Raw genomic sequence first — 61,203 nt, 5'->3', positions numbered from 1 at the left:
TGTTGAGAGAAGAGACTAGGCAAATATTTGTAGGAATTACATCAGTAGAGTTGATGCTCTTCTGGGCTAAAGCATGAACTAGTTGGCTTTAGGACATCACTTCCAACCCCATTTTTAAAAACACAATTACACAACTACGAGTAGAAAATGTTTTTCATAAAGGCTTCTCTAGTCCTCCAGGAAAAGCTGTAATAGGTTCTGTAGTTGGGATAAAAACTACATAAATTCAAGATATGAAGAAGACGTGCATTTTAAGACCAGTTAATCTCTGAAAAAAATCTCCATAGGACGTGGTAGATTCTATATAGCTTGAAACCAGAAGTATTGTAGCCTTTATATAATTTATGGGCATGACTCAGATGTAACTGAAATTACTGTATTTAGTCTGTATTTTATGGGATGTGAAACTTGGTGATCTTAAATCCTATTTAATTTTATTGTGTGACTAAATTTTCCCGAGATACCAGATTCTGTTTGTCTGCATAAGCAAGACATTCAAGTAATACAGCCCACTGTTCTAGACTCCTTCATGTCCACAATCTGCTGTACAAGCATCAAAAATACATTCACAGAACAGTGCACAATGAGCACAGTCTGCTGTGGTTCTCTGGAACCTCTGGTGTGTCTGTAACTGCCTCGTGCTGCTGGATTTAAGTCCTGAAAAGTTGCAGAATATCATCTGGAATAAAGTTGTGATTTTGGATGACAGACAGGCAGATCCCCAGACTTTCTACATTATTTTTCTTGCACTGTTCACAATGAGGGAATATTTGTAGAAATCCACTGAAAAATATTTCAGATGAGTTTACAATTGCTCTGGTTTTGACTGTTGGATGGGTATTTAGTGTCTCCACTGGCACAGAGGAGTGAGAGTGTTCTTGAGTCACTAAGGCAGTTGCCATGTCAGTGTCTGTCGCAGCTGGACCAAGTATGAGCAAAGGGCTCTGCAGATATGTAACAAATCAGTGACTACATATATATTTTTAATGACTGCCAATCATTATAAGCAGGAGATATAGAACCGGTGTGATGGCAACTGGAAGCAAAGAAAGAAACTAAATTTTCAAGCCATTTTGATAAATCAGAAATCCCATCTAGCTAGGGAGGAGGGACAGAGAGCTGAAATCTGGGAGGCTTTGGAGAAAGGAGAGAAATTATGATTTCAGCTTTAACTTTCTTTCAATTATGCTTTCTTGCATTAATCTAACTACTAAATACTGTGTTCTAGTTCACTAGTATATATAGTTTGTTTGTTTTTAATTTTTAAAACTGTTTGTTATTACATAGTATTTACCAGATGCATTCCTGACATGTTGGTGTTTAGACTTTAATCTTACAAGGTGCTACAGTAAGAAATACGTTTGAAAACAAATGCCTTAGTCTTTGCTAGTCCTCTTGCATTTGTCATTTCACGGTTGTGTTTGGAGTCATGCAGTAAAAGGTGAGACTTCAGGAATAAACTGCTAGCAAGATAGCATCAGAAATGCTGGAAGTCTTTCGGAGATTGTAGTAGCAATATTTTGCATGCTCTTAGCATCTTATGTTTGAGAAATATAAAATGCTTCAGTATTACTAATACTGTTTTTCAGAATGCTAAGAAGAAACAGATGGAATAACTTGAACTTCAGGCACTGAGCTAATTTTCAGACTTACTCAGTGCGCATTAGGTCATTAGGCAGAAAGCCTCATTGTGTAACAACACGTTTAATGTGTACTTACCATAAAAGCTATTTCCTGTTATTCTGTAAAGCCAATTAGCTATTTACCAAATACCAAATTCCATGTCCGTGTGAGCTCTTATTTCATTGTGTAGCATGAAAAAAGGGAAATGGCAATCATATAAATTATTACCTTGATAAATACATCATGTACTTTACACTATTAGATTATTTTCTAAGAGGGATTGGGAGATAACTTTAGTTTATTTCAGAGATATTTATTAGCCAGAGCCCCTTATTTTTTTCTGTGACAGACTCACGCCTTTAGATATTGTAAATATGTTTCTCTGTGTTTGTGTGTTGGTTTTGGTTTTATATATTTAATATTTAGCTATTCTGCATTCCAAGTATAAAAAAGAAGATGTATTTCCCCACTTCTTTCCTTTTGCCTGTTGTCCCATATTACTCTTGTTCCGGGGATATGATATTTTATAAGAGACATTCCTGGAATCTCATCTAGGTCTTGAAATTAAAGAGAATCTTGAAGCTTCTGGACAGCAGCTGAATTAATTCAGCCCATGAAAGATGCATTGTAATAAATGTGTGCATTATTTAGAGATAGCTCTTAATGTGATGTGTCAGAGGTTATAGTGTTTCCCAAATTGTGGACACCGCTCTCCCTGTATGCCAGTTCAGGTTACAGAGAGGAGGGAGGATTGCAAATTCTCCGAAGTTGCAGCTGTAGTAAACAGAAATCTCTGCAAATAATTTTCATTGCAAGTGTATTCGATGCAAATGCTTGAATTACCAAGGAGTATGAAGTTTTATTGCTGAGCAATGAACTACCTCCATTACATAAACTTCTAAGAAATACCATTTATGAGCTGTAAGCATCAGGGTTAATAACTTATACTGCACCAAATACATGTTATAAAAAAATAGTGTAATATGAAAAACTGCTCTCAGTTCTCAAATTGTGTACATATGTATGTAGAGTTAGGTGGGGATTAGAAAACAAAGGTCTGATGGAATCAAACACTAATGATTTTGAATATTTGAGAAGGCCACAAGTGTTCATAAGTTGTTTTGATTCTTAATTGTCCATCCTGTTCAATACATGTGCCCTTTTTTGGTCCACATTTGACTAATTTAAACTTCCAGCTTTTGTTTGTTGGATTGAAGAGCCATCTACTATTAAAGCTCTCATTCATCTGTAAGTCCTTGTGATGTGACCAAGCCAGGTCTGCACTTCTTATTTGAATGACTGTGTACAATGGAAGCCATCGCTGAATTTGCTGACTCTTTTACCCTGTACCACATTTTCCAAAGATATTTACCTGAAAGACATAACCAAGATGGTTTTTGTTAGCTTGTCTTCATTTTAAACACACAAGCTTGTTTCCCCCAAAGACTCAAGCAACTTAGAATAGAAAGTGTACTTAGTTTTTTTGTTTGGCATCAGTGTCTTGACAAATGCAGTCATCAGAGGGACCATATTTGTGCAATTATATCTGTGTGTTCCATATTGCTGTCATGTGGCTGCCATGCAAAAGGCCAGCTGAAGAACCATCGCACCAAAAGCAGAACAACTTTCCCAGGCAATGATTTGAGTGATAATTCTGTTTCGAGTGGAGGCAAGGAAACCATGTGATTTGCACTCTGAAAATTTGTATATAGTGCTGTTGCTTCAGGGCACTGTGCAGATTTGAGGGCTTAAGAGAAAATCAGGTTCTTAATGTAGAAAACCTAGGATTTTATATTGAGAAATTCTGTTTGTCATGATATTACTTATGTAGGCTTACCAAATTTCACAAAGTTGCATTAATGTGTAGAACCATTTTTAACTCTAAAATGAATTTGAAAAATTTTTCATTTCATGTGTTAGGGAGGCAAAAATAGCAGCTGATTTCTATTAATATCAGCTTTTTGCTATGATGATGATTTGTGTTTATTTTTGTTATGCCCAGAAGAAACATGCTCTCTTTCTGTGGTGTTGCTGTCTTTAAAGAAACTAAAAATATGCCATACCTGTGCTCCATCTGACATGATTTCCATTCTCTGCTCTCCAGAGATTGAGATTTTGCCTTCAGAAGGGTATTTTGATGCCTGTGTTCATGCCAATTTGCTGTTATGTGCACAGCTGAATTTTCTGTTTTGTGGAGTTTTCAGTGTGAAAAAGTGGTTTCTGTTTGCTGATTCTCATGGGGGATCATCGGCATCACCGCCTTTGTCGCAGAGTCACTTGTGGTCATTGTCAACTAATGGGCAGTGAACCATAACCAAAAGATGCAGTAAGCTCCACAATTAGCAGTAGTGATTTGTCTCTGTGAGACTCTTAACCTAAATTAAAACAGTTAAAAGATACTTTATATCAGATTCAACAGAGTTCTTCATCAGTGGACGACACAATCTAGTTATGTATTGTTTGACTTGGTTTTGCAGAATCTGTTTCTTGAGAATATGAAATGTCTTTCTCAGGCTCAAGTAAATTTCCTTCCAACTATTATGGGTGAGGTTACTAGATTGTTTTTAGCATGTAGGTAAGGCAATGTTGACTTTTTCCATTGAATTTTTGATAAATGTGTTTATTTTTTCTCAGTAAAACATTTTTTTTACTCAAACTTTCTGTGCATGAATGTTGTGTGAGTAATAGAGAGGCTATTGAATAAGTTAGTATACAAATTTCAGAATGAGATTTACAGATGCATCAGTTGATGATAGTGACTTATTTGTTTGAAATTTAAGTTCCATTCCCTCTTGTACCCAGCTGGTATCTTGTGTCCATCTTGTAATTTTAGCCAATTATACACATAGTATCTTAAAGATCCAGATGTATCTTAGAGGGGGTAGAGTGAGAAGGATTAGGCTTTCAATGATCTAAATTTCAAGCTTCTCACATATAGTAAGGAGTCCCTGGCCAGTGGGTTATTGAGGGAAGGTCCCAATCAAATAAGAAAAGGAAGGAAATAGTGCTGAATTTGTTAGGAACCCAAATAGCAGTCTCATTCCTATAAATGAGAAAAATAGGAAGAGAAACCTTGTATGAACCCTTCTCCCACTAAGACAGAAGCATGCATTGTGTGTCTATTATGCCACTGAATGTAAGAGACACAGATTTCTAGGGTTATACCACAGGGTATTTCTCAGTTGATAGCAGCTAGCAGAGGAGGCAGCTGGATAGAATTTGAGGATAAGAGGGTCATGCAGTGTGCATGAACTGCCAGATGCCTTGATATCTTTAATGACTGTATTTATCTGATCAGTAATTTAAAACAGAATCTAGTGTTTAGAGTTGTGGCACAGTCACAACATACATTTAATTACGCAAAAATCTGTTTTTTCAGCTCTTGACAGCTGCACACACTTAGTCATTAGACTAATGGTGGTGTACTAATGCTACCAAGAAGAAATATTTATCTTGGGCTCTGGCAATAAAAAGGAAAAAGAAGAGTGCTATACTTTGCAGTTAATGGAAGAGACAAATCCATGTCAAGAACATGGTGACTAAATTAACAGAGTTAGTAATTTTTATAATGAACATTATCTTTTTGTTTTTAAACTTCAGCTTTTTTGGTCTTTTTTTCATTATACTGAGGAATAATGAATGAAACGGGGAAGAAAACAATGTTCTTACTATGAAGCTAGTTTTGTGCCCCATCCCCCCCTTTTAAGAAACTGCCTTCCTAATAGGATGAAGTAAATTTTACATAGTAACACAAGAAAAGTTAGTTGTCTACGCATTTTGCTGTTGGCTTCAAGTCCTAAGGCTTTCTTTTAACAGCTACAGATAAAAATCCTCATTTTCCATGACTTCCTCTTGTGACTATAGATATTACAGCATGCAGAAAGGGCAGAGGACTGGGACTCTTCTCTGTCTTTACTCCCTGTGCCCGTTTTTTCTCAGGGACAGACTGATGAAGAAGATGCAGCAGAAAAAATATGTCAAGGTAAGGATCTTTTTTCTATTTAGTGATACTGGCTGGTGCAGTATTATAAATGTGGCTGCTTTTGACCACAGCAGATATAGTGCCATTATAGAAAGATGCTTTACTGATTTTTAAAATTCTCTTCTCTTAATTGAACTTGTCTCGAGAACATACTATTGCTTTCTGGAAAAATAACTTACACTGGGACTTAAAATGGCTTATAGTTGCTTACATCACAGAACACTTAGCGTTTTATTTCTTTAAAACAATCTTTAGTTGTTTCCTTTTCTGATGATACCTATCAAGCAAAGTGTTTGATCACAGTTGTTTTTCTGTTTGCATGCATTAGAGCTGCCTGGCTTTTAAGGACAGCGTAGTTCCTTCAGTACAATCCTTCCAGCAAAACTCATAGTAACTCTCTTATCATCAGGAAAGACTATAGGAAGGATTTAAAATCTACCCAATAAAGAGTAAAAAATTTTTTGGATGGTAATGGGTTCTGTTAATGTAACTGTAAGAGAAATAACTGTACTTAGCAATAGGGCTTACCATTAATGTATACCTGTTACTATTCAATACCTGTTGCTAACAGGCTCTATACATAGTTTTTATTTAAATAAATATAGGCAATTTCAGGTATGAGGATAAATGTTGTAATTTTTATTATGCTCACACAAGTTTTGTATGTTTTAACAGAAGTTATATCATGATGTGGTATTGAATGTATTTTGAGCTCTGATCTTGTATGTAACAGAAAGTGTATTTGACTTTGACTTTTGTCTTTGTAAGGTATAATGAACATACATCATAGCCTGGGAATGATAAAAAATAGAAGTTAAAGAATGAAACCCAGTAATATATAGCTCTAATTTCTAACCAAAAGCTTTTAATGAAGGTCCATTTTTGTGCCAGTATTTAATGTATGCCAGAAAGTTCAGCTGGTTAAAACCTCAGAATGAAATGTGGAACAGGACAGGTTTTGTTTTCATACAGTTTTACATAGATATTTCTTATTGAGCAAAAATCCTCTCTTTCCTTTTAATAAATGTAACCATGATTTCAACAGAAAGGAAATAATTGATTAATATTTAGGTAATTATTCTTCAAAAGCATCACGCACACACTTTTTCCTTTTTTACAGTCTTCCCAGTGAGATCACAAAATCATTTATTGCTGTTGGAAGAACAACCAAGCTCCTCCCTCCATCCCTCCCCCAGGCATCCCAATACAAAAGAAAACTTTCTGCAGGGGAGGTAGCTAGGTAGCTAGGATGTTCTTTTGAACAGAGTGGTGAAAGTGAGAAAATGAAGACTTTCTGTCTCTTTGAAGATACAAGCTAGCTGAAAGTAGCTTAAGCATTGTGAAGGTTTTTTTATTTTGAAGGAGATGTTGTAAGTATTTTGGTTTTTCTAAATATTTGTATACTATGAGACATTGCAATTGCTAATTTTCTTAATTTAAATCTATGTTTGATCAAAATATTCAGATATATGTATACATGTGTATATATATGTAAAAAATATGTGCACACATGGTTTTATTTTAGGTACAGGTAGCATGTACATAAGAAAATATGCCTTTAATGTAGAACAACTATATTGCTGTAAACATGCAGCTCTTCCTTTAGTTTAAATGTGGCAGTAGAAACATTAATATATTTCTTATACTAATTACTGACTACTTTTTGTCTTATTGGTTTGTTATATTGGCTTATGCACATTAGTCCTCAAACAGGCTTTTCTAATCTGAGCTGTACTTATCTTGAGATAGTGAAATTTCTTTACCTACACAAATCTGGAATGTTTTTCTCACAAAAACACTGGTGTGTGATTTTTTTCAGGTTGTTTAAATAGTTCACAATCTAGCCTGTTACATATATTTCTGATTTTGGAGGCAATGAGTGAATAGATTTTATTATATTATGTTGATATTGTGAATATCTTTTTATACTACATCTAATTTAAAAAAAACCTACACTGGTAGGTATTTATCCAAACATCAAATTTTTGTTGGTGGGCAGCGGCATGGAGTGGGAACAAAGTGCTAGGTGGAAGAAATGGCCAGGTATTTTAGAAACAGGAGTAGTCCAGTAAAATTTCCAAGTTTGCTTTTAGGAAGGACCAAATTAAATCTATGGATTAATATTGGTAGGTAAATCGAAGAAAACGGTGATCAGAGAGCAGAAGTATTTTCTCTTTATTGAAACTGAGTAGGTGATAGCAGTAGCTTTTTACAAGATATTCTACAACACAGAAAAGAGAGAATTTCTAGCCTATTTCATAAGGTGTTGCTGTGAGCTGCTGCTTTGTATTTAATTTTTGCAGATGAACATCTTTTTCCAGATGAACAGATTCATCTCTTTCAAAAATATTTGAGTTACTTATAAAAAATAGTGGGTTTATTGATTTTTTTAATCATCTTTTTTGTGGAATATATGTTATTATTTTTAATAGTGGGCATTTGTTACAGTATACATGTCTAGTGGATCCATGGTGATGATGAGCTTGGAGATACTTATAATATTCAGAGTTTCAGATTGGTCTTTGCTGTTGTATATGGTGAACTGATTGAATGTAAAGTTTGAAATCTGAAATAGCTGATGCAGAGCATTGGTTTTGCTGACATCTGTTTCTGCTCTTGTGAGTCATATAGGAAGGTGACTCCAGAGTGTTAGAGGTCTCTGCTTAACAGCAAGGAAAGTTTTAGCACCTATGGAATGATTCAGTGCAAGATTGATACCTATATTTAGCTGTCTAAATGCAGCTCTCTCTCTGTGATCTAGGTGTTTAAACTCCCATTACAGTCAGTGGAGATTTAGTTAACACTGTCACCGGAATTTTAGATGATTTTAAAGTAGCTGTCTCGCTTTGGTCATTTGAATATCTCTACAGCCTTGATTGACTATACATGCCACTAGATATCCACTGATTGTAATGGGAGTTAGGATGCCTTGTTCACATGCAGGACCTTAAAAAAGATGTCTTTATCTACAGACTGTATCCATCCATAACATCTTTGTGTTTCTGTATATATGGCCTATCTAACATATTTTTTTTTATTTTTAAGGTACTAAAAAGTCTCCTGATTTTGTTGATAAAGCTGAAAAGGCCATCTTGTTCTGTGAACCAGAATTGAATGTGATATATGCACTTAAGTGTGGCTAAGTACTCCTTCAAGAACTACTTGGAAATATCTGGTTCTGGATGTTTTGTTATTATAATTGTCTGAACTGTGTATAAGATTTATTAAAATTTGGTTTTGTAAATGCCCACTGAAAATTAATTTTGACAAATACACAGATTGGTCAAAACAAGCTTTTTGGAAACGCTGTAGATAACTACTGAAAAAGGAACAGGGCTCTGACTGGAGCATAGATTTTAATAATTCCAGTCCTATGGTGATGAACGTCATGGTAGGCATTGCTACATGCCTTAATCATTTATTTATTTATTTATTTATTTATTTATTTATGTTAAGATACTTCTTGACCTATGTTAAGTAGATAGTTATTTGATTTTGTGCTTTCAAACAAAATCCTACCATAGGGATGCATTTTTATTCTTTATTCCCATGTGAAAGAATCTACTAAATGCATACTAAAACCAAACTTAACAGATAGTTTACGCTTTATTTTTTCAGATCCAGGTGCTCACAGGAAATACTCAGTGGATGGCTATTGACAAGGGAGCAGATAGAAATAATTTGAGACTCAGAATTGGTTATAATACACGCTAGAACTGGATTGAAACACAAATAGGGACATTTTTATTTATGTTCCTACCTTACAGTTGGGAAACTCCTCCTCAAAAAATGCCCCTTACTGACTTTGATAGTGTTTTACTAAGCAGTTCTATTGGCTTAAATTTCTCTCTTATGGACCACTGAATATCTTATAGTCAATAGTCTGATTGCTGTTACCTTGCTCCCTATAAGAGGGACTCTACATGCTTTTAGCAAGCTGAAAGGAGCTCTGAAATTCACATAAATGGAACCAAATTCAGGAGCTTCATACAGGGCTTGAATCTGTATTTTGATTTTAATTCTAAAAGTCTAAATCTGTTAGTTGTTGTCTTTAGTGATTAGTCATTACCCCAGTGAGCATTTTGTAACTTGTGTCTGTGAAACATTGTATTAATAGACTATTTTTGTCAGTACTTTGCTATTCTAGAGAAAATTATCCTAAAAGACAGCTTTTATCTTAAGAAATTTTTATAGATAATTGTGCTATAGTAGTACCCATGTGTCCATTTTATTTAATGACTTGTTCATCCCTTTCTAATACTTTACAGATCATTTGTTCAGTAAATTTCATCAGTAGATCTGGTATTCCTTGGGTTTTGATGGAAAAAGATTCTCTGTGATTTTCACAGTGCTCAAAGTCAGCCTTAAACCAGTTAGACTAACCTAAACCCACGCCTAGTTATATACACTGAATTCAGTTCATCTCAAACTATAAAAAATAAGTAATTTCTCCTTTAATTTAAAATAAAAAAAGGTGAATTTGAAGGAATATTTTTGTAGCCCTGATCCTGTAAAGAGTGGTCTTTTAGTAAGTGAAGGTCCCACCAGTGCGTTTGTACCTGTTACTGATGAACCGCTCTCTACTGTAGGACCAGAGACATCAAAACCTGTCATAGGGTTTGCAAGTCTTAATTTAATTTAAATGTAAATTTCATGCATATCCTGAACTGGAAATGAATGGATCTCAATTCTAGCCCTGTATTTCCCTTCAGCAGCACACTTGAGGTAATGTGTTGCTAGAATTTCCCCACATTAGCTTGTATTTACACACCCAACTCTGTTCTCCCAGTTTCTAGAAGAAATCTCATTCAGTAGTACTTTGGCTTAATTCTGAGAACCCTTGTTCTGTAGCTTCCCTTCTGAAATCATTTGCTAGGGAGACTTTTCTATCTAATGCAAAGACTGAAATTATTTCTAAGAGTAACACTTAATCTTGGTCTCTTGACTTAAAAATTCAGCTAGTTCAGCAGCATATGATGAGGTGGCTGACTTTAGCTGAGCTTCAGGAATTTCGAGTAGTCACTGTATTTTCAAAATTTTTTAGTCATCTGTATTGCAAGGATTTTTTTCAGTCCCTTATTCTGAGCTTTCTTTTTCCTAACTTAAGTCATGATCTATAAATGCTTGGCAGTTGATGAAAGGCCAAAAAGTCTGTTGTTCCATGTGAGCCGTACATTGCTGGTACACGTCTTCTGAAGAAAACCTCTCACGTTGTCTGTGAATTTTTGTGCAATTATGACTTCTAGTCACTGCTGCTGAAGGGGATGTGTAGGGTTTTTTTGCTCTTGATCTCTGCTTATCCTTAATATTAACCCAATGTTTGTATTTACCAAAACTATTTTCTTTGCTTCATTCATTACAGTCAGTGTAGTTACCTAAAAGCTCAGTCTGTTGTGCTTAAAACTGCTTTAAAGATAAAATTAATCTTCTTAGAATAATTAAAAATTAAAAAAAAAAAAAAGCACATGTTGATTTTCACTTTATCTTTTGAGCTTTCGATTGGAAATGGGCCTGTGTGGTTTTGCAGAGTAACAGTTCTTTGATTATATACTTCCAATTTGTTACCATGGTAAATTTTGATCTCTGAGTTGTGGTCCCTTATCAGATCTGAACTTGCTTGTAAAGTCCCAGAGGAGGAAAAAACAAAACCAAAACCAAAACCCAAACAAATCTCCTAAACCAAACCAAAATCATTGCATAATCATTCTGGCTCCAGGTAGTCGCATATTCTTTTTTAAAGAAATATATCTATGCATTTAAAGGAGAGAGCTGTAATTACAGGAGAGTATTGATTCTCTAATATGGTCCACATGTGCACTAACAAAACTGAAGTAGCACAGCTGGACCTCAGGCAATCAAAAATGTGTTTTAAAGACTCATTGGTGACCTAAAATGTTTATTAGATGGGAGCAATTGGTTTTGACATGAGTCACAAAGGAAAAGTCATCCTGTAATGGGTCAAATTTCTCTTCATCTTTTGTGGATGAGAACTGCAGTCATATAAATTGCTGTCATCTGCAAATAATGTGGTGAATTTGGGCTGGAAGTCATTAGTAACTGCATACTTACAGTGACTTGCCTTAAGTAATTTCAGTATTTCTCATTACCTTGCTGCCCTTCCCCTTTGTCAGTGATTTAAGATCAGGCAGAATAATTGAAAATAAATTCTTGAAGGTACTCTGCTAATCCCCAGAAGAATTGCAGTATTTATGAATATGTGAGAAGGTGGAGTTGCTTCATCATATTTATCTTTTCCGTGGCTGGTATGGGATGCAGAATTGACCCATACCTATCAGCATATATAAATGCCAATGATTTGGATCATAATCTGAGTAGTTAATAATAATTAAATTTGTTTCCTCTGATGTATGGAAAAGAGTAGTTATTAAACTAATAGGCATAACCAAGATGTCCAAAACCAGACACTCTGGTGCATTAAGGCACCTGCGAAATTCTAGGAGACTAATCTTCCTATTGACATGCAGTTGGGAGGAGGGCAATACCAGATTTACTTGATTATTTGGTTTGTAGTGGTCCTTTATGGTGTCTAGATTGTTTAAATTCTGCATAACAGTTAGCAGGTATGGAGCTTCATGAGGGTTGATCAGATCAAATCACCTAGTGAAGTTTGTTTTGAGGAAGTGCAGGTCCCTGGCAGGTCACAAGCAGAACTAAACATAACAGCTATCCCAGTTCTGTCCCTGGTGTTACTGTAATTTTTTGAGAACTGGGTACTAAAGGGTTCTTGATTACCAGATCTTGGTGTGAAAGTATGCAGGACTCATTGTCAACAAAGTCAGTAAAATATCTAGCAGCATGCTACACTTTGTAGTGTGATGCATCATACATATGCATGCTTGGGATAGGTCATGTCAAGGTAGATTAATTTCAACAGATGTCCTATAAAAACTTCAGGAAATCTGGAGGTATATTTGAAACTCAGATGTTTCCTAGACACTGCATCTTGGTTTTGGCCTAGGTTTATAAAACCTTTTAATACAGTTTGTTATTTAATGTCAATGGAAATACTCTTTCATCAAACCATCTATGATAAAGCCTTAGTTGTGGCCACATTCTCAGTTTGCTGCTCAACAAAATTAAAAAAAAGTCTCATGAGCAAAACTTTTCAGCCATAACAAAATGGCACAAGGTAAAGAGTTAAGGGTCTGAAGAACAGGAAGAGCAAAGCACAAACATGACTAAAAATTAGCAGAATCAGAGGAGAGAAAAGCTCAAGACCAGTAAGGTAAAACTTGCCATTTCTTCTATTGTTTTTACTACAAGCCATAAATATCTCCTTGGATGTACCCAAAACTCAGCTGGACAAAGCTTTGAGCCAAATTCATTGTTGGCCTTGCTTTGACCAGCGGAAGGTGCTGATGAGCCTCAGGGTCCTTTCCAGTTAGACGATTTTGTGATCCCATGTAAGCAGCAGGGGTGGTAGATATGGAACTAACTTCTGGTTGCAAGAAATAGAGAGGTCCAGTAACTAAGGTGCAAGGCTGCTGATAATACAACCTGCTACAGAGAGAAACAACTAGGTGATTGTTGGAGTTCTGACAGAGATGTGATTTTGTCACTTCCTATCTGGAAAGGCAAAGGAAAACAGTATCTCTTCTGCAACTTGAATTATATTGGGTGGATCCAGAATCAATTGTTGATATTTGCTGGTTTTGTTTTACATTACCCTTTCTTCTAAATGAATGTGCTTCTAGTTGGTTTTGCTTTATATCCTGGGATGCATCAAACAGAACACAGTCAGCTGGTTAAAAGAGATGAGAGGTGATTATATTGCTGTGTTCGGCGTTTTTGTGCCCTCACCTGGAGTACTGTGTGCAGTTCTGGGACTCAATATAAGAACGCTGTTCAGGTCCTTGAGTGCATCCAGAGGAGGGCAACAAAGTTGGTGAAAGGGCTGGAAGGCATGTCCTGTGAGGAGCAGCTAAGGACTTTGGCCAGGTTTGCCAGGGCTTTGAGCAACCTGGTCTAGTGGAAGATTGTCCCAGCCCATGGCAGGGGGTTTGGAACTAGGTGATCTTTAAGGTTCCTTCCAACCCACATCATTCTATGATTCTGTAATTGTCTCGTTTGGAGAAAAGGAGGCTGAGAGGTGACCTCATTGTTCTCTGCAGCTTCCTGAGGAAGGGACATGAAGAGGAAGGTGAGATCCAGTGATAGGATGCGTGGGAATGGTTCAAAGTTGTGTCAGGGAAGGTTTAAGACGGGACATTAGGAAACATTTCTTTACCGAGGGGGTGGTCAAACACTGGAACAGGCTTCCTAGAGACGTGATCGATGTTCCAAGCCTGCCAGTGTTTTAAGAGGCATTTGGACAGTGCGCTTAACATGCTTTAGCTTTTGGTCAGCCCTGAAATGGTCAGGCAGTTGGAATAAATGGTTGTTGTAGGTCCCTTCCAACTGAAATTATAATTATTCTACTCTACTTTACTCTACTCTGTCCTGTTCTATTCTCATACAGGGTTTCACAGAGGGAATAAATAATTTAAATAATGGGTATTAGTTTTAAGTTGTTTGTTATTGCTGTTATTTTTTAATTGTCAATAGTTTTCTCTTTTAAGTTAATTCTAGCACTGGAAACAAACTTATATAAGGAAAAATGGATCCCTTGTTTTGGCCATCAGAAACTAACAGCTTTCGACGTTTCACCCCTGAGTCCTTGGCAGCAATTGAGGAAAGAATTGCTAAGAAAAAAAAGCTTCAAGCCAAAGTTAACGGGAAGAATAAAGACCAAGGAGTTGAAGAAGATAAGCTTACTCCTCAGCTTGATTTGAAAACCTGCAAAAAACTGCCATCTCTGTATGGGGATCTTCCTGTGGAGCTCATTGGGGAACCGCTGGAAGATGTTGATCCATACTACAGTGATCACAAGGTTAAAGCTTTCAAAAACATTTTTTTATTTAATTTTGTCTGCTGAACCCTTAGGACGTAATAAAAGCTCTGTTCAGGAGATGCTGGTTTTTGATTGTTCTGTAGACAGATCTTCAAACATTGCTAGCATTTTTTTTGAGTAGGAGTGCTAAGGTATGCTCCACATTATGTAATGTAAAAGTATTTTAAGTTCCAGTCAGCAGTCAGAATTAATTATGAAAACATGATACACTTGATAGGTACACTTTGATAGGAAATATATTCTGGGATAACTGATGCTTTGTTTTCCAGAGTAGTTTCTATGGAGTCTGTGGGGCTGAGATCACTGTGGTTTAAACAGTGCCTATCAAACAGTAATCACGCTGGAATTGCTGACTTACTGCAGATGCTTTTGCTGAATTAAAAATGTTATACAAATTAAGGGAGACATATTCAAGATATTTCCAGTACTCTGTCTATCCAAATCATATATTTGCATTACAGTAAATTAATTTTCTGTTATTTTATGTCTCCTCATCTTTGTTTATTCTACCATATTTATATTGCATATACTCCATGCTATTGAAAAGTGGTTTGTGTTGTTGCCTATAGGAGTATGCAAAGTAGATGCGCTAGGAATTCCTTTCTAAATGAAATGTCTGTTGTATGATAGCTTGCAATTGAGGGGGACTTGACTTGAAGAGCAGAAGGTTCCATCCAGTCTCGTGTTGCTGTCTTTTATGTACACCATCAAATCACTGGAATATAATAATTTAATCAGATAATGTGCAGAAAGCTTTATTTTTCCAGGGATTTTTTTTCTCAAAGTAATTAAAGTGATATTCTTGATGAAGAGAAACTAAGGCTGATTCAGTTGAAGAAATTTACAGAAAAGTTAGTGAACTGTATTTTTGATTTATGAGATTTCATTTTTACTTCATGTGGCAAAAGTACTGAGCTGCATAGACCTTAAAGTAGCTTAGAGGGATTTTACAGGGTTACCTCGTAGTTTAGAGATATTTAAAAATTAAAATTTTTGCTTTGGCTCTATGGGATTATGGCAGTCCTACACAATATGTATTTTATAAATAAGCTTTTGTAGCCTAGAAAACTGTCTAAGAGTAAGGTACTTTTAAGTATGATTAAAACCATTCTTGCAGTCCCAGAATAATATTCTTTCATTACTTTGACCAAGTGAATGTGATCATTTGCTCTTCAAATTCATTCCCATTACTACTACTTCTTTGTAGGCAATAATGAACTTTTACATAGCTGACGTCTTTCTTTCAAAATGTGGTATGATCAGATCACAACTCCAAGTAAGAATGTAGGAAAGCTTCACTCATAATTGCAGTTAGATACAGTTCTAGATGTAGATTTAAAAACCGAAACATTGAATTTAGGGAAAAAATTTTGTTTCATTAAAATATTTCATATACTGTGAATCTTTTTTTTAATAGACTTTTATGGTGATAAATAAAAGGAGGACTATTTTCCGGTTTACAGCCACGCCTGCGTTGTGTGTAGTTGGTCCTTTTAATCCAGTAAGAAAAGCAGCAATTAAAATATTGATCCATTCATATCCTTTCAGTGGTTTCTCTTATTTCAGTTTTAAAATACACTGTACCATTTTCTGTCCTTTGTTCCTCTGTTCATATAAATGTAAATGTAATCTCATGTGGCTGTGATAGAGATTTTAAAAAAGTTATATTGAATCTTTTTTTACAACATCTAAGATATTTTTATGGTGTTGGTAGAAGTAAAAATGTCAAAAAGCTCAAATTTAAAGTCAGATTTGCAGATATTGTTATGAAACAACATTTAGAGGCTACTGTCTGATATTTTAGACCTTTTCCAGGACTTTTTCTAACTCTCTACTGTGGTGACCAGCTTAAATTTATAAAAAAATAAACCAATAAAAAATGGACTCCCTAGTTATTAAAACATGAAGGAAGTGATTTACAGCAATGCTTTGCTGAAAAAGTTTGATGTTGTCCTAATAAATGTATTTCACAGTTAAGTTTATAAAGTTCTGAAGAGCACCCATTTTTTCTTTTTGCAAAATTATAAATGTAGTATGAAGAATGTAAACATGTTAAGGGTTGCAGGTGCAAAACCATAGGCTGAGTAATTTGTGCTCTTTCTGCCAAAGATCTGTTTTCATTTGGAATTACTAATTTGTAGAAATAGATCATTTAATGGGAACCTATGGCTGACTTTGATTGTGTGTTCTATTATGAATTACTAAATTTGCTGTTCAGTTTCAGATAAACCCTAAATTTAAGGCCAAAGTTTGGTTTTTTTTAAAAAAAAACACTCTTACTAGCTGACAGGTGAACTTTCATGAAAAGATATTTTTTCTTACGTATATTTTCATTGCCTGTCACATAAAATTAGAAAGTTTTCTGAACTTGTGGCAGAGCATATGTGTCTGTTGTAAGAATGTCTATATGGACTCCCAGTTTCGAATAACACTGGCTATTGATAATTAAGCTTTTTCATCTGTTTTTCATAGGCTTAAAACCCCTAGTTATTATGGGCATGTGTCCCATTTTTCTTTGTTCCATGATCCTGCTGGGAAGAAAGGGAGGTTTCTAAACTTTCAGATAACAGTAAACAACAGAGGACTCACATTTTATTCATTTCTTTATGCTCTTTATCTCTTCTGTCAAACATATTATGTCCCACTAATGTTCTAACTTCCAAAACTATCTCCACAAGCAGATAATACATTCTTATTTTTAAATCATGAAGTTTACCCAGCTGAGCAGAAGTTTGATCTGACATCAGTTTCTTTGGAAAACACATGAAAAGTCCTGAGCATATTCAGAATCAAAGTAATTATTTGAATATCTATATTTTTTGTGTGTGTGTAAATCAGCAACTATTCTGAACTTCATTGTTTTATAATATAACACTTTTTCCTTAACTTACTATTCACATTATTTGTTGGCTTTATTACATGTACTGTGATACTCAATTGTGCTTCCATGGCTGTAAATAAGCTTCCAGAAGGACTCAGCTGGACTGAGTAAGTATCTCAGTTGCCATTTATGTGCTCTTTTTCAAGGGATATGGATATGCTGGACTGAAAAATTTAAATAATGTGGTGAACTAATTCTGGCGCTTGAAAATTCTCAGACAGACCTCTGAGGAAGATTTAGGATGATTATTATTATTACATCACACAGTCTTCTGTGGAGCTTCAGTTCCTTTTCTTAGAGGCTTACACCATATGCCCTTTTCTATATGCTGGCTAATTTTACCATCTGGTGTAACATAGAAAGTTGCCCCATTTTTCCTTTTAAGGATTAAGCCTTTTAGAGAGACTGTGCAGCAGGATTCTGACTTCATATCTCTCAATCTAAGGCAATAACCTGAGTGTCTGTTATGGCTGGCACATACAAAAAGTATAAAGGGATAATATTAATTCCGTTCTTTCTTGCTGTGTCCTGGGGACACCCTTAGTTCAGTTGTTCACATTAGGAAGCCATCTATTTATGATGATGTGTTACTTTTTGTAACTATGAATTGTATCCAGTATAACTTGAATTAATGTTCTAGAATTAAGTATTGAAAATGTGCCTGGAGCCTCGAAGGTTCTATAATTTTAATTCCTCTTGTTTTTTGAGGTAAGTATGGTGATAATGATAGCTTAATTATATATAGGATTTCTTTCAGTTGTTTAATGTTTGTCAGAATAAATTTATAAAATGTGCAATCTTTACAGGATAACTTAGGTCTTTGCTGTTATTGTTTTGCCACAATATCGAGGCTTTGAAATTTTCCAGCCTGCTTTAGAACATAAACACAGTATTAAAAAAATTTTATAAAGAAATGTGAGCTATTCTTCATCCAGTAATAGTATGGTATGCTTATGTAAACATTTATGATTATAGATTTACATGGAAATCTTACTAAAATTCAGGAAGGCATCTTCCCATGATGTTTCTGAAAGTAATGTAACTTGTCCTATTTTACTTCACCTTTTCTACTTTCATGTTTATCCAGTGACTAAATCATAGAAAAAGTAGAAATGTGTCTGAATACGTCTCAATCTCATTAATATTTTTATTTCTATAAGTTTAATATACACTTTCCTTCTCAGATATCTTTTTACTGGCATATATACTGGTGAAATATTGATAAAAGTACTAGCAAGAGGATTTGTTTGGAATGAATTTACCTTTCTTCGAGATCCGTGGAACTGCTTGGATCTTGTAGTTATTGTTGTAATGTAAGTAAAACCCAGTTCTTTTACACTTAAGGGACAAACACACAGATAAAATGCTATTTGATATTGCTGAAGTTCTTTAGAGTGGTTGGCATCCTACCTCCTTAAGAGTTACTGTGATTGAATCACCCTTTGCATATCTGCAAAGAGGAAAATAGTCATAGACCTAAATGCAAAGCTCATCTTAGAACTGTTTGATTGTTCTCAATTTAGTACATATGTGAATTTTGTTAAGAGGCAATTGCATAGACAGCTGAAACCAAGCATGCCTCTATATTGTTTTAGTTGTGCTTTGGATCAGCTGAAACTCATTTGAGAAGGATCCAAAGTGGGTCACAAGGTGTTGAATGACATGGTGATAAATAGCAGATGAAATCCCAAGAATGTGAAGTGATGCTAAAGGGAGAACAAACATAGCTTTACATACATGGTTATGGGCTCTGAAATAGCTTTCACTTGTTGGGAAGACAATGTTGTAATTGAAATAGATAATCTTGTGTAAACAACTGCTCCAGTGTGCAGTCATGGTCAGAGAAGGAAATAGAAAATGAAGACATTGTACGTAAGAAATAAAGAAGCAGAACACATAATTATTTCACTGTGTGGCCTGTATTTTTCTTCAGGACTATATGTAGTTTTGCTCCTGACATCTTAGAAGATGACAGAATGAAAAATGGTACAGAGAAGATGTATATCTTGTATTCAATATAATAAGAAACTAAATAGAGTAGAACTCTCATGAAAAAAATACAGAGCAGGAAGGTGGTTGAGGTCTGTGGCATAGAACCAAAAAGAGAATAAATAATTCATCTTTTTCTCCTACCACGAGAGCTAAAGGCACCAAATGTAGTTGTTAGATGGCAGAATAAAAAAGGAGTAGTTTTTCACACTACATGTAGGCATATTCCCATAGGAGGTTGTAGATGCAAAAAACTTAGTTGCGTTCAGAAGGCTTCTGGACAAAATGCTGGATGAAAATGTACTGAGGGTTATTTTTAACACAAAGATACTATGTCTTCTTCAGGAAGGCCCTGAGCTATAAATCTGATGGAACAATTAAATCTGGGAAGCATCACTGCCTTTATTCTAAACTCCCCTGTAAGCATCTGTTGTGAGTCGTTCTTGAAGACAGGATAATAGGCCTAGTGGATCATTGCTGTGGTCACTTTTAAATTCATATCAAAACTGACTAGCTGGGTGGACAAGAAATGAGGAAGAAACCAAGTCAGAATTTGCATCTCAAATACAGAATGTTAATCTTGAAAGTAAAATAGTCTTACTTGCAACAGTGAACAGATTGACTCATGCCCAATCTCAGAGCTTTCAAAGCAAATCTCTGTCATTTAACATTTCTGAATAGTTTTCAGTTGTCTTATTCTAATTTATTAGAGGTGTAGAGTAATTTAGATTGGAAGGTACCTCTGGAGATCATGTGGGGAACATGCTACATGCTACAAGCAGTAGTAGTTTAGGTTAGGTTGCTCAGGTCATTGTCCAGTCAAGTTCAGAGTTTCTTTAAGCATGGAGATTCGGCAACCTTTCTGAGCAACCCATTCCAAATGTATTGTCGTTATTTCCCTCCCAAATTTCTAATTGAAATGTCTTGTGTATGGTGAGTTTCTAAGAACAGCACAGCCTGGCTCCATCTTCTCTAAGCGCTTACACTGGGCAGCTGAAGACAGCAAGAGGATTCCTGCTCTGTCACCACATTAGCCTGCTCATTTCCAGACTCAAAAAATACAATTCAGCCTAACAGTTGAACCATCTAATTGGCTCACTGCCCTCCTTAGAGCCCCGGTTGGACCTGCTCCAGTATGGAAAATGTCTTTCTTGTCCTGGAGAGCCCAACGCTGGACACAGTGCTCCAGATTCAGTCTCATAAATCACTTCCTTGGATGTATGAGCTAGACTCCTCAACATATGAGCTAAACTTGTGCTAATCTAGCCCAAGATGTGATAGGCGTTCCACATCACAAGGGTGCTGTGCATGTTCAATTTGTCTGGCCTGACCCCAGGTCCTTTTCTGCAAAGCTGCCCTCAGCTCCTACCTGTGGTCATCCTGACTCAGGTGGAAGACTTTACCTTTGCTTCTGCTGAACTTCATGAGGTTTCTACAGCCCATAATTCCAGTCTGTCTAGCTCACTCTGCAGAGCAGCCTTGCCACCCCGTGTATTGACTGCTCCCCTGCAGTTTAGTATTTGTGAACTTGCTAAAGGCAAACTCTATTCCATTTTTGGGGATGTTAATGAAATTGTTAAACAGTATTGACCCCAGGACTAAACCATGAGTGATGCCACTAGTAACCAGCTGCCAGCTGAACTTTGTCCCTTTGATTACAGCACATAGATGCATGGATAATATTTCACTTCCACAGATTTTGACACTAGACTCAGGGACCTGGGAGACCTGAAAGCAGGCCTCACTGGTAAAGACCAAATCAAGGCAGTGTTGAGAAGTTTCAGCTTTTGCCCGTTCTTTGTCGCTAAGCTCCCTGCCTCCTTGAACAGCTGGCCCACAGTTTCCTTAGTCATTTTTTCACTACTGGTGTACTTAAAATAGCCCTCTTGTTGCCTTTCACATCCTTTGCTAGCTTCAACTTCAACTGAACTTTATCTTTCCTTGCTTCATCCTTGCATGCTTGGCAATGTCTTAGTGTCCCTTCCCAGAGCTCTCACTGCTTCAACTTCCTGCACACTTTCATTTTGAACATGAGATTAGTCAGGAGCCCCCTGTTCAGACAAGCTGGTTTTTGGCCACGTCCACTTGGCTCTCTCCAGTGTAGAGTACGTTGTTCCTGTGTTTTGAAGAAAATAACCTTGAAGATCAACCAGCTGTTCTAGGGGCCACTTTTCCCTCTGGGGCAGCTCCAGATCCCTGAACACGCTGAAATGTGCTGTCCTAAAGTCCAGGATTTTTATTGTGCTGTTCGTCTTGCTTCTTTTGGGGTCTTAAACTCCACCATCTCATGGGCTCTGTAGCAAAGGCTGCTGTCAACTGTGACATTGCTGACTGTTTTTTCCTTATTTGTAAGTAATAGGTTATGTACTCAGATGTCATCACACACCTATATATGTATATGAACAAAACATTCTTTTGAGTAATCTATAAACCACTAAGGAGCTTACATATTCTTAATCATCAGCAACTATCAAGTAGTCCAACAGCTGTATGAACAATTTCATTTTATGGTCCTACTTCCCTACCCATGCTCCTAATTCATTTATGTTCAAGCAGTTATAAGCCCTTTGCAATATAGTATCTCTTCTGCTTTTTTGGGGTCCTATCATGCAACAAATAAAAGTATTTGGAAATGAACTCGTTAACTCAAGTTCAGTTATTACTTAAGCTACTTGAGAATTATTTAATTCCAACCTAGGCAAAGCCATAGTGTTCTGACTTACTGCTGACAAAATTCGTGCTTTGAGGGGGAGATCACCTAGATCACCTCCAGAGGTCCTTTCCAACCAATGTTTCTCATATTCTGTTACTGAGACTTTTTATTTTAAGGAATTCTGTTACCAGTTATGACCTTGTCATAAGATGAGTCACAATTAATTTCCATTCTGACATGAAAGAAGTCTTATAAAATATTGAGTAACCTGTTAAACATGAAGTGCTATATAGACTATGCAAGTCTTAAAATACTCATTTTCTGAAATTTTCGAATTATTGAAATGGTTAAATTGAAACTAGCTTCAATAGTCAAGTTCTTAGCTGACTGTTAAATAAAATTTAGAGACAGCCATGTAGTACAGAACTAACATATTGTAAACCTAGTTTTGCTCAACTCTCTTCTCCTAAAATATATATTATGTAGTTTTGAGATAGCTGCAACATATATTTCATGTGGTCTAAATCAGGTTAGCCTCAGTATGAGGGGTAGTGGTTATGACATTGGAGGCTTTATATTTATTTGACATTTGGATGGATCAACTCTTCAAAAGTTAAGCATCCAAATCCATACTGAGCAAAAACTTGTTTCTTTTCAGAGGCACTATTCAAAAGTCTCATTATTTTATATCAATACCTAAAAATGGACTTAGATTCCTAACTTTAGACATCTACTTTAGGACATCTTTGACCTATTTATTTTCTGTCACTTCTTCATTACTGTATGCTCATTATGCATATGCTCTGAAAAGCTAGATCTTTGTCATTCAGTTATATGGTGGTTTAATTTTATAGGTATGTTACCATGTGTAAAAGTATGAGCAAGGTTTCAGCTCTTCGAACTTTCAGAGTACTGAGGACTTTGAAAGCTATTTCAGTAATACCAGGTAAGGAATGACATGTCTTACTCATTTTCTCTCTGCTTCAACAGTGTACTATTTCTAATTCCTTTCCTGTTTTTGCCTTCTGTTTTCCAGTCACTTTTTGTGATGGTTAATGGGATCCCAAGGTGTGACTGTTTTGCAGTCAGTAGTAACTCTCAGCAGCATCCTAACAGAATGTTTTTTTATCATCTTTCCTCAAAATTATTTTGATGAAGACAAATTCTTGTATTTTCTTCTTTTTCTATCCCACCACTGATGTTCAGTTTTACTTAGCCCAGTGCCTTTGTCTTTTTACTTTTATCTTTCCTGAGCAGCACACCCTATTCAGTACATTGTGTTTATGGCTATACTAACATTCTGGTTTCATGTTATACTTCATTAGCTTCATCTTCTATGGTTTATTTACCAAAATGCTGACTTCACAATATTTCAGAGTTCCGTTTGTTTGTTTACTAATCACAGCCAGTATCTGGATTAAGCATAATACTTTCAACAGTATTTTGCATAAGATGTCCACATATTTGGTATCTTTGTAAATCAAGCCAAAAATTAGGATACTAAAGTATGGATTTCAGAATCTAACTGAAAAAACTAATTTGAAAAATCTATAAATGGCTATATATCCCACTGTCATAATATATGTTAACTTTACCATTTGTATTTACTTACAAATATATTTTTGATTATGGCATGGAATTATAACAGGAATTAAACATGGGAAATGCTTAATTTTTAATGTCAAAACCACCCGTTGATACTTTTCCATTCATATTCACCATGGAGTACAGAGATTAAATGTAATTGTACATTTTTCTTCTGAAAGTTTTCTAGAAAAATCCTGGATACTACTCTCTGCCTATGTCATATTTAAAGTTGAGTTATTCTGCCAGAATATTGGTCTTCGGTTTATATATAACCCATTTTCACAGAATAATGGAATGGTTGAGGTTGGAAGGGACATCTGGAGGTTATCTTGTCCAACCTTCCCTCTCAAGCAAGACCACTTAGAGCTGGTTGCCCAGGACCATGTCCAGGTGGCTTTTGAATATCTCCAGGGACGGAGACTCCCCAACCTCCCTGGGCAACCTGTGCCAGTGCTCGGTCACCCTCACACTAGAAAAGTGTTTCCTGATGTTCAGAGGGAATGTTCTGTGTTTCAGTTTCTGCCCATGGTCTCTGGTCCTGTCACTTGGCACCACTGAAAAGAGCCTGTCTCTGTCCTCTTTGCCCCCTACCTTCCGATATTTATATACATTGATGAGATCCCCCTTGAGCCTTCCCTTCTCCAGGCTGATCAGTCCCAGCTCTCTCAGTCATTCCTCATGGGAGAGGTGCTCCAGTCCCTTCATCATCTTTTTGGTCCTTTGCTGGACTCTCTCCAGTACGCCCATGTCTCTCTTGTACTGGGGAGCACAAAACTGGACTCATTACATTCACTAGTGCTGAGTAGAGAGGAAGGATCACCTCCCTTGATCTGCTGCCCATGTTTTGTCTAATGTGGCCCAGGATACCATTCACTGTAGTTGTTGCAAGGCAACATTGCTGGCTCATGTTCAACTTGGTGTCCACCAGAACCCTCAGGTCCTTTCTGCCAAGCTGCGTTCCAGCTGGGTGGTCCCCAACATTTGTTCCCTTCCCAGTGTCATACTCTTTTGCTTTTAAACTGGTGACATCTGTAGGGCATTATCTTCTAAGACAGAATTCCCTGAGGTCAGCAGAATCTTTCTTTTACTGTAATGTGTATATGGCACAATGTGAAGTAGTTGTTTAATGTTAATCAAGCACAGAAATCTCTCTGTATTCATTAAAGATCATAAGAGTTTGCTTAGATGCCATCTTAATTTAGAATTTTAAAATTAGCAAAATTAATGTTAGAAGGAAGTAAAAGCCAAATAAGTTATGATTAGGAAATGTAAGTAAAAATACTTTACTTATTCCTATGCTTTGTTTTACCTCATTTAATACTCTGAAGTTACAAAACCATTTACACTGTTTTTAACATACTTGCAACTGTTGTATATTGTCATATGGGAACGCTGCTGCATTCCTCTTCTCATTTTGCGTATTATTGAATCTTATTTTTCTAGGTCTGAAAGTCATCGTAAATTCACTTATTGAATCTGTTAAGAAACTTACTGATGTGTTGATCTTGACTGTTTTTTGCTTGAGTGTATTTGCTCTAATAGGCCTCCAGCTTTTTATGGGCAATTTAACATCCAAATGTGTCCTCAGTAATGCTACATACAATGACACATTATGTAAGGATGCCAAGATATATGTACCAAATGATGAAGGTAAATTTTATTATTTTCTCCCTTTACATAATCTGTGCATGTCTTTTTTTTTTTTTCACAGAGATGCTAAAATATAGTTGCATGTATTTCTCACTAGAAGATAGGTCTTTCCATTTGTACAAATAGTAATATGAAGTCTCTGGGACAACTGAATGTGAGATTAGTGAATCTTGGATTTGGAGAAAGATTAGCAGTCTGTGGGATAGAAGGGACTGAGTTTTCTGTAAGCATTTACTTCTTTATCTATGCACATTACAAAGGGACTCTAATTTTAGAGATACTGCACAGAAAATTATTTTTTCCATCACTTAATCTATATTGTTCAGGGATTTTGACTACTTCTTACAGAGATCCTTATTATTACTGGAGATCAAATAAAATCTTACTTTGGGAGTTGTACAGTTAATTTTTTTTTTTTAATTGCCTTAGGGACTGATCTGCTGAGAAACAGTCCTGTATGCCCTTTGTTTTGAAAATAGTCTTTCACAGAGATTTCGTCCATCAGGATGCTTTTTAAAATGCAGTAATGTATGGTTTAGTGTCAGAGTACTGTAGGAACAGACAACTTCTGATTTTATGATTCCTTGATTTTTTTTTTTTATTAGATATCTGCTACAGAATGAATAAATCCTCTGAAATATTGCTCTGTGGGTTCAGTTCAAATCCTGAGTAAGTGAACAAAACAGTTTTAGTACTTTCTTATTTTTTTTTCCAGATGTACTCTGGTTTTATTTTTGGCCTAAAGGAATGGCAGTGATTTTTCAGGAGGGTGGAGTGTGCGTGTGTGTAATTGAATCAAAACCCCAGTATTTCACATCAGAGAAAGAATGAAGTACTAGGATGCAAGCAATTGTATGTGCTTTGTTGCTAACTACTGGTAATATAATGGTAATGTAGAATGATATAAAGGAGGAGGGGAACAGATCAGTAAAGAGTTATGAGATATTAATCAACTCTCCTCATCTTCGTGAATTATTTAAAAATAAACACATTTCCACTTTTTCCCCTGCCTATCGATTTGTTTGTGTGTATCCTACTTCGGTGGAGAGTTTCTGTCTAGGCCAAAAGTAGACAGAACTGGAGTTTCTGTCTAGTTTCTTTGACTAGACAAATGGATTTCTAGGACTGTCTGATATAAATCAGCCCTTCTGGGAGAATTACATTGGGGAATAATCAAACAGACTTCCAGATAAACTGAACAAATCTATATTTGATGTTGTGTACTGGATGCTTTCAGGTACAATCTAATATTGCAAGTAAGTTTTGTTTAACGTTTCTTTTGTGGTTAGAAAAGAGTGCCCAGAAAACTATAGCTGCATGAAGATTGGGAAGAATCCTGACTTTGGTTATACAAGTTTTGACCATTTTGGCTGGGCCTTCCTTTCTTTATTCCGTCTGATGACACAGGATTACTGGGAGCGTCTCTACAGACAAGTAAGTATTTTTATTACCTGCTAGAATGACTTTAGACATGCAATTTAGAGCTTTATTTCCACTAGAAAAATCTGCACTTGTTTTAAAATTACCAATAGCAAATTTCTTTTAAAATCAGCATAAATATTAAGGAAGTAGCTTCAAGTGACTAAATTGTAACTAACACCTTCTGCAAGTGACATTGGATAAGAGCAATACTGCTGTGAATGCTCATAGTTTTTTGGAGAATACACTTGGATCAGTGATTAATAGTTAAATGTTGACATGTAACTACCAAAGGACTGGGGTATATAGTAGATCTGTCTAGGCAGCTCACCTCTGATGCAGAGGATATGAGGACTTGTTACATACTCTGTTTCTCTTCCTTTTAAGTCCTGACTCCTCACCAAACTCTTTGACTCAACATTTACAGTTTCATTTCAGATAATTTTTGACAACTGGTACAAAAAAAATTGCATACTTTATGTTTTTAATTCAGAGAGTTGAACGTAATTTTTAAATTCTGTTTTTTGACAAAAATTATTCAAAAATTGCATGTAGAGGAATCTCTGGATCCCTTCCACCTATGCAGTGCCTTTGCTAGAAGAGAACTATCCTTGGCCTTGTTCAGTAACTTTCATATGGTCTACTTCAACTTTTTTCCAGAAACCTTTATTAAATGATTTTTAAAAAAGGGATACATCTTCTTTTTGCCATTTGGAGGTTACGTGGGTTTTGGTTTTTAATGTCTCAGAGCTTAATTTTGGGCTATATTCTCTGCTGCCATTTAAAAATGTAAGAATAAACAATCAATAATAAATTGTAAATACTGCCTCTGATTATGTAATTATAGCATCTTTTAAGATTGTTTAGATAATCCTAGTTTTCATCCTTATTACTGAGTTTTATTAATTACTTCTGTAGTCACCTGTATATCTCTTTACAGCTGAAGTTGTCTTCTCATAACTTAAACTCTGAACATTTACCCGATTTGCTGGGAGATATTTAATTTAATTTTAAGAATGGATGTTGTTAATTCTTCTCTGCAGTACATGGCATCATTATGAATGTCTGATGGTCTGTTACATAAAGAGAAAACATTGTATGATCACAGAGAAGTTTTCGAGAGCTGAAATTTATTTACTTGAAGACCAGGGGAACTCTTGATTAGATGTATTTTATAGACCTTCAGTGTAACTTAGACCAGAGGTAGATCCTACTGTTTAATGAAAACAGTGCAGTATATTGACCTTTTATATAGTATAGGAAAATAAATTGTTTAAAATTAGTTTGAAAGTCTACTGTAAATGTTAGTTTGTTAAGAATTTACTACAACCTTTACCTTTTCCTCACAGACTATCCGTACATCAGGAAAGAACTACATTTTATTTTTTCTGGGGGTCATCTTTTTATGCTCATTTTATCTCTTCAATTTGATCTTGGCTGTAGTAACTATGGCATATGAAGAGCAAAATAGAGCTACTGTTGCTGAAACAGAGGCAAAGGAAAAGTTACTTCAGGATGCCAAACAAATTCTAGAGAAAGAACAGGTTTGTAAGTTGTTATATTTAATATATAATATGCGATTCTTTTTGTTTTCTTCTGTTTGTGAATTAGAGAAAAAAGTTTTTAATTAAACAACTGCTTCTTACCATACTTTCTTACATTTAGTTTCTCTTTCTCTCTGTCTCTTTATAAATACACATGTACTTATATTTAAATAGATATAAAGATTTTTATGATGCAAACAAACAATGTGAGTCCAAGATAAATCATATTAAGTTTTAGGATTTGCAGACATGACATTGTATGGGAATGGCTTGCTGGCAGGTATATATCTTTTATGGTATTACATAGGTGCCTGCACTCTGTGATTTGCCCCATTCTTGTACACTACCACTATTGTTGTGTACAAAAATTCCTTTATCTGGATACTCCTTCTTGCTATTACTGTGTAGTCTGATGAAGGAAGTATGAGTGGATACATTTCCATCCATAAAAGTTTTCATTTCTACAGTTCCCTGGGATTGGAAGTTCTGATGCTGATAGATTTCAGGATTGATTAAAAATGCAAGCTTTCTGAGAGCCACTGTGCTCAGCTATTTAAGGGGTGTCATGCTTCTTTTTGAGTGACTGCATGCAGAAGGTCTACCAGTTGACAAGAGCAGGGATAGTCTATGGCCAGACTAATGCCATTAGTTCCATAATAATGTAGAAGGAAATCCAGAGACTGCATTAGTTTCTTTGCTGTTGGTTTGGAGAGCTGATAGACACAAATCAGATTTCTACAGTGTTTCCTCTTGTCATAGTATTGCCTAGATTCATTCATTCATTGGCCTGTACGGGACCAGGGATCACTTTGTTGCTTTTGTTTTATTTCTGAGAAGTGAAACTGATCTGAGGCAACAAGATAGATTGAAAATTATTGGTAAGACATGTTTTATCTTCTAGCTTTTCATAAAGATACCTCTGATTTCCTGATAACAATCAGAAAAGTCAAACTTATAAGAGGACATACAAATATTCTCTAGCAACTATCCAATTTCATCATTAAGGTGAAAGACATCATCAATTTACCAAATTCCTCCTCTACAACTGTCAACAGGCCTCTGTTTCTCTTCCCAAAATTCCAGTTTGCCAAGCTTTACTTAGGCTTTTTTTCATTCTTTTTTTTCTTTTAACAGGATTAGTAGTTAAGAAAGGTTTGACATTTTAATATTTAGTTTGAGCCCTTAGTATTCTGTTGTCTTTGGTCTCAAGGTCCTTTCCAAAGCGAGAAAAGGAGAGTAAAAGGATACACCATAATATTCTGTAATTCAGATACAAAATACAATATCTAAAGTGGCAAGGACAAACTTTAATTGCATTAGCTGATAAGTAACCCTGCTTTATCTTTCAGTATTGTGAAAACCATTTTGTACTCCTATCTTTTTATAGTAGTTTGATATTTGAAAGGTAGGAATTGTTAGTGCAAAGCATTCAGATAGCATAATAATTAAACTGTATATGATCTTAGTCCATGCATTGGCACTTGCTTTGTGTTAATAGACAGACCTTTTGCTGTTCCTTTTACAGATGTTGGCTGCGGGAGAAGGTAATAAGGCCTTACATGTCAGATCTGAAATGTCAGTTGCTGACTTGAAAAATTCTAAAGAAAAAGAGATGAAGAAAGAAAAACCTATTTCAAGAGAAAGCTTAATTTTAGGTAATCATGCCAAAGAGGAGCATATATTTAATTCACAGCCTGGTCACTGCCACAAGAAGCTTGTAAGTATTCAAAATAGAAAATATATTCATTAGACTGGCATGTGATATGACAATGTGATGAGCAGAAAAGCTTGCTTTATTTGCAATTTTTTCCCCTCCTTTTTTGTTTTCATTTCTTTTAATCTCCTTCTTGCATGCATTGGATTAACTTGTTTTTAAAGCAATCTGTAAATTAGGCTTTGGGACCAGAGGAAGACAGCTCTATATGGACTTGAAAGGAAAGTTTGAAGTGCCTGTCAGTGGCATACTTATGACACGTTGTAGTCCTCTGCACTTACAGCTGTAGTGAGATCTGTCAGCATCTCTATTGTTCTGCATAAGCAAACATATAAAATCCTGTAAGTTTTAGAATTTCCCTAATGAACTAACCTTTCTTTTTCTGTACACACAGCTAATTCTCTTATCTAAATATTTAGGGTCGGATTTAGTTCAGTATGAAGATTTCTAATCTTAGGAGCATGATTCACTTGTCTAACTATAAGCATCTAGTGCCATTTTAGATGTTCTTGGACAGGTTGAATATCCTAGATGTCTTTGGCATCAGTGGCACATTTTACAGCACTGTGTAGATATCTCAAATACATTATGGCATCTCAAGTGTTACTAAATTCCTAGATTTAGGCAACTGGATTGTGCTCCAGATTTTTGTTTACAGGTGTCTACATGTGATTTAGGTTCTAAACTCTCAGAGTCTAATGGAGACTTATTTTTTTTGGGTCATAAATTGATACCTAGTGACATTAGAATATTTCTGGAGTGTCTTACTTGGCCTCCATGTACTCTACAGAAGGGTACAGACATGATGTGCCATGTCTGCTAAGTCTGAGACTGTGGATGTCTCAAATACCAAATATCTCATCAGATCACCTCAAATAGCTTCAGACACTTTAGATGAATCACACATCAAAAAAATATGCATCAATTTTAATGGGATTTTAGATGCATTGTTCACAGGGATGAATTAAATGCAGATGTCTGAATAGTAGGATGCATCCCACACATTCTATTTCACATCTTGCTTACAGCAGTGACTTCTGGCTCCTCTCCTCATCACTCCTTTCAAAATCCATTAAGAAACTGCTATTAAGACTTGTAATTCTTACTTTGCTTAATCTTGGGGTTTTTTCACAGTACCTTTCACACTGGTAAAATACCATATATCTAATGGACAGTCCTTATTGTCATGTTACTAATGGCCCAGCGTCCATGTAGAATATAGATTTGTTACCTTTTCAGTGTTTAGTCCAAGTATGTATCTTCAGTTGGCATGCCCAGTGCGTCTGTGACTGTACCTGGGGTAGTGTGTTGAGTTTTGAGCTCTCCAGTAGAAGGATTAGGTTGCAATATCATGCAAAGCCAGTGAAGGCCAGCAAGGTGATTAAGGGACTGTTGCACATGATGTGCAAGGAGGGATGGAGAGGTTGAATTTTTTCAGCCTGAAGAAGAAAAGGGAAAGGGAAGAAGCTGATTATTGCTCTCTACTAATATCTAATGGGATTGTATAAAGAGAAGGAGCCAAGATCTTCATATACAGTGAAAAGTCAATGGGAACAAGTTGCAACAAGAAAAAATATGATTATATATCAAGGGAACAAAAAAACCTCACCGTATCAGGTCATCCAAAGAAATTTTTGGATCACTGTTTTTGGAGATATTCAGGATGTAGCTGGAAAAGGCCCTATTGTTGAAGTTTGTTCTGCTTTGAGTGATAGAGTGGGAGGACTTCCAGAGGACTTTCCCAACTTTAATTTTTCTCTGACTCTATGTAGACATCCACATTTAGATGCTTATATTAGGATATTTTAATCTTGAGCTGAATGTTCCAAAGTAATTCTCAGGCAATTATCCATATTACTGAGTTATTTTCAACAACATCTAAAAAGAAAGCTTTTAATGCCCTTATAGTGTCTGAGCAACAGCCATTCTCCAGTATGGGCTTGTGACTTAGACCAAACAGGGTTGACTGCAAAAACAGATGGTGCAAAAATAGATGTTTGTGTCCAAATAACACCTTGACTGAAGGATTCTTCAAACAACGTACTCTACTCTAATTGCAAAAAGAGGCTAAAGATGCTAAGTCAAAGAGAAATACGCATATTGGGCAGAAACTTTTTGAGAGAATGTAATCAGTTCTATAACAACTTGAATGGATTTTTTCTCTAGTGCATATCCCTATTTTAAATCCCAGTTTGCCAGAGGACTTCTCACCACCAGTTATTTAATCCAGCTAGGGATAGATGAGCAGCACTAACCAGTTCAGTGTTGATGAATGCTCTTAACCTTTCTGAAAAATGCTAACTCTGAATGCTTCAGTCAGGCTGTCACAAAAATTTTTCTCTGTTTCTCTCCTCCGAGACATCAAACATTATAGAAAGGAATGAAAGGACCAGTTGCACTGGTAACTGGGATGTGATTAGAGTAGTCAAATTGAGTCTTTTAGATTTTGAAAAAATACAGATAGAACATTTTATCACTGTATTATAAATTCATTTTATATGTCTATTCTATGACAGTTCTATCACCTAAGTTTTGCTTAGCTTTTCAAGTCATTAAAATACCAGAGAGGCAAAAAGAAATAATTATTATTAAGCCCCTTAGGCCAAGAATATCAGTTTCATTCCCTGAATAACAGGTTTATGGAATATGTTCATAAAAATCATATTACCGTAAATTACATGACATATCTTTACTTATATACCCCCCACACACAGAAAGAAAATGAAACAAATGAATTTGTGCTGAAAGGGAATACTAAGGTACTGTGCGTTATGATGTGGTCAGTCAGTAGCTCCCTGTCACCTGGTGGTTATAATTATGTCCTCCCTGATCTTGTAATCTTCGTTCTTTCTGTTTTTCTCTGCCTCAGAGACTCACCTATTCTTTGCAACGCGCGTTTTACAATAGTCTACTTCGTCTTTAACAAGTGTGTGTGTGTGTGTGCATGTGTAGGGGAGTGGTATTAATGTGTCATGAACTGAGTCTTTGATATCATATAGGACACTGAATAATAATTCAGCATGTACAATAAGATACAGGTGTTGGCCTGCCTGTTCTTCAGTGCACATCAGGAACACTGAGGGTAGTATTTTGCAATTTCTAATGAAAACAAAAATAGTCTCATTCTTTGTTTTAGTCAGTTCAATATTGGTATAGGTCTTGATAAGCTTAATTGGGCTCAGAAAACTGATAATTTTGATTCACTAAATAACTATTCTTAATACTAATAAATATTTATATAGTTTATTATTAATAAATAATTTGTAGCTAAATAGCCAATAATTTATTCAAACTGATCATCAGTGTTCTTTTTGTATGCACTTTTTACCATTCACTTAAAAATGGAATGATTTTTTTCCTTTGCTCCCCTGCTAATGATCCTATACTTCTTATATAATGGCATTATTGTTGTTAAATATTTTCAGAAGGAAACAGCTTGAAAAATATTTCTGGTTCTGATGAAATGTCCTTTGCCTTCAAAGGCAAACACATGATATTGTTGTATTGTTTTGTTTTACATTCTTTCAGCAAGCCAAGGCTTCATTACAGTGTATATTTAAAAAGGCATATTTATCTTACGCTGGACACAATTTTTATATTGCCATTTATTCATATTCCCTTGTTATATTATCTTCTGTTGTCTTTCTAACCAAAGAGGCAGATACTGCTGTCCTATGAATTGTCAGTGGACTCTATTAATGATCCTTTTCGAAGACAGAGGTTAATGAGTGCAGCCACTGTTATTACAGATAATTTGCGTAAGTCATTCTGTAGTGTTTTTCCTATGGTAATTAGTATAACTTGACCTAAGAGATCAAAGTGTCACAAACAATCAGTATTACTTTAAAAGTCAGTGGGGGAAATTATACTGCAATCAAATGTAAATTTCAGTAAATCATGCCTGACCAACTTGATTCCCCTGTACAATAAAATGACTGAGGTTTGTGGATGAGAGGAGAACGATGTTTTCATTTACCTTGGCTTTAACAAGGCTTTTAACATTCTCCCACAGTATTTTTTCATCGAGTTATGGTATTAGGGTCTACATGGGTGGACCATGCAGCAGGACAAAAAAATGGTTGGACATTTGGGCTTCAGGTGTCTAATGAACAGGTCATATTCTACTGGATCTATTTTATGTGGAGCCAGGTAACAAGTGGAATACCACAGTGGTGTATCCTAGGATACATCTTGTCCTAAGTGACCTGGAGGATGCAACAGAGGGTTTGCTCTTGAATTTTGCAGAAGGCACCAAGTTGTGAGGGGGAAACCACTCGATACACTGAAGGTAAGGGCTGCTATCTAGAGGGGCTTAGGCTGGAGGAATGGGCCAACAGGAACCTTTCAAAAATTCAACCAGAACAAATGTAAACTTCTGCATATCTGCAAGAACATCGTGCAGCAATCCAGGCTGGGAGCTGGCTGGCTGGGAAGCAGCTCTGCGGGGAAGGCCTTGTGGCTGAGCGTGGCCAGCAACACGGCCTTGCAGCAGCAATGGCTAACAGTATCCTGTGCAATATTAAAAAGAGCATAGCCAGGAGAAGAGTGATTATCACCCTTTATTACGCACTTACTAGACCATACACCATACCCAGTTTGTCCCTCAACCTTCCCAGTACAACAAATACATTGAGTTCAGTTGTGGGCCACCAAGTCAGGGCCTGGAGCACTTGCCCAGTGCTGGGCTGGTTCAGCCCGGAGAGAAGGTTTTGAGGGGAGGTTAATATCAGCATTCCACTGCATAGGGAAGACATTATCAAGGTGGAGCCAGGCACTTCAGAGGGGTGCACAGCTGAAAGATGAGACAGCAGACATAAATTGAAAGAAGAGAGCTTCAAACTGTGTGTAAGGAGAAGCTTTCCCCATGAGGACAGTCAGACAGAGGAACAGGTTACACAGTCTCTGACCTCACAGCTGACCCTGCTTTGGGAAAGGGGTTGCGTTAGACATCTCCAGAGGTCCCTTCCATCTTATCTTATAATGCTATCCTCAACTGTGGGCAACAAGATATGGGGGACGCCCTGCTTCATTTTGTCCTGAACTTTTTTCCAACCCATGCTGCATCTGTGACTGTGAAGATGCAACTCACAGAAAATAAGTTGTCAGTTTTCCCAGCAATGGTTATTTCTCCTTATTGCAGATCCTTTATCATCCTTCAGTAGTATAATAAATATATGAAGGGGTGGATAATATCATATCACCTGTTTCTGTAATTATGAGATTTGTTGGAGGTGACCTTAAAATAGCTTGTGATTGGTTTGTGTAGAATGAATGAAATAATTTTTTTCAGTGATGCCATTCTGTTCACGAGATTGATTTTTCTTTTTAGTCTTTCCCATGACTGATTGTTTTTTTCTTCATACTGTGAAATTCCATGTAAGATCATTTGTATATCACTTTCCCTCTTTGTCATTTAGAACTGCAAGAGTCAAAACTAAAGTGCCCTTCATTGTGCAAACGATTTGCTCAAAAGTATCTAATTTGGAATTGTTGTCCATTCTGGAGACTAGTGAAAGAGAAGGTGAAATTGGTAATCTTGGATCCATTTGTTGATCTCTTAATCATGGTTTGCATTATTGTGAATACCATATTCATGGCTCTGGAGTATCCTGACATGCCACGCAATTACCAGCAAATGATTTTTATAAGTGACAAGGTAAGTTAGGTCTATGTTAAAGTGAATATGGAGTTATAGCCCCATATTTATACTGGGACAGCCCCATAAGGAGACATAATTTTTCAGTCACTCTTTGCTGAATTCCTTTTTCCTCCTTCCAGGTCTTCACTCTGATTTTTACAGCAGAAATGATCTTGAAAATCATCGCTCTAGATCCTTACAACTATTTTCAGCAAAAATGGAATATTTTTGATAGCATAGTTGTTATGATTGGCCTAATAAGCTTTAAAGAAAATCTGTCGTATTTCAGGCTGGTAATTATTTCTTTATGCTTTTTTAAAAGTACATGTGTTGTATAGATTTGTAAAAGATTACAGTGCAGTGCCCTCAAATTATTTTACTGATGAATCTGTTAAATCAGTTCCCTTTCTTAATAAATAGTAAGCCAACATGAATGTTTGATTAGAGTGAATATTAAATGAATATTTAAAAATATGCTCAATATGTTGATTATACTGTGTATAATGGACACTACAAATCTGCCTTCACAGTGTGCCCCCTTGAAGATTTGACCTAGCAAGAGAATTCACTGGTTCTCTGTTAGGTCTGCTCAACTGCATTTTAGATACTCACTTAGGAAGAGAAATTATCTGGGTGTTTTTCTGACCTTAAGGATTGCAAAGGTTCTTTCACAGCTTTTCCTTTTGAGTTGAGATTTGTAAAATAACACAGCTTTCCTCAAGGCTTAGACTTGGTCTTGAGATCTCTTCAAGTCTTTCTTCTTCCATCTTATGAAAAATGAGGAGTAGCTCTGATATGTCTATGTATAATGTTACTTTTTTGCTTATGTCCTTACTGTGTATTTAGAATGCTAATTTTACTAATTACTTCTAACACTGTTCATAGGTTTTCAGTCATCGCACTTAGAAATTCAGTTGAATTGTTTCATTTTGTGTATCATGACTGAGAGGCTTTAACAGCCCTGAATGCGAATTTGACTAAAAATGTCCTTTGTTTAACTCACAAGGGTACACAGAATAGATCCCATATGGTTTTTCAGATCCTATTTTAAGTCTGTTGGGCGAGAGATAGAAAAAATTCTTTTTGTCTGATTACATTCGATTTAGTCCAAAATGCAGTCATTTCGTAAGTCTTGTCCAAGTACCTATAAGCCACTTGATTATTATTACTATTATTGATATTAATACTAATAGTCTTACACATGCTTGTATCTGACTTAGCACAAACAATTTGAAAGCTCCCTTTGGCAGTTCTGTGTTCTCAGTAGCATTAACCATCTGAGCTTAAGCACAGTGCTTTTGGATTGGAATAATTAAAAACCTTTATCTGGGGGAAAAATTATTATGGTGTTAATGAAGTAAAGACAGCATGATAGATGCAGAGTCTGTTTTTTATATGTACTGTGCTATCTATGCAGTGTTTGCCACTCACATTGTTCTCCTGTGTTTTACTTACAGCTAAGGATCTTCAAATTGGCAAAGTCCTGGCCAGCCTTAAATACTCTGATGAAAATAATTCTAAATTCAGTTGGTGCTCTGGGTAACCTCACTCTGGTTTTGATTATCACTGTATTTATTTTTGCTGTAGTAGGAAAGCAGGTTTTGGGAGAGCATTATAAGAAACATTACTGTAAAATAAGCACTGACGAGAATTTACGATGGCATATGAAGGATTTTTGTCATTCATTCCTGATTATATTCCGCATATTATGTGGAGAATGGATTGAAACCATGTGGGAATGTATGGAAGTGGCTGGAAAAGGGCTATGTCTTCCCATTTTCTTGCTAGTCCTGGTGATAGGAAACTTGGTGGTGAGTTTCAAGATATTTTTCAGTCCCTACTGAATGCATGCAGTTACACTGGCATCTCTTTTTTTTCTGAGGCAAAATTTATCACTTGAAGAATATTCACACTATTCTCTTTTCTGGATGTTACTTAATATATATTTTTCTCCTGTCTTTTTCTCCTGTCTTTTTTTCCTTTCCCCCTGTCTTTCTCACACAAGAAGTAGCTGCTAAGCAAACTAAGATTACTTTTCACCCAGAGTATAGAAGTGCAGTGCTTTTGATAATTTGGTGTCTGATTTCTTCATCTTTTGTGTTGGTAGGATCAAATAACCAGACTGTTTGGTGCTTTTAATGCTTACTAACTTATATTATCAGAAGTTTACAGTACCCAGATTTTCTGGTTTGTGTGACGTATACTAGATCTAATGTATATATATTATAAGATGAAATCTTTTTCATCTGCTTGGTTTGTTGGTTTAAACCAGATCCTTTTTGATGGTAGTGTTATTAAAGTTTATCTTTTCCTGTTGTTTTTCAACATGTCTACCTCCTCATAAATTATGTACATCAGAGCATGTGAAAATATTTTTGATATACCCAAATCCCCAATTCCTTCCTTTTCATCCTGCCATTCCTTCCAGAAGTCATGTCATGCTATGTTATTATTGCACTATAATAGTAACTAATTTAATGGCAGTAATTTATGAAAGCAAGATTGAGATTTTTTTTTTTATCTAAGGCAGGTTTTCTGAAATGTCTTTTCTGTTAGAAGCACTGTCTCCAACTTACTTTAACTATTTTAAGGTGCTCAACCTATTCATTGCCTTGCTGCTGAGCTCGTTCAGTATTGACTCCTCAATGGGACAAGAGGAATCTGGACAAATGACTAAATGTCAGATTGCCATTGCACAGATTCACAAGGGCCTGCAGTCTGTGAAAGACAGAATTTTGGATCATTGTGGCAAAATAATGAAGCAAAACCTCAAAACAACAGCCAAAAATAAGACTTTGGTGAAAATTTCTGCCAAACACATAGAGGAAAATAATTATGCCATGACAGATGTCAGAAAGGATGTAGACAACAGTTGCTCTGACATTGGGTATTATAATACTGAAGACAGTTCCTCAGTAACAAGGAAATATGGAGAATTTTTAACCAGTCATAGTACCTGTGTTCCCATTGCAGTAGCAGAGACTTACACCGATGAAGGTGATGGTGGTGAGCATAGTGTATGCACAGAAGTAGAATACAGAAAACAGGTAAGGAATATTAGTATTTGCAAAATTATTGTTACTTGCATCTGTAAATATAATCTTGCAGACTCAACAGCAAGTGTTATCCTTTCTGTCCTTTCTGCCATTTTACTTTTTTTGTTCTTCTAGTAGCTTCAAAATGCAAGAGCTACCAAATAATCTCAATTATTCAATAAGAGATGTTGAATGTCCACTTTTTCATCATTCTCCTTATTGATAACCTTAATTCTGCTTTTGTCTGGTTTGTTTCCATTTACTGCTGTCAACTACTAAATGAAGTTTGATCAAGACAGACATTCTTTTTGTCTCCTTTTGCTTTACAGATGGCACCTGGAATTTTTGTAAGGCAGGCCTCTTGTGTTGCTTATATGTTGCTTCTCAGCTGCATGGAATCCAAAGGGAATGCAAATAAAAGCTTCACCTTAAAAAAATAATTTCTTGATTTTTTTTCATTCCCTATCCACCTCTATGATACTTTGCACTCCCCTTTTTATCCCCTGATTTTGTCGTGTTGGGCAGGGTTAAACTCAAGTCTTAGACAGTTAAATGCTGGTACCTAAATACAGATTTCTGCATGTTAGTGAGGCATTTATATTGCCATGATAGCCAATAACAGTGCAACTCATTTGCCTGTACATACGCATCTAGGGATATTTGAAATACTTCAGGTGTCTGTCACATCCACATGGGACTGACAAATAAGACACAGAGCTAAAGGAGCTGGTTTTGGCATCTGGAGGCCAGGGATGTGTAGAAACACCTAGATAATACTAGGTATCAGCTACAATTAGATTACTCCATTTAGATATCTGAATCTCAAGATTCCACATACTACTCACCTTGTAGATGTCAAGTGCCATTTGAGTTGCTGGATTATCTCATATGGCTTTTAAATGAACCTCCAAAAAGTTGTCTGTCAGTTCCTGTATATCCTGTGCTGTATTCAACTATGCCATGTGTATGTCTTATGAACCTCTAGGTATCTTAAAAGAGACTAAGCAGTTTAGAGCAAGATCTGAATTAAGCCCTTCATGTCCTCACTGCATTCAGTAGTGTTCCTTGCTTCTTGTCCATATTGTATTTTACCCACTTTACACTTTATGTTCTCGCCTATTTTGCTTTCTTGATTTTTTTTTCCCTTTTTTTGCTTTCTTTTCTTCTCTCTAATGATATAATTTTAATAAGATGGAATTTTACCCAGTTACTTTCCTTTGGGGAGTGTGATGTGTCTTAATGAAATTCTGCTTGTGACAGCATCATTACTTTTACTGTATGTGATGTGATTGCTTATGAATGCTGGTTTCAGTATGATGATCTATCTGCATGAATGCATTTTAGTTCAGAATCATTGGGTCATTTTATTGGGTCATTAAGTCTTTTTATTAAATTCTGCTTATTACTTCAGCTACCACATTCAAGTAGGAATGAGCTTTTCTAAGATGTTGCAACCGTGCTTTTTTTCTTCAAATGTAAAAGTGATGGTGTAAGCATGTGGCAATATGGGGTTTAGCTCATCTAGAAGAACACATCCAAATGTGTGAGGAGCAAGGTCAGGTGGAACACCGGGATTTGATGACTATACTGTACCTAGATTAGCTTGCTAAGGATGGTATTTTGTGAGTGTCAGTTGTGTTAGGATTGTGATATCACCATATTTTAAACCTATCAGAACAAGTATTTGGGCTCAAAGTGCAGTTACCTAATATTATGCCATGGCAGAAATGTCAAAAGCAGGTGCTATTTTTGGATGGATTATTATATGATCAATGTCTAGGTGGACTGGTAGGATCCATTTTCTATGTTTTTTGGTCATGAGAGGGGACACTGACAGTGGAATCGCTTTGGACAGGTTCTCAAAGAAGCAGAAATTGCTGATCACTTTAGAATTTGAAATATGTTGTCCATGAGCATTTGATGACAGAAATTCTTTCCCTGCTGCAGTGGAATCTGGTATTACTTGGAATCTGTAGTGGCAAAAAGCCTAAGAGCTGATTGGGATCACTTAGCTCTTCTGCCTGTAACTACAAAGATGAGACTGTTGGGGTCCAGCTGCAAAGGTTGTTACTAAGCCAGTTTGTCAGAACTTAGTGAATTGAATGCAGGAATCCATCAGTGGGCTAAAGGTAGATCTTGAGAAATTATACATTTCCACAGTATAACCACAGGACCATAGTATTTGAAATTGAGGAAGAAACCATTCTTTTACTTGCCTTTTAGAGATATCATTTAATTATCTATAAAAAGACAAACATGCTAAATTTTGTGAACACTTTATATTCTGTTAAAGAATTTTGACTTGTAGGAGTGATGGTCAGGAAGAAAAATGTGGAAAATCAACTGTTATGCATTATTTCCTGCAGAGAGACATATTAAGACATAGACAACAGTGCCGGCGTTCAAGCAGCTTCAGTCAGATTTCTGGGAATTCTGAAACTATAAGTGGTTTTTCAGAAACACACCAAAAGAAAGAGCAAAATGAGGTAATTGTAACTTTTATCACCTTGTGGAATATGCCAGAGATGAAAATTGTCACAGCAGTTCTCTCACTCAGCTGTGGCAGGACAAGCTGGGGTTTTCTGAAGAGTAGCAAGTATAAACCCCGTGAAGATGGCAGAGATCACTAGAAGTAATAATAGTTTAAAGCATGAGATTTGTATCTCATAAACAGCCATGGCTAACAGTGTAACAATATATTATTTTGTACAAAATAAGTAAACAAATCAAGAAGCACACTTTATTTAAATATATTTGATACATGCTATTCATTTTTATAGATAATTCCATTTGCTGCTATCCTTGGATGCAAAAATTTGTTCTCTAGAAATATTTCCCAAAACAGCCATACTTTTCCTGGTCTGGAAACTTAGCTTACTGTAATCTAGTACACTTCCACATCAAAAAAGCTGAAGAATGATGACTTGCCTCCAGTGACTCAGAAAGTTAAATGGAAGTTCAGCAGCAATCTGGATGACTGCCTCCAAAAATAAAATGACCTTAGCATTTTCTGGTTTTAGATAAATTTGCCAGAAGTTTTGCATTTTATACATTATTGAATTATATTCATATTTTAAAAATAATATTTAAAATATTAAAATGCCCATGAATTTAAATAACTGTATTATTTTCTATGTTGAAGTTTCCCTAGGACCTTAGGTTAGTGTAGAGCAGCATGGCTGTCAACAGAGGCAGTTCTCCCTTCTTTTGGCTTCTCTTTCTTATCCTTCTCCTCATTCCTTCCCTTTCCATGTCATACAGGACACTTACACTTTATGACTAATAGATTGCTTTATTCCTTTTTTCTTTATCCTTGTTTGCTTTATTGTCTTTATTTTTATAGATGTGTAGGTTACCTACCGATAACTACAATTCTTTGAGATACGTAGACCATATGTACATTTCTTTCCTCCTAGGTTTTTCTGTCTTCAAGCCTTTTGAGACATGGTTTGTATCTCTGAAAGTGAAAAGAAAATTGGATTGGCATGAAGAAATCAGAGTTTTCTTTAAAGTTATAGCATAATATAATCTCTTCTAAACATTTTCCTTCCTGCAAGTCCAATGTAGACCACTACAAGGAACCAAGAAACTTATTAAATTAAAGCCATGGAAACAAAGAGTAGGGATTAGCCTTTTCTGTCCTATTTGTAATTTTATTTCGGTAGTTCAGCAACTTTAAGATAATTTATATGCTGAAGATTTTTTTTTTTGGGGGGGGGGAGGGTGTGATAAGTTTCATTTATTTTAAAACTAGTAACCTTATTAATGAAAAGCAAATATGTTCTCTTCTTTGCCCTTCTCCTGTGCAGAAATGTGATGCTGGTAGCTATTCTGAAGCCAGCACTGTGGATCCAGTTATTCTTCTGGAGATGCTTTCCCAGCCTAAAAAGTCACACCTACCTAAGGACTGTTTTGCAGAAAGTAAGAAAGTTTTATATATTGAGGTAACACCAAATGAACCAGTATTCAAAGATATCTGTTTGGAACATTTCAAATTGACAGAAACTGTTTGCCTGAGACACTTGTGTGTAAACAGAAAAACTCAAATAAGCATATCTGAAGCCAGCACAGAACTGAAGCAGGGCTGGGATGCCTGAACACAGGCATTTAGTAGCATATGAGATGCTTGAGTGTATGCAAGACAACTGCATGAAGCTGGCAGAAGTGTCCCAGAAGCTGTAGAATATCTGAAGAGGCCCAAAATGGTTCTAAACACCTGTGTTTAGGTGGAAAAATGCCATCCTTGGAGTGTGATTCAGTCTTCTATTGAGACATCCCACTGTAGGTACCTGTATATGAGCAAAGGCACTCAAAGCATTTCTGGAGGTCAGTTGGGATATGTATGTCAGTACCTGGTATCTTTAATGGCACGTCAACTGAATTTGTTTGGGCTCCCAGTACAGTGGATGAATACCCAGACAATACAGTTAATGGAATTCATAGGACTGTACAGCTCATCTCAATGTGGACCTTTGATTGCCTGAACTGCTTCTTAGATTCTGTTGACTCTCATGGTTCAATCCACTGCCTTTACAGATTAATGAAGAATTGTCTTTCTGGTGCAATGCAGTGAACAGAGAATGTAGTTGTAATGTCTCTGCAGTGTGATCAAATGAAAAAATCAGTAAAAATAATGATTTACTAAACCACTAGTAAGGTAATATCTCTTTTCAAAACAAAAATAATGAATACAGAAAAATAAAATAAGCAAGTTTTTTTTTAGATAGAATGAAGTAATGGCTTTTTTGTGCAGAAGAGTTTGTGGGCACAAAAGCATATACTTTTTCCATGTATGAGCTGCTCTATTAAAAGAGATTATTTTGGTCTGTAAAGTTTGTCTTTTCTTTAGCTGTAGATAGTTTCAACCACAGCATCACCCCATAGGTAAAACACCCATAGGTAAAACATTCTTTGTATAGCCTGTAGAAGCTCATTCTAAGATGTTTTAGACTTTTTAGATTCCATGTCTCTACATTTTCCATGAAACCAATATGCTGTTCTTTCTCTTTTCAGGTTGTGTTGAATGTTTCCCGTGTTGCGTAGTGGATATCACTAAGTTTCCAGGCAGAACTTGGTGGAAATTTAGAAAAACCTGCTACAGAATTGTTAAACATAGCTGGTTTGAAAATTTTATAATTTTTATGATAATACTGAGCAGCGCAGCACTGGTAAATTTATTTTAGTTTCTCAAATTTTGAGTTGATGGTTGTCAGTAAAGTAAAATAATCATATTATTATATTTAACTTATTTCTTCTACTCTCACATTCTTTTCCCCAGGGAGCATAGCAGACATATCCCTTAGAATTTATAAGGCTCTCCCCAAACTTGGATATACGGAATAACAGTCTGCTTCATAGTTCTTCATGGAACATAGTTCTTCACATACGTGTGCGCTTAATTAGGAGGCTAAACCAGGGTCTGAAATTACTTAGGAAAGCTTAAAAAATAAAAATACTTCTAAATTGGTACAGAGTAACTGCTCAGTAAAAATTTAGATTTAAAACCATCCAAATATTATGATCATAATCTGAAAGTGATGGCTGTAAACTGGTAGGTGACTTAAAGTTTCATTGCTGCTCTGATTATATCCATTTCTACTGAAGAATAATGGAAATTTTATCTGATTTGAAAACATATTCACTAAGTCTACTGAAAGTAATTTATTAAATAAAACACTATACAGTGCAGAAGGAACATAGCCAATTAATGAGAAAGTGATCTATATGGTAGATGTCACAATTCTCCAAATACAATCTGTTCTGTGTGCATTAAATTTAAGTTGTCCACTGAACCATAGATTTAAAGTATCTGTTTTAAAATTTCTGTGGCAAAATCTCCAAGGGAACTCCCTGGGATTGCCATGAGGGCTCCTCTGTACTCTTGTGGAGTTAAAATGAAGTAAAGAAGGAAACTGGGTTATTATATAATGTACTGTAGGATCTGGCTAAGTTGAACACAAAACTCGTTGATATCCAGGTGCAAGATAAGAAAACAGTAACAATTTCTTTTCATCAAAGTTGTATGATTATCAAAGTTGTGGTGTTGAGAACTTTCACATTTCTAAGATACTTTTGTCCTCTTGCGAAAAGGGACTTGTTCATTTTCTGTTTGTTTATAAAGTTGTTTGCTGATAAGGAATTTCCTGAACTAGCTAGAACGAATGGATACCATACCATCAGGCATGTCCATGGCTTGAGAGTAAATTAAATGAGATTATGATAATAGAAGGAATGCATAGAAAAGTACGTGGTGAGTGCTCAGTGCTCAGAGCACTGGAAGAGTTTGTATTAGAAGTTTGAAAGAGCATCACTGCTAATGAGCGGGTGATTTGACTAGTTGATGGAAATCAAGGTAGCCAATGTTAAACAGGGAAATGGTTGTTATAATAATCCAAACTGTCTGTGCTTGTGCAATTTTACAATAAATTTTCATAAAACTACTGAACTGTTTTAAAACTGAATTTGGAAATTCCAGGCATTTGAAGATATTCATCTGCAGAAGAGGAAAAAAGTGAAAATGCTTCTAGAGTATGCTGATAAAATATTTACCTACATCTTTTCTATGGAGATGCTTCTGAAATGGGTAGCTTATGGTTTGCACAGTTATTTCACAAATGCCTGGTGTTGGCTTGACTTCATCATTGTATGTGTAAGTATTATATTCAGCTTGTCTTACATTTTGCATTTTGATATTTTCTATATAGACAGCTACATGTAAAATCTCATTATGAATAAACACAAGTGGAAAAGTCAGTTTACAAAAGCTGAAAAAAAATTGCATCCTAAAGAGACTTTAGGACAAATTTAAATGGAAATTGTAAGTAATAATCAGAAATTGCTGAAGAAAATTTTATTAGGTATCACTGTCATTGAAGACCATGTTGGTTATGAAAACCTTTTTGAGTGTAGAGAGAGAGTGCAATTAACTAGCAGAAATGAAACTAAAATATATTAATTAAGATGATAGAAAAATTTGAAACTGCTGGCAGCTCCGACATTTAGAAACAGAAAAAAGCAGAGTTGCTTCCTTAAAGGAGAAGAAATTTAGATGGTAAAGGGAATCGAAAAGTATTGTTGGAAAAATCATTTGCTAGACAGTTAAAGAAGTAGGAAAGTATGTTTTACCTTGCAACCAAATAAATCCTAGCAATCCTTTACAGAGCTATAAAGAGAAATGCTGAAATCAGTAGTTAGATAGAGGAAGTGCAGTGTTCAATATATATGTATTTATTCTAAATTAGAAGTTAAATAATATAATCTTGCCATATAAAAATGAAATATTTTTCCTTGTTAATGTTACACTGGGAAGATACTGAAGTTAACTATTTTAAAATAAGGACATCTAAACAGCTGACTTCCAGTAATGTCAAAGTAGGTGTTTGATAGCCTCTGAATTGTTGGCATTGAAAGTTGTGAAGTACTAGGAAATTTCAACAGAAAAATCTAATATTATGGCTATTTACAAAGAATATATAGCATGACTTTAGCAATTACAGTTATGTACTAATAGAAGCAGTGCTGTGCAAAAGAGGAAAAGCATGAAAATATCCATTGGCTAGACAATGAGACAACAAATTCAAATAGGAAGGAAGAGGAAAATCATGAACTGAAAAAAAACCCTTATAATTTAAACAATTTTCTAATGTTTTCAGTTATTTTTCTCTCTTATGAAAATTTAAAATGGAGACTGCATGTCTTTTTAAAAACTTTTTATTTCCACATGACCATCTTAAATTATGATAAGGAATTACTGTATACACTTCTGAGAATAACTATACTGAAAATGGGAATATTTTATTTCAGTAATACTTTTGGGTCTTGTAGTGCATGAAATAACCATAGTTATATATATATATATATATATATATATATATATATATATATAAAAGTGTTTCAAATTAGAATGAGAGAACTCCATTATTTTAAAAATATTAGGAAAGAATGAAGTAAAATTATATTATGATAACTTTGTGTATTTTCTTTATTTGACTTACTGGTCAAAGATCAATCAATCAGCCTGTGATTGTCTACTGACACAAATAAAATCATTTTTTGGTATACCTTTTAATAATCTCGGTTCCAATTCAATGAACACAGCTATCTTTTGTTTCCTGGGGACTAAATACTGTTTCCAAAGCCACATCACCTTGTTCCTCTGGGAGTGCCCTGAAATCTCTCAGGACTCTTAGAGCATTGAGGCCTCTACGAGCTTTGTCAAGATTTGAAGGGATTAAGGTAAGGCTGCTGGGGGTGTGTGTGCATATTTTGTAATAGCTACATTTGAAGTTTTTGTGAAAATTACAACTTGAATCTCTAGTTTGAGACTTAATGGCATTAAGATGGTTCAGATTGTCTACTTACATTTTATGGGTTTTATTTTGAAATAATACCTAACACTTTCACAGAAATTTATAAATACAGATGAAATTAAAAACTGAATTATAATGTGCTACCACAAGGAATTATTACATATAGTTGTGTGAACACTGGAACATTTTTCCATGTTTCCAGTTTCAGTGCAGTTTGTGGAACAAACTAAACAAGAATTTTTTTAGACTTGTACTTTTCTGAAACCCATTATTTGGTTTATCTTAGACATGGGAAAATTTCATTCAGAGTATGTGGAAAATTCTTCTCAAAAAAATGAATATGCTTGAAAAAAATAGGAACCATTTTTAATTACTTGTCAGTAAAAAATAAGTGATATATATATAGTTATTACAGAAAACTGTAATATGAGGAAGAAACCTGTATTGTGAAATTTGTAGTTTATCAATCTTCATGGCATAAGAAATGTAGTGACCACAGACCTTTCCTAATTTTCACTTATGGCCTAAGTCAAGAAATTGGGACCAGGAAAGCAGATTCATTAATTCATTGTTTTAGTGGAAACTATTCACTTTTTCTAACTCCTTTTCATAATTCCCCTTCTTTAGACTGCTGTGCTTATATCAACTCATCTTGACAGTTATCTAGACAAGCTCATCTGGCACATTTTGGATTCTCCAGTGTAGAACTGAAAGATAACAATCCTTTCAAACTTAAATAGGATGGTATTTTCTTAATAGGAGAGGGGCTTCTTCTAACTCAATTTTAAAAGCTGGTCTGAGCAAACTATCTGGAATCTTTAAAGTCAGTGGGAAGAAATAAAATACTGTATAATGCAAATCATCTGACCTGTGTTAGATCACAGAATGTGATGAGACACTAACTTCAGGCCCCGGGATGGATATGGAGCAAATCCTCCTGGAAGCCATGAAGGACAAGAAGGAATCAGTTAGAAACAGCCAGCATGAATTTAGGAAGGACAATTTTTGCGTCTCAAACCTGATTGTCTTCTATGATAAGATGGCTTAGGGAGGGAAGAGCCATCCATGATCTCAGATATTGGTTATATCTGGTTTGGGAAGGTGAGCTCTAAGCTAGGCAGAAAATTGGCTGAACTGCCTGGTTCAATGTGCAGAGATCATCAGGATGAAGTTCAACTGGCAGCTGGTTACTAGTGGCTCAGAGGTCAGTCCTGGGACCAATACTGCTTAATGGCTTAATTAGCAATCAGAAGAATGTGGTAGAAATTGTCCTCAGCAAGTTCGTAGATGATAAGAAACTGAGGGTGAGCAGTTAGTACACTGGGGGCAAGGCTGCTCTGCACTGAGAGCTAGACAGATGGAAGTATGGGCTGCAGAATCCTCAGGAAGTTCAGCAAAAGCAAAGTCTTGCACCTGAGCCAGAATAGCCACATGTGGCACACTGAGAAATTAGCAGTTTTGCAGAAAAGGACCTGGGGTGGACAGCATTTTAAACATTAGTCAGCAGAGCAACAGAGATCTACCGTGTACTGGGCTCTATTAACATGAGTCTGGCCAGCACACTGAGGCAATTCAGTCTTCTGGTTTGGGCACCTGTGAGACTGCATCTGGAGTATCTTGTCCAGTTCGGGGAGCTTGGGGCTCCCTAGTGTAAGACAGATATTAACATACTGGAGAGTGTCCAACAAAGTGCCACTGAGATGGTCAGAGGACTGGAGCGGAGAGGCTGAGGGAATGGGGAGCTTGGAGAAGAGAAGGTTAAAGGGAGGATCTGATTGGGATCTAATTAGGTAAGGGATCTAATTGTTGTCTTTACTTAATGGGAGGTTATGTAAGGAATTGAACTAGTGTTTTGTAGTAGGCCCACGGTAAGAGAATGAGAGAGAATGAGTTGGCTGTGAGGGATATTCCAATTAGCTACCTGACAAAAAAGATGACAGTGTGAGTATATAGCATTGCAGTAGATTGTTCAGAGAGGTTGTTGAATATCCACCCTTAGAAAAACTTAGAACTTGACTGGACGAGATGCCAAGAAACTTGGTTTGTGTTGGAATAGCTGTTCTTCAGAGGTCCCTTCCAATGTGCTTCATTCTATGTGTTTCTAGTATACAGATATTATCCAAGGCCAGGATAAAAGGGTCAGAATTTGCTCATAATAGTGGCAATGAAACATTTCCAGAGAGATTTTCACTAAGCCCCTGCACAGAGTAGTGAAAAATAGTGGAAAGAGAAATAATGGTCCTCAAATTGCCACTGGCAACAAGTGTGGTCCTGCCTGTCAGCATTAGTGTGCTGGATTTGTGAATATGAGTTCTTATCACTGCTTGTGTCAGGTCCCTTGGTGTCACCAACACAGACACCAAAAACAGGAATTCCATTTTCATTGGTATAATTTCTGAAAGACGCTTACTGCTCATCATGGGTTTGCATTCACCTTGTCTTCAAGCAAGCCTAAATGAAGGAAGACTGCTGACCAAAACAACTCAGTCTTGTGGAAGCCAAACTCCTCTACTTTATGTACTGTGTGCAGTCAGGTGCCAGTGGTTGCTGGGTGAGGTTCATTTTGTTATGGAGAGCAAGCTGTTGTTCTCTTACAAAACCCTCCAAGATAAAAGAGGGATATTTATGGTATTTGTAGTAAATGCAGATCATACGACCTGTTCCTCTATACTTGATTGTTAGATTTCATAGCTACAACAGACTCATAATCTTATTTTATGTATTTCTTTTACCCAAGGATAATTCTAGTTGCCATCTGTTCTACTTGCTTCCTCAGAAAGTCAAGATAGATAGCACAGAATTACATGTTAAAACAAGCTTGAAGTTGGGCTAAAGGCTGGCTTTACATTTGTCATTTACTAGTTTTTAAATGGTTGAGAATCTGCAATAGATACAGAAGAAAAAATAAGTGGTTTTCTGGGAGGGTGTTCTATTGAATGTAAGTAATTAATTCTTTTCACTCATTTTATTTATTTAAGGTTGTTGTGAACGCACTCTTGGGAGCTATCCCCTCAATCTTGAACGTTTTGCTCGTCTGTATTGTCTTCTGGCTCCTATTTAACATTGCAGGAGTAAAATTACTTGGAAAAAAATTTTCCAAATGCACACTCAAGAAAGGAAATATCAGTTTAATTAATAACAAAGACAACTGTATTTTCTATAATGGAACATGGGCAAATAATGATGTAAACTTTGATAATGTTGGGATGGGATACTTGGCTCTTCTCCAAGTGGTAAGTTCTATAAAAAATACTCAGTTTTGTTTTCTTCAAGGAAATGTGTTGAGCAGATCAACCATGGGATGCCAATTACGCTTCTGTTTATCTCACTGAAATTGGGGATCTTTTAGCATCCATACATATTTTCTTATATATAAGCTGCTCAGTTCCTCCTAAAGAACACTTTAGCATATGCAACCTTGTGTTAAAATCAAGTACTGTGTTTCATGGCTTTTCAATTTTGGTTTTATTTTGATTAACATACTAAGCCTGAAATAGTCTGCATGTTACCAGATCTGAGGTTATTCTCATTTTCTTTAGTAAAAGTTAGTTCAGAGTGGAAGAGAAAGAAAAAGCATGATGTAGTTTATTTATATTTCTATATTTTATTTTATTGTATAAGTGATGAAATACTGGGATGCTAAATTGTTGATATCCCTAATGCCACAACATAGGAGAGAAAGGCATTTTTTATAGTGTCTGTTATCCCTGTATCTTTTCTAGATTAATTTCTTTACTGTGTATCCTCCAAAGTGCTCTATGATTTTGAAGAGTTGCTAAAAATTTCAGGAAGGAATTGTCTGCCATTTTCTTAGAAATGTTTTTTATTCTTTTAGGATATATTCACTAGTTAAGCTGAAAGTTTTACTGCTTTTTCAAAAAGCAGAGAATTTACAAAAATTTAAATTTAACAAGAATTAACATTAAAACACGTCACAGGATTCATGTCATATTTTTTTTTTTCTTTTCAGGAATGATTTTTTTTTTCTCTTTACTAAATTCCAGTGAATCATACTTCCAAGCAGATTTTTAGAAGTGATGCACATTTTTTTATAGCACACTGCTCACTTTTCCACATCTCTTAATACATTTATATTAGCTCTATCTAAATAAAAAAAAATAATAATTTAAGTGATAATAACCATATTAATGCATTTTTTTCAGGCAACTTTTAAAGGTTGGATGGATATTATGTATGCAGCAGTGGACTCACGTGAGGTATGTCACTAAAATGAAATTTTAGCTCTTTCCCTTTCCTTCTTTTCTTTCCTATCCATACAATTAATTTTTCAGTTTTGTTCGCAATATCAAGTCAGAAATACAAGCACATGAATGCATCAAACTATGCAGTGAAACAATAATCCTTGGAGTACCAGATATCTAGAGCTTAGACAAAAGAAAACTGGTCAAAATAGAGTCATACCGCACAAAAATGTACTACATCAAGAATGCAGAGAGCAAGATGTTGCAAGTTTTGGACAAGTCTATTTTGGGAACAGAATTTGGAAGGTCTTTGAGGGACTGTGCCTCTGAAGCAAATTTCCTTCTTTTTTAAAAATGTACAGGAGCATTAAAACTGCATGTATCTTTAGCAGTTATTTCTGGAGGTTTTCTTCCCTGTATTTGACATCTTTACTATTTCTTCCATATTTCCATGTGCTGTTTCTCACTCTCTCAGTAGCACAGCGTGTTCTAACTTTTCTACATTTAATTTAATTTGCATTTTTCTTATTCATTTGTCCTGGGTTGAGTGAGTGGTGGAGTTTTTTGGTGGCAGGGGAGGGGGCTATTGGGGCGGCCCCCTGTGAGAAGCTTCTCAAAGCTCCCCCAGCTCCACGTCAGCTCCACTTCTGTTTGGGAAATTGAGCCAATCAGCTGCGCCTCTGCGATAACGTATTTAAGAAGGGACGTGGTGACGGGCAGTGGGACTTGTGAGGAGGAGTTGCTGCAGCTGCATGAACACCAAGGTCAGTGGAGGAACGGAGGAAGAAAGGAGGGGGGAGGTGTGCCGGAGCAGAGACCCCCCTGTATCCTGTGGTGAGACGGCAGGGCGGCCCCCCCCTGCTACCCATGGAGATCTACGGTGGAGCAGACATTGATTTATGGCCTGTGGCTTCTGCTTGCATGATCAAGGTTCTGTGCCCGAAGGAGGCCGGGGTCTCGTGGGAAAAGGCAGCCCTGCTGCTGTAGTCCAGTGCTGGGAGGATTGCAGCATGCAGGGGAGTCCCACGCCGGAGCAGCTCGGGAAGGGCTGCAGCCGTGGGAGGGAATCCAGTCGGAGGAAGTTAGTGACCCATGACGGAGCAGTGTGGGGAACGCTGCGGCCCATGGGAGGAACTCATGTCGGAGAAAGTTTGTGGAGGACTGTCTGCTGTGAGAGGGGGACCACAATGGAGCAGGAGGAACAAGTTCCGGACACTCCCCTCACCGAAGCTGAAGGAAGTGGCAGCACTGACTGCACCCCCCATTCCCTGCCCCTGCGCCACTGGGGGAGCGGTAGAGATATTGGGAGCAGAGCTGAGCTCGGGAAGAAGGGAGGGGTGGGGGGAAGGTGTTCTCAAGATGTGGCAATGCTTCTCACTGTCCTACTCTGTTATGTGTTGTTAGTGTCTGTAATAAATGTATGTTCTATTTTTTTCTTCCCCTAATGAGTCTGCCTTTTGCTCGTGATCATAAAGGGGAATTTCTCCCCATCCCAGTCCTATCTCAAACCCCAAGCCTGGCTCTCTGTCCCTTCTCATTGCCGGAGGGGAAGGGAGAGAGAGGTGCTGCATTGTGGTTGGCTACCAACCAGGCCCAAACCACGACATCATTCAAGGACTGTACTCTTGAATGTAATGTTATAACTGCTAGTTAGAAAGATTGTTCCTTGTAGGGATGATCATAGTGAGCTGGCTTTTTAAAACTGCTTCTTGTCTGAGATAGCATTCAAGGGGATGGCGGTTCACCATTATGTCTAATCTGAGCTGGTTTTCTAATCTAGGCATTCACAGTATCACGTCTGATTGACACTGTTTATCTATTACTTAAGAATTTGCTAGAGCTGGATTTGGTTATATATCTTTATTTTAAAAACAGTAACAAGTCAGAACAAGGCAGTTGTTCTACTTGTACATTTAAATAAAGGTTTAAATGTGAAGAAATAACTTACCCCTCCTGACAATAAAAATATTTGTTATTATAAATTAGAAATTATAAAGCTGTGATTGTCTGATTTTTACCATATTTTTTTCCTGCTTTGATTCTTTTTTTAACAGATAGATGAACAGCCAAAGTTTGAAGCATTCTTAGCCATGTATATGTATTTTGTGATTTTCATTATTTTTGGATCTTTCTTCATGCTGAACCTTTTCATTGGAGTGGTTATCAGCAATTTTAACCAACAAAGGAAAAAGATAAGTACTACATGAACTAATTCAAGGTCTCTTGTAATCCCAATCTGATAAAGTGAATGCTATTTTGACATCAGTTGTCTATCGTTTTGAGCTGTTTGGAAAAATTAAAAATAATATTTAGATACCAAGTTTTGAAAACAAGAGTTGCCTTTTCCTCAAAGGAAATTGCCTTTTAGCAATTTATAAATTCTATTTGCATGCCAAGTCTTTAATTTGTTCTAAGTAGGAGGATGAGGAGGAAGGAGTTTGTCATTTTAGAAAAGAGAAGGTAAAAAAAGTTACATAGATTTTGCTACAGGAGAGTGGAATTCTTTTCTTCTGCTTTGAAGATTTACTTTGGAGAACAGAATATCCTTTTTTGCCGAGAGTAAACACCTAATAAATATGATAAGGATAATCAAGAAACACTACTGCTCATGGAAGAAATAACCACTGCTTTCCTGGTAAAGAAACTTAAAAATAACTTGTTAAACAGAACTTCTGAAACTAACTACATCTACAAAATCCTGTCGTCAGTAAAGTAACCCTACAGATTAATTTACTGGGATTTTTAAAAAATTCTGCATTGAGATCCAAACCATGGCCCAAGGAAGAGACTATCTAGAAATGTAAAGATTTCTTAAAGACCCTGAAGAACTGACTGCTTCCACTTTTCTCCTCAAAGTTGTTAGATTCCCTGTTCTTTTTATTCAGTAAGAAATGGCAGGCAAAATCTTAGAATGGAAAATGCAACAACTAAAAAAAAAAAGCAGAAGTCAACCTTCCCTGCTATACATCAACTTCTTTGTGACAAACTTATTTGTCAATTGAGCGGTATCCCTGACTTGTTTAAGGGCTTAGAGTATCCAGAACACTGAGGGAAATCGAGTCAATTTATCTACTTGCAACTCTTAAAATGAATAAGCATCTTGCTCGTTAAAACGATACCACAAAAGCAAACCCCGGCAGGAGGTTTACAGTTTCAGGGTTCACATTTGGAAGACAGAATCTCTGCAGGAGCCATTTATTATTTCAGTAGGCTGACTTATACACCAGGTGTCAAAGAATTACTGTCCTTGATGAGATAGATAGCAATAAGGCCCAGAAGAAAATCTTCTGCTCTCTGTATTTGAACAGAGAAAGCATATGTAGGGGTTGAGGAACAACAGTCCAACTTCATTATAATATTTTCCTTTTATAACAAAGTCCCAACAGACAGAAACAACACTTGTTAAGTACCTTATGAGCCTGAACACTTACTAGAAGTCAATGTGAATTTTCTTTTCTCAGTACATGCTCTAAGTGGGCATTTTTTCTTTTTCATTTCTTTGCTTCTTCTTGGGGATTTTCACTGAGATTTCATATAGTGAAGTTAAGCTGAATTTTCAGAGGTTTTGCTAGAGTGATTCAAAGTGCAGATGCCCTACTGAACATTGTTACCTGTTTGTTCTACAAAATGCTAATCATTCAATCCTTTTATGAGTGGCTTCTCCTGAATACTTGGTTCAAAGTGAGTGCTAAGTAATACAGGTGGTGCAGATGGGAATAAGATGAGCACCAGAAACTCGTTATCAGTTGATGACGCCCTTGTTGAACTTGGTACTGAAGTGCTGATTCATGATCTTCCATTTATTTGCTAGTCCAGCATTATACTTCTCTTTTTACCCTTCCCAAAAATTTAAATGGAAAATATTTTACTTGGTGAGTTTTATGTAATTTTAAAAATATGAAATAGATTTGTAAAACTTCACAGGGGCTCTCACAGTTGAGAAAACTGACTGAGGAACACTGCCTAGACTAGACTTTCACAATCAAACTCTGGTCACCTTTTGACAGTACATCATTTCAAAGAACAAGGGGAAGTGGAGAAATGGTGAAAATGCATTTTGTCTCTATGCTTGCTTAGATCCCATTTCTGACAGTTGTAACTTACTTTTTTTTTTACATAAACTTGAAAGTGTTTATTTAGTTGACTATGTAAACTTCATCTGAACAACAGTATTCTTTCCCTTTACTTAGGTGGAAAGGATCTATTTTTGACTGAGGAACAGAAAAAGTACTACAATGCCCTGAAAAAACTTGGATCCAAGAAACCTCAAAAACCCATCCCAAGACCATCGGTGAGTCCATCTTAAGTAGAATATGATAGAAGTTATAAAGATGATGACCATATTTCAACTCAGTATCCAGGCAACTGGAAATAAACTTCATGTTAAAGCCCATCATCTTCCTCATTCGATATCGTATTTACATTTTACTCTCTTAATTCCATCTGGTGCACTCTTTGTGGGTGTTAATTAAGGAAGTCTACAGCCTATTTATCACCTATTCAAGTGTACTTGTTTATAAAAGTTCATATTAAGTATTTGATATTCATAACATGATCATGGTTACTTAAGTTGCATGATATTGCTTCTGCAGCTAGATTGGATTATTGCAGGTAAAAATGAATAGTGAGTAGTACATGCCCCATGGCTGTTACTTACTTTTAAATAATCTTATGCTTTACTTTTTATAGTTTCTTAAATTTAATTCCGGGCTTGGCTTTACATAGTAACTATTCAGAGTTTTTCTTGCTTATGATATTTTAATTAGAATTGTTTATCCTAAAATGTCTGCTTCAATAAGTATTTCTGTTAAAAGAGCAATCACAGGGTACTCTGAATGTTTTCCTGCTGTATAATTTTTTGCTAAGGATACATGGTTGCATGATACCTGAAAATACTTAGCCAAGTACTGAGTGTTTTCTTTGAAAGTCTAAAGAAATCACCTAAAAATTCTCTGGTAGCTTATTGTTAAATTTATATTTTCTTACATTCTCTTTCTAAGCACAAATTAGTAATTATTATTTGAATATTAATTTGCCTGGGTCTTAGAATTAGCATTAAGCAGTTCTTGTTCTCTCTACAGAATGTGTTCCAAGGATTACTGTTTGATATGGTATCGCACAAAGCATTTGACATTACTGTTGTGACATTCATCTGTCTAAATATGGTCGTTATGATGGCAGAAAGTAACCAGAATGGCATCAAGGATGTTCTTAACAAAATCAACTTTTTTTTTGTGGCAGTATTTACTGCGGAGTGTGTCATTAAAATACTAGCCTTAAGACATTACTTCTTCACCAGTGGCTGGAACATATTTGATTTAGCTGTTGTGATCCTCTCACTAGTTAGTAAGTATCAGTCGTTATTAGATCCGGTAATGTGTCTTACCAATACTAAACCAATTTCAGTATGAAGTAACCATTTACATATATGGGATAAACAAGTTCCAGCTCCATTGTATTTTTTAAACCATATGCTAAGTGATTCCTTCTAAAAGGATATAGTTTTGTTTTCCCTGATATTTTTGCAGAGTACTAAAAGGTAAATGTATAGTTTTTAATTTTTTTTTTTAAAGTATGAGTTTTATTGAGTACCTAACAGAATAGAAATTTAATGCAGTAACATCTTTTATAAGTTACTGTACTTAAACTGTTGTCTTACTGTTTTTATGCTTCCAATTTACATATAATCACGTTAACTGTTGTTTTCACAATAAAAGTAAATTCAGGTCAAAAATATATTTGTATGAAAAATTGGAAAGGTTTATTTCACTTTCCAGGCCTTTTTTTAAGAAGGCAGATCCTGAGAGCTGATTTAGAAAGCTCAGGAAAATTTAGTTGCTCAGCACTATTCTAAATCTGGGCCACTATTTGTGACTGTGAAAAGTCTTATTAAAACTGGCTTGGTTTTGTTTTGCTTTTCAAATAAGATTAGATTCTTATCATTTCCCTCTACAAAGGGTCATATATAGCTTTAGTTTCTTGCAGAGTTTATTTGGTCTGTGCTTCCTACTTAGGCTCAGGTTATATTATAGAATAAAGGATGGGAAAGAAAAACTGATCTGAGTTCTCTGCTTCATTCCTAAGCACAGTACCCCTTTGCTATCCCACACAACCCATAAAAATGCTGACTACTTAAATCATCTGTTTGTAATCCTATTGTGTCTTTACTCTGATAATAGGATCACAGAAAGTGGTGTGATGCAGGACAAATACCAAAAGACAGTTTTCCTTATTCTCTCTTTTCTCTGCTCTCATTCAAGTACCAAACATTAATGACAGGCTCCCATTTAGCACGTGGCTTATGCCTATAGAAGAAGCAGGAATCAGACAGGAGCTAGGAGACAAACCCAATAGCTTCCAACAAAGGAGCTGAATTTTAGAGGATTTTTTAAGTATTTGAGCAGTGCATAATTTCATCCCCTAAATTAGAGAAATTAGGGAGAATGCAGTTTCCAAACTATACGTAATCTTGACACCTCTTTAATATTTCAAAGGTATTGCAATTTGTCTTTCTTTTCCTAAGCTCTTTTGTAAGCAATTGCAGTATTGATAATAATGGCTTTGTTGAAAGTGATGTAATATGATCAGTGTTACCTTCAACAGTTAAAACATAGAATATAACAAAATGGACATAAATAGGGAATTCCACTGATATGGCTTGACAACATTTTGTTCTCTTTTTCATCTCAAAGGTATTGGACTTTCTGAAGGATTTCGAACTTTGTTCTCTCCGACACTTTTGAGAATTTTTCGTTTGGCACGAATTGGCCGAATCCTGAGATTAATTCGAAAAGCTAAAGGAATTAGAACTCTTCTTTTTGCATTACTTATGTCTCTTCCTGCATTATTCAACATTGGTCTTTTGCTTTTTCTGGTTATGTTCATTTATGCAATTGTGGGCATGACAAACTTTGCCTGTCTTGGCTGGGAAGGTGGGATTGATAACCTTTTCAACTTTCAAACCTTTGACAGTAGCATTCTCTGTCTCTTCCAAATTACAACATCAGCTGGCTGGGATGGTCTTTTGGTCCCTCTTTTAAAAGGACCTAATTCATGTGCTCCCAACTTAAATTTAACAGATGAACAGAAAAAAAATTGCACAAGTAAGGAGGTTGGTATTTTATTTTTTGTAAGCTATGTCATTATATCATTTCTCATTGTTGTAAATATGTACATAGCTGTAATTTTAGAGAACTTCAGTGTTGCCACTGAAGAAAGCACAGATCCTCTTTGTGAGGATGACTTTGATATGTTTTATGAGACCTGGGGAAAATTTGATCCTCAGGCAACACAGTTTATTGAATATTCTGCTCTTCCAGACTTTGCAGATGCTCTGGCAGAACCCTTACGCATTCCAAAGCCTAATAAAATTCAGCTCATATCCATGGACCTCCCTATAGTCAGCGGGGATAAGATCCACTGCTTGGATATCTTGCTTGCTTTCACTAAAAGAGTCTTGGGAGAATCTGGAGATTTGGATGGTCTTGAATTACACATGGAAGAAAAATTCATGGCTGCCAATCTATCTAAAGTTTCTTGCAAGCCAATTACTACTACCCTTAAAAGAAAACAGGAGGAGGTGTCGGCTCTTGTTATTCAAAGGGCCTTCAGGAGGTATTTGATGCAGCGTTCTTTTAAAAATAAATCTTTCTTATACCGTCAGAGACGTTATAACAGTGCTATCTTTGAAGAAGAAACACATGAGAAGGAGAGTCTTATTGCATCAATGATTAATGAAAAAAATAGTAGGAAGCTAGATAAATCACTGACTGCGTCTTCCATATCTCTCCCTTTATTTTATGATGGTTTTACTGAAACAGATAGCGATAATGTGGATGTACAAGGTTGTCCCAGGCTGCAGAAATTTTGATTAAACCAATATCAGTTCTTTTCAGATGAAGAAAATATTTTGATCCCAGAGCATAATACTTTAGATTTAGAATAATGATGACATACTTTAAGTATTCTGATTGTTCAATTTTACAAATGCTCCTTAAAACAATTAATATTTGAACATTTATGTCATAATTATTAGGGGAAAATCAAACCATAGAATTTTTTTTCCTCAGTTACTGGAGTAGGTGAGTTTATTTTTACACCTGTCATTTTTTGTGTTAGTTCATATTTCGATGTTTACAGGAGAAATCTATAAAAGATCAGTTGTAGCTGATATGATTTATAAGTATGCAAGGCTGTAGAACAACTTATATCTCTTCAAAGGTAAAGCCTCATTTGAAAATTGTATTATTGTTGCAAAATTAAATAATTACTGCATTTTCTGTAAAAAAGTTAATTCAAGAAACTTGAGTATAATCAGCCAATAATTTCTGTGTTGTTTGGGACCATCTTCCTTCTAGTGCCTTTGGATGGATTTGTTTATGCTTAAGAATTTTTGAGATGTCTTTACATGTGCACCTAAATGGATTTATCATCCTCAGGTGTCTGTGCTTGAAAGTTGTATATAATTTGTTCTTTGTATCATTCAGTGTATGAAAATTGCGATAATAATAGCTACCAAGATCAAAGGATGTTATGCAAAAGTACTGCTTCCAGAAAATCTTAAGAACTATTGTACATAAAATTGCATCATTATACTCATGGAAAGTATTAGTTAGTAATCTGAAAAGGAGTTCATGATATTTATTATGAGATGATATTTATTAAAGTATTTAGTTGGTTCTGAAAAAAACACATGTATCAACAATGTGTATCAATATTGCTTTTACTGTTTTTTTTGCAGCTAACATTGGTCAGGTAAAGTGTCATGGTGCCTCAGAGCTATTGATGAAATAAGACTATTTTAGATTATTCAATAAAGAGTTCAGATGCTTAACGCATTTTTGTCTGTTTTGTAAGAGGTATCTTCAATTTCAGTTGATTACAAGACATAATCTGTTATTAGAGGGGTAGAACCAGTGTAATATAATTTTCCAAAAATAGCTAGCTATTAGCACAAGAAAACTGAAATTACTTTCAAGGAACCAGAAAAGATTTAGCATTTTCAAGGCAAGAATATCAGGAACAATAAGGTAATTATTCATTTTTTGCTGTCATTTCCCTTGTTAAATACTATTTAAATATGACAATTATAGTCATGTCGAAGCTATTTGTAGGACAAATAAAGGCGCGTGAAAGCTGAGAGTGAAGAGTTCAGATACAGAACAGTTTGAATTAGTTTTATTACTTCCAGAACCAGCTTCTGCTCAGAAAATAATTGGACAAAGAAGGTCTGCAGAACTCCTAGGATGACTCAGAAATTTGCATTCAGTGTTAGCACCACCGGGCAGTGGGATGCGGAGGTATGTGGTGGGTCTGCTTGAGACCTCCTCCTGTCCAGCTTGGATTGCTTTTGTGCCAGCTGTGCGTAGTAGTGGATGCTTTTGAGGTGAAACTATTTATTCTGTTCAGTGTGGTCTTGGGCTGAAATAGAGTTAATATTCCTTTTCAGGGACTAGATGAGTGCTGTGTTTTGGATTTAGCTTTGGGTTTGGTATGGGAAAAATGCTGATAGCACACTGGTGTTTTCAGCTGCTACCGAGACTTCAAGGACTCTCCAACTCCCCATGTCCTGCCCGTGCGCAAGAAACAGGGAGGGAGCATGAACAGAGACCCAAATTGGCCAATGAAATATTCCATATCATGGAAAGCCATGCTCACTATATAAAGGAGGGGTGGTTGGGAAGGAGCTCTCTCTCGCTCGCTTCTGGGATTGCGATTGTGGGATCTTGGTATCCCGGGGTCGCTGGCCGGGAACGGGCTGGGGATTGGTTAGCGGATGGTGAGCAATTACGCTGTACATTGCCTGGTTATAGATTTCTTTTTTGTTTTCCCCCTATCATCGTTATTGTTCTCGTTTTATTGCCATTATTAAACTGTTCTTATCTCAGCCTGCGAGTCTCCCTTCACCCCTCTAATCCCCTCCGCCATTCCCAGGTGGGGAGGGGGAAGGGAGGGTGATTAACTACGGGGGTTGGTTGCTGACCAGGCCCAAACCACAAGTGTGAGCAGGACTGAGGTGACAGTTTATGTTCAACAGTCAAATGCCATTAGATGGCAGCATTTACTA

The 61,203-nt window shown here is 36.0% G+C and overlaps 1 protein-coding gene across 1 annotated transcript; it reads left to right on the top strand.

Moving 5' to 3' along the window:
* Positions 1-5,522: 5,522 nt before the first annotated feature.
* Positions 5,523-59,970, top strand: LOC104363631 (sodium channel protein type 5 subunit alpha). Its single transcript, XM_033009717.2, has 27 exons — positions 5,523-5,605; positions 14,185-14,495; positions 15,934-16,052; positions 17,415-17,504; positions 18,582-18,710; positions 22,894-22,985; positions 25,070-25,276; positions 25,882-25,945; positions 26,566-26,710; positions 28,045-28,239; positions 29,765-29,956; positions 33,609-33,711; positions 35,371-35,609; positions 35,732-35,884; positions 37,049-37,402; positions 38,183-38,638; positions 40,993-41,112; positions 42,436-42,547; positions 43,640-43,794; positions 45,102-45,275; positions 46,724-46,861; positions 49,914-50,168; positions 51,099-51,152; positions 53,192-53,333; positions 55,328-55,428; positions 56,219-56,483; positions 57,830-59,970. The coding sequence occupies exons 2-27, from the start codon at positions 14,223-14,225 to the stop codon at positions 59,005-59,007; spliced, it is 5,505 nt and encodes a 1,834-aa protein (XP_032865608.1). The 5' UTR covers positions 5,523-5,605; positions 14,185-14,222; the 3' UTR covers positions 59,008-59,970.
* Positions 59,971-61,203: the final 1,233 nt, after the last annotated feature.

Source organism: Tyto alba, unplaced genomic scaffold (genome assembly GCF_018691265.1).
Source record: "Tyto alba isolate M040663 unplaced genomic scaffold, T.alba_DEE_v4.0 Super-Scaffold_38, whole genome shotgun sequence".
In the NCBI taxonomy this organism is placed as follows: domain Eukaryota; kingdom Metazoa; phylum Chordata; class Aves; order Strigiformes; family Tytonidae; genus Tyto; species Tyto alba.
This window is presented reverse-complemented; position numbering and strand designations above follow the sequence as displayed.

Coding starts and splice junctions, on each gene's coding strand:
- LOC104363631 (XM_033009717.2), top strand. CDS start 14,223: ATGGATCCCTTGTTTTGGCCATCAGAAACTAACAGCTTTCGACGTTTC. Junction 37,403..38,182: donor TGGTGATAGGAAACTTGGTG/GTGAGTTTCAAG, acceptor AACTATTTTAAG/GTGCTCAACCTATTCATTGC. Junction 51,153..53,191: donor CAGCAGTGGACTCACGTGAG/GTATGTCACTAA, acceptor TTTTTTTAACAG/ATAGATGAACAGCCAAAGTT.